The sequence below is a fragment of the Gossypium hirsutum genome, chromosome A01 (genome assembly GCF_007990345.1).
Source record: "Gossypium hirsutum isolate 1008001.06 chromosome A01, Gossypium_hirsutum_v2.1, whole genome shotgun sequence".
Taxonomy (NCBI): domain Eukaryota; kingdom Viridiplantae; phylum Streptophyta; class Magnoliopsida; order Malvales; family Malvaceae; genus Gossypium; species Gossypium hirsutum.
Window position 1 is genome coordinate 106,373,073 of NC_053424.1, and position 72,089 is coordinate 106,445,161.

General features: G+C 34.2%; 2 long non-coding RNA genes across 2 annotated transcripts; both read right to left on the reverse strand.

The window, feature by feature from the left end:
• Positions 1-33,026: 33,026 nt before the first annotated feature.
• LOC107917599 (uncharacterized) lies at positions 33,027-34,113 on the reverse strand. The gene is made up of 3 exons (XR_001689762.2): positions 33,666-34,113; positions 33,486-33,548; positions 33,027-33,402 (listed from the first exon to the last, which is right to left on the reverse strand). It is a non-coding gene; the product is annotated as an uncharacterized lncRNA (long non-coding RNA).
• Positions 34,114-35,034: 921 nt separating this feature from the next.
• LOC121229104 (uncharacterized) lies at positions 35,035-38,085 on the reverse strand. The gene is made up of 3 exons (XR_005926639.1): positions 37,831-38,085; positions 37,626-37,748; positions 35,035-35,348 (listed from the first exon to the last, which is right to left on the reverse strand). It is a non-coding gene; the product is annotated as an uncharacterized lncRNA (long non-coding RNA).
• Between the last annotated feature and the right edge of the window lie 34,004 nt (positions 38,086-72,089).

A 72,089-nucleotide genomic window follows, 5' to 3' on the forward strand; every position in this document is an offset into this window, starting at 1 on the left:
TGATAGTTTGTTAATGTATCATTATATATAAAAGTGTTCATTCTGTCATTTCTATGCTTATGCATAAGAAGTTGTATTCTGATTTATGAGTATATGTGTTCACATAATAATATTTAGCTTTGAAATTGAAGGATATTTTGCTTATATATATGTATGTGTATTCGGCCATATGATATAAATATGTATTTGATTATTATCCTTTGACCTATGAATTTATGCATCTAAAAGTATACGTACTAGTTATGATAAAGATATTTTGGCTTGGAAATTGAATGATAATTTGTTAAAATATATATATGTGTTCATCGGCCATGAATAATATACAAGTGAAAGTACATATAAAATACATGAATTTGTAAGTTTAAGGATTTAAAGTAACTATGATAGTACAAATTTGGTTTAGTTTATATGATTTGGTTATGTAGCTAAGTTGTTTATTTGCTTATGACTTACTAAGCTATGTAAGCTTACTTTGTGTGTGTTCATGTTTACCTCTGTTTTATAGATTTTGGATTCAAGTTTCGAGCTCGAGAATCGTTAGAGAAGCTTATCACACTATCGACTGTCTTCTGTATTTTATAAGCTGAATTTTCAAACCTATGGCATGTATAGGCTAGATTATAATTTGAAATGTTGGATTTTGGTTTTGTATAATTTAAGCCATGCGAAAATTGCCTAACTTCAATGCTTTATTACGGTTTTGTTTGATTATGGCTTACGTTCATTTGGTTATTATGCTATATGTCTTGAATGAATGGTATTCATGATATCTATTTTGTGCATTCAAGTTGGTTAGTAATTTTGGATGTGTGCATTTGGTTGTTTCAGTTATGACATATGGATAGATAAAAGGATGAGTGAATTTGGTTGTTAATTTGGTTAAGTTGTTATTCATGATTTGGTATTTGGTTGTTAATTTGGTTAAGTTGTTATCCATGATTTGGTATTAAAGGATGATAGGTTATGTTCGAATATAGAAAAAGTTTATTTTGATATGTTTATTACGTAGTAGATAAGATTTGTGTATGGGATATATGTTTATATTTGGTTATTGATTTATTCTTATGAAGTATAGATTGTATCATGAATTGATTTGGAAGCTTATATAATGTACTTACGTACTCGGTTATTTGGTGGAAATATATGGAAGGGTTATGGTCAACTTGGTGATTCGGTATCTGTATATATATTTATATATATAAATATATACATATTTTTGCACAAGATGAAATGGTATGACTCATTTATTAACTCAAAGTATATATGTATAAGGATAAAAGGTGGTGTTTCGATTATAAAGTAAATGATGCTTGTGTTTGAGTTATAATATGCAATGCATTAATTACTAGAATGTATGTCAAGAATATGTGGTACATTAGAGTATGCTTATGTTATAAAATAATGATAGGTATGACTATTTGGATTTGATAATTATTTGAAAATCAATTAATATGTACTAGTAGATATTGGTTGCCGAATAGACATGAAATGAATATGTTTATGTATCGTTTTCAAATGGCACATTATTTGAACATTTTGGATAATTTATTTGAGTGGTTTAATTAGTTAAGTTGATGATATATTTTGGCATATGCTAAGTGAATTATATAATTATTTATTCATGTTATGCAAATGTAGTAATAAGACAAACGAATGTTATTATGGAATATTTCACTTATATGAAAGGAAATAATGTATGTTTGATTGTGTAAAGTATGCGCATAACATTTGTTTGATAATTAAAATATTTTATATTTGAATTATTCAAATGTAATCAAAATTAAAGTATACATATTTGATAAGTATGTGAAATGAAATGCATAAAAAAAACTAGATGATTAACCTTATAAAGAAAGTCTGTTCTGAATTGTTTTATGATCGGTAATGCCTCGTAACCCCATTCCAGCGACGGATACGGGTCAGGGGTGTTACAGAGATTCGATCTCGGTTTACACCATAAACATAACACAACCTATCTCTTCACACCAATTGTTAAAAAAATATCCAATTTGAAAATAGTTTTCTTACACAGTGAAAAATACAAATTTTGAAAACTGACCCGATTTGTGATATTTACAGCAATAAACTTTAGACTGAAATTATACCGGTATTTTATGATAAGCTGATCATTGATGTTTTTCAGCTTTCAACCAAACAATCTTTTCTTCCATTCTTGTACTACAAATTGCTCCGAGTGTGGGATTGAACCAAAACACAAAACTAGAAAAAAACATTTTAGGGTGAAAGCAAAAACTCTGTCTTCTTTAATAGAAATCGGTAAAATTGTTATTCTAGAAAATTATATTTAAATGTTGAGAATAAATTATCTCTATTTTTCAGTAGAGTAACAATCTCTCAAAAGTTGTCTAAATAGATCTACCAGTGCCATCTATTTATAGGAAAATAATATAGAACCCTTGTAGAGTTATAGAAGTTTATTTTAAATAGAAAAACATCTTACTTAGAGTAGGAGAGGGATGAATGACTCACCCTTGTATTTCTACTAAGATTGTCGCCCCCTTCATGTTATATGAGGGGTTTTAGGCCTCTCTCACACCAGGTCCAATTATAAGTACGTCCTGAACCTTTTTGATCCAGTACTCTGTAATGTGATACAACTCGATTCAGTTTTTATATTTCCCAAAATAAATTTTAATATTTACGTATTAAATAATTTTCTCATCCCAATTTTACTTCAGTAAAATTTTGATGATTTTACTCTCGGTAAAATTTTGACGATTTCACCCCCAATAAAATTTCGAGAAATTCCATTCAATATGTCACAAGTCAACATGTTCACTATGACCGACTGGTTTATTTTCATTTTTGGGCTTCAAAACAGTCAAAAAATATAAACTTGTTCTTCCATATTTTTTTTAAATAATCCTATATAAGATTGCAAATTTTCATTTTCATTTTCATTTCCATTTTAGAAACCTACATTCATTTCCAAATGATTCAAATTCTCTATTTCGAAGAAACCATAATCATTCTTGAATGTTTCCCATTTCTCTCTTTCTATGCATTTCGTTCATTTTTATTTAAACACGCAATTCATTTATAGTTTCAACAAGCTAGCGAAGGGACCGATTGGACATATGTAGTTGAGGCTCAAATGATTTAGTCATGAAGTTATTCAACTATAGTATCGTGACTGAGCTCTCCACAATGACATACCATTACGAAAGCAACTATTTAGTGCTCATCCAATGACCTTGTCATAACTGTGTTACCCTCATAGGATATCCTTGATCTCTTTGGGATAATATATGTTCTCCCAATATAATCCTATTTTATCTCATGGTATCCTTTACATCTTTCTTCATGAGAAGTCAATTACTATCAAATAGTGATCAAGTCATCCATCACAAAGACGGATAACTCGTGGCCACGTTTACTTTTCATCAGCCATGTAAAGCCAATGAGAGGATATCATTTACTCATGTTTTGAACTATGAATTCCACTATTGTTAATGATGCTACATACTACAGAAGTCGTACACCCAACTCACAAGCTTTAAGTTCCTAATCTATTTGAACTCAGAGTTTTACATACATCAAAGTGTATGAGTCACGCATACATATTCTTCCATCCACTCAGAATATAGGTATGACATACTATGAACGTCACAAGTGAATAAATCCATAAACGGATTTAAGATCTTTTCTGCTTGGGTCCTATCTGATGTACTGTCAGTCTAGTCAGTCACATCTTTATCTCTATCTTCTAGAAGTCATCCGTTCCGATACCTAAGATAAGGCATCTCCCCTATTAGATTTGATAAACAACATATTAGTCCTTCAATCAGTTTACTTATTTTTAATTAGACTAAGTACATGTTTAGGTTCGTCTACTAATACAAGCTATCTTTTTGTATTACAATTCGATCATGTAATACCACTTAGTATTAGTTAAACATTAGACAACCAATGAGCAACATTTGCTAACATTTTGCTTTACGTGCAAAAACCATGTGAGGAAAATAATAAAAAGTATATTAATTAAATTCATTAATAATTTTATCAATGAATCTATTCAAAAATAAACAAATAAGCGTACTTAGATGAAAATATTACACTTAGGGCACCAAATCCAATAGTTCACTCCTTAAAAGCTTACTAACTCCTCAGGTTGCAGTCGCATCTCTTCGTCAGGGTACAGCCACTAAAGTCAGCACCACCTTCTAGATCCTCTTTCTAAGCCTTTAAAAGTTTTGAGTTTAAACCTCTATGTGGGAATAGAAGGGGGTGAAAATCATTTTCTTGGGGGAAAACCAAGTGAAATAAGTGGACTGGTTGAGTCTCTCCCCCAAAATAGACCAGACTCCTTATTAGAAGGAGCTTCATTGAGTAGGGTCCAAGTAAGGAATCCATGTGTAGTTTCCAACCTTTGAAATGAGTTCATTGAATGTGTTGGATAGAAAGAGTATGCGCTGGAGAGGTAGTGAGGAAGAGCAAGTAGAACTCTTCCAGTCTTAGGGTGTCAAATAACCCACCATGATATAATCAATGAGTGTGTTCCAATAAACAAAGAATCATTATCTTTTCTATGTTATCTACTAAGAGGTTGGCCAATTAATAGGTAAGTAAGGCAGGGAATGAAGGGATTTAGTTACAAGATATTACGTCGGGAATGGTCGGGGAATTACACCCCAATAATGTAAAAAGATAGGAAAAAGAAAGATAGAAATCAATGAGGTGAAATATAATAAGAAGATTTGAATGAGTTAAGGATGGTAGGGTTAAGAACTTCCCTCATGTTGTACTGGTCTTTTTATAACCCAAAATTGTGTAAGAGAAGTTACGAAAATTAAATGGATGATAAGTAACTGTTCAGAACAACCAATATATGAAGAACACCTGTTCGTATCAGAAGAAAAGAAATCATTTATGATTTCTAAGGCAGAGATACTGGCCAGTCGTTTCCCATAAGAACAAACCACAAGTCCGTTTAGTGACAAGTCTTTTTGAATAAGGCTGATAAGTTTTCATCACTATTAAAGTAGAACTCTGTAAACCAAACGTTAACTTTGGTACCTCACCAAGGAAGGAATGAAAACATTTAGTGGGCAAGCTTAACTATCTTGTGACAAAAAGGAACTGACCCATTAAGATGGGTAGGGTTATGGTACAAACAAATCTAGGAAGTGCGAGTTATTGCTTGGGTTAAAAATCGTAAGGTAGTTAGGTAGGTGACGTTGCCTTAAATGTCTGCTAGATTAAAATTACAAAGAACACCAAAGAAAGAAAGTGCATCCAACGAAAGACATTTCATATGGCTACTAACCCATATGTATCAATATTTTTTTGAGTATTGTCGGAACCACAATTGGGCAGAGCAAAAATAGAGAAGATGTAAGAAAGAGAAACCACGTCAAAGGATTCTGGTTAAAACGAAGGGTGATGTTTTCGTGAGCATTATGTGAGCAAGAATGAGAACGAGATTTTTTAAGTCCACCTCTGTGGTTGACTGTAAAAGGAAATTCTGATTACGAAATTTTTTAGGGTGGGAGAGTTGTCATACCCGATTTCTCTTGAAACTTAGAAATCAGGAACATTAGGGGTTAAATTGAAAAAGATCGTAAGTTGGCGGTTTCTACTAAAAGATTAGGAAAAGATAGTAACTAAAGTTGGAAGGGGTTGAGATCTAAGTCTAATTCAGTTGAATTAGGACCAGTCAGTCGTTTAGTAAGGGACAAAATGATTACAGATAAATGGTTGTGATATGGCGGAAGACCATGCATGACAGACTATAAGTAGCTGAGTAATGGATCATGAAGTGAATTCCTCTCAATTATGTTTTATTCTCTCATTCTCTTCATCTTCTTCCTTGGTTGCTCTGAGGTAGCTATAGACATGAAAAGCTCTGAATGAAGTGTTGATCGTGAGAAATTAGTCGAAGAAGTAGAAAATCAAGTAAGCAAATAGGGTTCCTAATCCTTTTGTATACACAAGGTTGAGAAAATGAAGAAAAAGATTTCCAAAAACCAGTTTAATGATTCTGCATGTTTTTGAAAAACCAAGTTTTAAACTGGTATTGGTAAGTTTAACCCATGAATTGGTTGTCTTGCTTAGCTTCTTGGAGAATGGAAATTCTGGGGTCTGGAAAAGCTAAGCAGACTAGAAGAAGAAGAAGCATCAGGTGAGTTTCAGCATTCAACCCTTGAAAAGCTAAGTATGCTGTAAGGTTGCATGAGCCCTGAGTATCTGCCATTCTAGTTCAATATGTATGAATTAGCTACAATTCTAAGATCTTTCATCCACAAAGTGCATGTAATGTTTGTAAGGGAAATATTTTCGAGTTTAGGCAAAGTTAGGAAGGGAAAAAATAACACCCCTAACCCATATCCATCGTGGGAATAGGGTTACTGAGAATTACCAGAGTTTAAAGATCAAACAGGCAGAAATTTCAAACATTTCATATCATATATTATTCATGTCAGAAACCAATCGAAAACTTACATATTATCCCTTATACAATCCTTCGAGGCCCAAAATACGCGCTAGAAATAAGTCGGGACTAAATCGGAAACATCAAAAAAAATTCAGAAACATTTAAAATTTCAACACTATAGGGGTCACACGGCCGTGTCCATGCCCATGTAACTCACTGACTTGGGTCACACAGCCAAGTCACTCGCTTGTGTGCCAGGCCATGTACCCTTTCAAAGTAACCTCACACGCTCGTGTGCCAGGTCGTGTGCTAGGCGGTGTAACAGCCTTGTAACATCCTGAATTAGGGTCTAATCAGAATAGTGGTTTTGAGACCATAAATTCGAAATAGAAATAATTATTTTATGATTATTTGATGGTCCATGATATGATTGCATGTTTGTGTGAAATTTTCATGAATAAATTCTATCCTTAAAGTGTCTAATTTGAAGTTAGAGACTAAATTGAATAAGTTGCAAAATATGTGTTCTAGAAGCTTCAAGCATGAAATTGCATTGGATTATAAATTAGAAGGTCTTAAATAGCAAATTGACCAATTTCTATGATTTTGGAAAAAAATGGGCATGAATAGGAGAAATTGGAAAGAAATACCTTAAGGGCACTTTTGTCTTTTGGTAAATAAAAGAATAAAAAGGGAAAATCAAGTCAAAATTGTGTCCATCTTCCTCTTGGTGTGCCGAAATTTGCAAGGATTCCATAGCTAGGGTTTTCAACTTTTCAAGCTTGATTGTAAGTGCTTCCAAGCTCCTTTTTTTATGTTCTTTGCATTTTTGAAGTCCTTGAAGCATGATCTATCCATTTCTAGCCATATTTTGAGCTAGGGTTCATGTATAAAATTTGACCCATGTGTGACATGTTTTTATTTTGATGATTAATGGAAGATTATGAAAGTTTGATATGTGGTGAACATATTTTACTAAGTGATTTTTAGTGAAAACACTTAAAAAGGACTTGTTTGTAAAAGGTGTAAAAATAAGTAGTAAAAATGTGAAATAAAAGAAAATATAGGCTGATGTAAGCATGGTGTAGGTTCGGCTAGGCTTAGGTAACCAAGAAAATGCATGCATTTCATTTTACGAGCCTAGGGACTAAACTGTAAATAAGTGAAAAGTTAGGAGTAAAAAGGTAATTTTACCAAATTATGTGTTATGGGTCAATTTGAATAATGTATGTATTAAATAAGTTAAATTTGACATTATAGATCAAGAAAAATGTGATTCGGGTCTTGATCGGGGGAAAAACATAGTTTACAAGGATTAGGCTCGTTTCTATCATTTTGTACCGAGGTAAGTTCATTTGCAAATTATGCAATGTATACCATACTTTAAATGCTTTAATATTGCATGTATGGCAAGTACATATATAATTAATGTAATGTTGTACCATGTGTTTAATGCTTAAATATTATTATGAATTATGCTTGATTATTCCATGAGTATGTGATTGGTACTAAAGATATTGAAAGATATTACGAGCAAGCTCAATGGAAATGTGGTATCGAAGAATCTTATTTGAACCTTGGGAATAGTTTAGGATACAACTGACATGTCACTAGGAATTATCTTATTTGAGCTCATTAGTTGTGGTCTGAGTTCATGATATATGTGACACATGTTTTGGGGTTTCGGGTACTGGTCTTATATGTCTACCGGTTGCTGGGTAGTTCAACATGTGTTGCGAATACTCGAAAGCTTGTGTGAGCAGCCCGTGTAGCTACATCCTAACCGATAGCTTGTTTGAGCAGACCCGTGAGTAGCTCAAAAGTGAGCAACATGTGATATATGATATGAGGTAGCGTTGGCTACATATAGGGTACTTAGGTGCGAGTTTTTGATGTATCCGATTGTATTCCAAGTGTTCAACGGGTAGTCCAAAGAGAAGTTCAATAAGTAATTTGATGAATACGTCAAAGACGAGAAAGGAAGTCGTTATGTGCTAGTGGGCACATGTATGTATATCTAACTCATGAGAACATCATAGGACATGATGAATTGGTGGTAAGGATATACATATATATATGAAGAATAAGTTTAAGTGATTTAATAATAAAATGCAAGATTATGTTTATTATGTTAAATATATGGTTAATGCTTGTTTAAATTGCATTTTATTTGCATGTGAACTTACTAAGCTTTAAAGCTTACCCCTTTTCATTTCCTTTCCTTTCCTTATAGTGTCGCCAAGCTAGCTTGGGGATCGGAGGACGTCGAAGTTTTTTATCACACTATCAATTGGAAAATTGGTACAGTTAGATTCAACATTTTGAATATGACATGTGTAGGGACTTGGTTTTTTTTGTTATGTGTCATATTGATAAGCCAAAACTGTTGGCTCATGATGATGTTATGATTCATTTTATATATGGCTTTATATATGGCCATGAGAGGTGGGTCATATTGATTATTTGGGTTGTAACCCTAATTAGTTATGCATGCATACAAATGTATTTATGATTGTTGTGGTTGTTTGATGAATGTGGTTATGCTTGATGTGGTTTATATGCTAAAGGTATGTGTTTGATGAGGCTTGTGATTGTCTGTGATAATGAGTGTGATGGATGGCATATATGTTTAATGGATGAAATATGATTAATGTGTATGGAAATAAATGTGGTACAAATGTATAACTTGGAAGCAGAATAGCAAAGATGATTATCCATGAAATTGGTGAGGAATACCTTGGGTAAACCTACTAAATTGAATATGTTATACATTGACTTATTAAGAACATAAAATGTCTATGCTTTGTATGATAAAAGTTTCATGTTGTATGCCATGAAGTGGGTTTAAGTGTGTAAGTGCTTAAGGGTGGCAAATGGCCTGGAAAATAGCCTAGAAATTGTCCACATTGTGAGACACACAGGTATGTGTCTAAGCCGTGTGTGACACACTGTTTGCCCTATGGGCATGCGGTTTGGCCGTGTGTCCCCTACACCCTAATTAATGCAAAACAGAATGCTTAGTAGTAAACGCACGGGCAGAGACATGACTGTGTGTCTTAGTCGTCTGGAGGACATGGCCTCAGGACATGGGCATGTGCCCAGGCCGTATGAAGTCTGCACTTAATTTCAAGAATTTAATTCGCCACACGGCCTAAGCGCACAAGCATGTGACTTGGTCGTGTGACCTTATTTTGGTTGATGACGTCATAAATAGAGAGTTACACAGGCTGAGGATACGAACGTGTGTGACCACACGGCCTACCCACACGGGCAAGTGACTCTCCAAAACAAGAAAATTTTCTAAGTGTCAAAAAGGTTTCGAAAGTTCTCGGTTTAGTCCCAAACCGCTTCTGATGTATGTTTTGGGACTCATAGGACTTTATAAGGGACAATTTGTATGTGATTGAAAAGTTTTAAATTTGGATAAAATTTTATGGCTCGGCTTTGTATGTTTGTTTACGTTTAATTCCGGTAATGCCTTGAACCCTGTCCTGGCGTCGGATACAGGTAAGGGGTGTTATATTTAGTGGTATCAAAGCTATAGTTTAGTCGGTTCTCAAACTAACGTAGCATTTGTACGAGTCTAGCTATACATGCCATACATATATTATGATAGTGTAACGACTCTTGACGATTTTAAAATGTGTTTTCATATAGTAAATGGATCCTGATAGAGTAGTGGCAGGTGATGTTGAAAGTAACGTGCCTGCTTCTGCTGAATGAGTAGTACCGTCTGATAGTAGACCTACAATTGTTAGTAGAGGAGAAGGAGGCAGGGAAGCCTTTCTCCATATGATGGATGCCTAGTATACGGAGTTTGTTCGAACGAACCCGAACACTTAACATCCTCCACCCCCTCCAAATCCCCAACCTATACCCCAAGTGCCTCAAGGTATGGATTTCATGAGATTTCATAGAACCCAGGTTGACAAAATTTGAAAGCAAGGGGCTGAGGAATTTAGGGGCCAATGCTAATGATGACCCCGAGAAAGCAGAATTTTGGTTTGAGAATTCTATTTGGGTATTCGATAAGCTATCATGCACACCCGAAGAGTGTTTGAAGTGTGTTATTTCCTTTTTGAGAGACGTGGCATATCATTGGTGGAAAACACTAGTTTCAGTGGCTTCGAAAGAAAGGGTCACATGGGAATTATTTCAAGAGGAGTTCCGAAAGAAATACATCAGTGAACGATTCATCGATCAAAAGCGTAAGGAATTTCTTGACTTGAAACAAGGCCACATGTCAGTTACTGAGTACGAAAGAGAGTTTGTCCAGCTCAATAAATATGTTGTGTATCCTTCGATGCTCAAATGTTTAGAAGGTTTGAAGACGAACTTAATGAGGATATTAGAGTGTTAATAGGTATTCTTGAGCTAAAATAATTTCTTGTGCTTGTTGATCGGGCTTGTAAAGTTGAGGAATTGACCAAGGAAAAGAGAAAAGCAAAGGCTAAGGCTAGAGATATAAGGAAGAGGCCAACGAGCAAGTCATTTCCATCTCAGTCTCAGAAATCCAGAGATATGTATTCCCATTCTCATGTTTTGGCTAGAGATTCGTACATAAATCTTAAGAAGAAAAATTCAGGTTTTAAATCTCAGGCTACATCTGTGGCTAGTGTGGGTAATGATAGACCTTCTAGACCCAAGTGCCAACAATGTGGTAGAGGCCATTTTGGTAAGTGTAGGGTGAACGATGGATCTTGTTTCTGATGTGGTTCTCAAGACCACTATATCAAAGACTGTCCTAGGATGATCGGGAAAGAAAAATTTTAGAGTACAAGGCCGGGTAGTACGACTACAAAAGGGAGACCCTTGAGAAACACCGGTAGTGAGGCTAGTAGTAAAAGTGTAGTGAAAGAAATAGCGGTGAGATTTGAAGCTAGAGCTTTGACTAGGGCCTATGCCATACGTGCGCGTGAGGACACATCTTCTCCCGATGTGATCACTGGTACTTTTTCTCTTTATGATACTACTATTATTGCCTTGGTTGACCCTGGTTCTACTCATTCATATGTGTGCATGAAATCGGTATCTAGCATGAATATGCCTATTGAGTCTACGGAATTTATGATTAAGGTGCCAAACCCATTAGCCAGGCATATTTTAGTTGATAATGTATGTAAGAAATGCCCTTTGATGATTAGAGGTTATTTTTTTCCGGCTGACTTGATGTTGTTACCGTTTGATGAATTTGATGTTATATCGGGTATGGATTGGTTGACATTTCATGATACTATAGTGAATTGTAGACAGAAAATCATTGAATTGAAGTGCGAAAATGGTGAAATTCTTCGGGTTGAATCAGATAAGTCAGATAGATTGTCAATCGTAATTTCTTCAATGTCGGCTCAGAAATGTATAAGAAAAGGGTGTGAAGCTTATTTGGCTTATGTGTTGAATACAAAAGAGTCTGAATTGAAGATTGAATCATTGCTTGTTGTATGTGAATATCTGGATGTATTCCCAGAAGAATTGTCAGGTTTACCTCCAATTAGAGAAGTGGAGTTTGGTATTGATGTAATGCTAAGGACAGCATCTATCTCGATTGCTCCTTATGGGATGGCCACAACTGAGTTGAAAGAACTGAAGAAACAGTTGCAAGAATTGACCAACAAGGGTTTTGTGAGACCGATATTTTCACTGTGAGGCGCTCCGGTAATATTCGTGTAAAAGAAAGACGGATCCATGAGGTTGTGTATAGATTACCGAAAGCTCAATAAGATAACAATCAAGAACAAGTATCCTTTTCCAAAGATTGATGACCTTTTTGATCAATTGAAAGGAGCAACATGGTTTCCTAAAATAGACTTGAGGTTTGGTTACTATCAGTTGCGAGTTAAAAAGTCGGATGTACCTAAAACTGCTTTTAGAACAGGGTATGGCCACTATGAATTTCTTGTTATGCCATTTGGGATGACGAACGCACCTACTGTGTTTATGGATTAATGAATCGAATATTTCGGCCATATTTGGACAAGTTTGTGGTTGTGTTTATTGATGATATTCTAATTTACTCGAGAGATGAGGCAAAGCATGCCGAACACTTGAAAACTATATTGCAGACTTTGAGAGATAAACAGTTGTACGCCAAATTCAGTAAAAGTGAGTTTTGGCTTCGAGAAGTTGGATTTTTGGGCCACATTATTTCAGGTGATGGTATTAGAGTTGACCCAAGTAAGATCTTGACTATTATTGAATAGAAACTGCCAAGGAATGTAACTGAGATTAGAAGCTTTCTAGGCTTGGCCGATTATTACAGACGATTTGTTAAAGGATTCTGCATGATTGCTACTCTGATGACGAGATTGTTATAGAAAGATGTCAAGTTTGAATGGATAGAAAAGTGCCAGTAGAGTTTTGAGAAATTAAAGGCATTGTGACTGAGGCTCCAGTTTTAGTACAACCCGAGTCAGGTAAAGAATTTGTGATTTATTATGATGCCTCCTTAAATGGTTTGGGATGTGTACTTATGCAAGAGGGTAAAGTCGTAGCTTACGCTTCGAGACAATTGAAGCCTTACGAGAAGAACTATTCGGCACATGACTTAGAGTTGGCCGCCATAGTGTTTGCTTTGAAGATTTGGCGACATTATTTATTTGGTGAGAAATGTCATGTCTACACCGATCACAAAAGTCTTAAGTACTTAATGACTCAAAAAGACTTGAACTTGCTACAACGAAGATGATTAGAACTATTAAAAGATTATGAGCTTGTGATTGATTACCATCTGGGTAAGGTGAATGTGGTTGCCAACTCTTTGAGTAGGAAATTGATGTTTTCCTTGAGGGCTATGAATACACAGCTGACTTTGTCAGATGATGGTTCAATTTTAGACGAGTTGAGAGCTAGACTGACTTTTCTCCAACGGATTTGTGATGCTCAGAAAGATGATAAGGAGTTACAAGCTAAAAGAATTTAGTGTGAGTCTAGCAGTGAACCCGATTTTCTGAGTGACTCTGAGGGTTGTTTGAGATTCTGTGGTAGGATTTGTGTTCTGAAGGGCACTGAGTTGATTCAGAATATTTTATATGAGGCACACAACAGTTGTTTGTCAGTTCACCCAGGCAGTACAAAGATGTATAATGAATTAAAGAAAATGTATTGGTGGAATGGTATGAAAAGAGATATCTCAGATCGAAATGCTTTAGTTTGTCAGCAAGTAAAGGCTGAACACCAAGTACCTTCAGGTTTACTTCAGCCCATCATGGTTCCCGAGTGGAAATGGGACCAGATTACTATGGATTTTGTAACAGGTTTACCTTTAACTCCGAGAAAGAAAGATGTCATATGAGTTATTGTCGATAGATTGGCTAAATCAGCTCACTTTATCCCGGTACGTACCGATTACTCACTTGATAAGTTAGTTGAATTATACATTGGTGAAGTTGTAAGACTTCATGGAGTACCTATATCGATTATACCGGATAGAGATTCGAGGGTTCACTTTGCAGTTTTAGAAAAAGCTGCAAAAAGCTTTGGGTACAAGGCTGAATTTTAGCACTATTTTCTATTCGCAGACTGATGGTTAGTCTGAGTGAGTAATTCAGATTTTGGAAGACATGCTCTGACGTTGTGTATTGGAACTCCAAGTTAGTTGGGAAAAGTACTTACCGTTGGTGGAGTTTGCTTACAACAACAATTTTCAGTCAAGTTGAGTTTGCCCATAACACTTAACATGTGATATACGATATGAGGTAGCATTAGCTATATATAGGGCACTTAGGTGCCAGTTTCCAATGTATCCGATGGTATTCCAAGTGTTCAACGTGTAGTCTAAAGAGAAGTTCAATAAGTAATTTGATGAATACGTCAAAGAAGAGAAAGTAAGTCGTTATATGCAAGTGGGCACAGGTATGTATATCTAACTCATGAGAACATCTTGGGACATGATGAATTGGTGGTAAGGATATACATATATATATGAAGAATAAGTTTAAGTGATTTAATAATAAATTGCAAGGTTATGTTTATTATGTTAAATGTATGATTAATGCTTGTTTAAATTGCATTTTATTTGCATGTGAACTAACTAAGCTTTAAAGCTTACCCCCTTTCATTTCATTTTCTTTCCTTATAGTGTCGCCAATTTAGCTCGGGGATCGGAGGATGTCGGAGTTTTTTTTATCACACTATCAATTGGAAATTTTGGTATAGTTAGATTCAACATTTTGAATATGGCATGTATAGGGACTTGATTTTTTTTGTTAAGTGTCATATTGATTAGCCAAAAGTGTTGGCTCATGATGATGTTATGATTCATTTTATATATGGCTTTATATATGGCCATGAGAGGTGGGTCATATTGATTATTTGGGTTGTAACCCTAATTAGTTATGCATGCATACAAATGTATTTATGCTTGTTGTGGTTGTTTGATGAATGTGGTTATGCTTGATGTGGTTTATATGCTAAAGGTATGTGTATGATGAGGCTTGTGATTGTTTGTGATGATGAGTGTGATGGATGGCATGTATGTTTAATGGATGAAATATGATTAATGTGTATGGCAATAAATGTGGTACAAATGTATAACTTGGAAGTAGAATAGCAAAGATGGTTGTCCATGAAATTGGTGTGGAATACCTTGGGTAAACCTACTAACTTGAATATGTTATGCATTGACTTATTAAGAACATAAAATGTCTATGCTTCGTATGATAAAAGTGCCATGTTGTATGCCAGAAGTGGGCTTAAGTGTGTGAGTGCTTAAGGGTGGAAAATGGCTTGAAAAATAGCCTAGAAATTGTCCACACGGTTAGACACACAGGCATGTGTCTAAGCCGTGTGCGACACACGGTTTATCCCATGAGCGTGTGGTTCGGCCGTGTGTCCCCTGCACCCTAATTAATGCAAAACTGAATGCCCAGTAGTAAACACACGGGCAGATACACGTTCGTTTGTCTCAGCCATGTGGTGGACACGGCCTCAGGACATGGGTGTGTGCCCAGGCTATGTGAAGTCTATACTTAATTTCGAGAATTTAATTCACCAGACGGCCTAAGTACATGGGTGTGTGACTTGACCGTGTGACCTTATTTTAGTTGATGACATCATAAACAGAGAGTTACACAGGCTGAGGACACGGTCGTGTGTGACCACACGGCCTACCCACATGGCCGTGTGACTCTCCAAAATAAGAAAATTTTCTAAATGTCAAAAAGGTTCCGAAAGTTCTCGGTTTAGTCCCCAACCACTTCCAATGTATATTTTGGGCCTCGTAGGCCTTTATAAGGGAAAATTTGCATGTGATTGAAAATTTTTAAATTTGGATAAAATTTTATGGCTCGGCTTTGTATGTTTGTTTATGCTTAAGTTTGATAATGCCTCGAACCCTATCCCGACGTCAGATACGGGTAAGGGGTGTTACAAGCCTGACCTACAAACCTTATAAAACTACAGGGAGCACACGACCGTATCACCTGGCCTTATGTCACACACGACTGACACACACGCCTGTGTCTCTGCCTGTGTGGATGAAAATAGGTCATTTTACAAGCCACATTTCTCACCCAATTTGGCACTAACCTAAACTCAACATTTTGCATATACAAAAGTAGTAAACAGGCATAAAAAACAAGCCAAAATCAAGTCTTAAACATGTAATATCTTCACATAAAACCAATATTCCCTTAGGCACCTCAAATAACAACTTATAACATGTATATCTAAACATTCAATATATCCAATTGTTTAACTAACTTATATACATATTTGTACCAAAACTTACCATATAGGTCATTAATCAAAATATACCATTTAGTACCATTTATGTACTTGCTTTCTAGCATCAAATGGTCATATAAGTCACTTTCAACTTATGCACTAAAATCACCAATACAAACCATTCAAAACTAACATCATTATACATATGTGTTTTCCATAACAAGCACTAAATCACTCCAAATTATAATACATATCCATCAAACATAAATCAATTCATATATGTTACATAACAAACCACACATCAACATGATAAGGCCATTATTATATATACATAGCAAAATATGCCAAAACACAAGCCCAAGCACATGGCCACAACCACAAGATCACACATAGTCCAACATTATTCAAAATAACCTATACATGTCATTATAACTGAAATTAAATAATTAAAAGTACCAAAAGAGCCAATGGATAATGTGATATAGCTCCGACAAGCTTCCAACCAGAACGAGCTTTTGAATCACTATAAAACATGGAAAATAACACAGGTAAGCATTTAAACTTAGTAAGTTCGTATAACACAGAATTTAACTTACCATTTAATCACAAATTTAGGTAAGTAAACATAACATATCCCAACCAATTTGGCCAAAAGCCTAAACACATGTTCACCAACATATTAGCCATGTAAATCACATATAAAATCCAATACACATGGATGAATTCAACAAGTAATTACATTTCATATACATGTATTCTTCATTTCATATATCAATGTATCATGTAACATCAGTTTCATGTATTTCGTGTAAATACATGTAATAGTTCATATTGAACTCATATAATCTCGTAATAGAACTTTACCCGTTGAACCATTTAGAATATCATTGGATACACGAATAGTACACACGAGATATACTGAACTGTAATACGTCAATTCCTATACATGTATGCTCATACGAGCTTGGAATCGGTATGCTCTTACGAGTTGTAAACTGTAAGCTCCTCTGAGCTGAATAATGGTAAGCTCCTTCGAGCTGAGTAACGGTAAGCTCATGCAAGCTGAGTATCGATAAGCTCATACAAGTTGAAATCGGTAACCCTAATGACATGTCATTTGTGTCCTACGAATTCCTAAGGTTCAAACGGGGCTCGGCAGTCATCATACATCGTCGGATATGCTATCGGTATCCATACATGGAAATTACACAACTCAAATACATATAAATCAATTGAAACATATAAATATACAATTTAATTATATGAACTTACCTCGACGAGTGTATATAGATACGGAGGAGACTAGTCCGAGATTTTCTCTTTGCCTCAATCTAACTCCATACGAGGTCTAATAGGATATATATGGATAAATTTAACCCAATTCAATAAATTTCACATTTAATTTAGTCTAACATAAAATTTTGACAAAATTATCATTTTGCCCCGATACTTTTAATTCTTTATAATTTAGCCCCTAGGCTCGTAAAATGAAATTCATGCAATTTTTCCCTTACCCAAGCCTAGCCGAATTATATGTATGCTTATAGTAACCCACATATTTCACAAATTTACAAATTTTACCAAGAATTTATCACAATTTTCAATTTAATCCCTATTTGACAAATTTACTAAAAAATCATTTACAATAGTTGTGTATCTAACAACAACCATTCATTTTCTATCACCAAACTTCAAAAATCAAGCATGCTCATCAATGGAAAAACTGTAATACTTTAACAGTTTCACAAATTAGTCCCCGGGCTAGCTAGATTAAGCTACAACGATCTTAAAAACATAGAAATCATAAAAAACGAGACAAAAACCATACCTAAATGGACAATGGAAGCTTGGCTGAATGTTAAGGACAACAATGACTTTCTTCTTCTTCACAATCAGTTGAAGAAACAAAATTAAAGATGACAACTTTAATTGTTTTATTCATTTTATCTTTGTTTACTAATTTACTTAATTAACCTTTAAAAACATCAATAATTACAAAATTGTCAAGCCACTATCATCAACTAACATATTAATGGTCTAATTACCATATAAGGACCCCCACTTTAAAGTTCTATAGTTATTTAATACCTTTAGCTATTAGAACTCAGCTTTTGCACTTTACGTAATTTAGTCTTTTTAATCAAATTGGACATGTAAACGATAAAATTTCTTAATGAAATTTTTATACGATATTTCTATCATACTAAAGATTATAAAATAATAATAAAATAAATTTTATAATTTTAAATTTGTGGTCCCGAAACCATTGTTCTCATTTTACTAAAACGGGTTGTTACAGAATATATGATGATTCTATTAGATACCACCATAAGGTGGTGTTGTGTGCATGCATGATGAGCGAAGCTTCGAGCCTTGTGGAGGGGAAACTTCGGTGTTAAAGTAACAAAGTTGGGGTAGGGTAGGGTAGGGTACATAAGAAAGATCATGGTTAGGCAATGAAATCAATCAGAGACGATACGCCTAAAATGAGTAAGACCATAGCTGAAAGGTGTTATGACATCATGATATAAATAAGTAAGAGCATGGCTGAAAGTCACTATGGCATCATGGTAAATAGGACTAAAACCATAGTTGAAAGACGCTATAATATCCTTTGATATTCCATCGGGAAGTAAACACGTTGTTATACTATGTAAGACCCTAGCTAAAAGATGCTTCAACATCATGGATAGTCTGACGAGACATTAAACATGGGATAGTCCGATATGATGTTAAATATGAAGTAGTCCGTCGGGATAGTAAACTCGAGGATGATGGTGGTAAGACCATAGTTCGACTATGGCAACCAATAGAGTCCGCCAAGAAATTAGACATAGAACATGACTGGTAAGACCATGGGCTAACTATGGTAGCATAGAAAGTCTACCAAGACAATAAACACGAGTGTTAAATCAAAACAGAAGTTTTGGGACAACCCTCAAATAAGGAAAAATAGCAACAGTTGAGCAGCGAGTCGAAGAAATCTGCCAATGAATAGGATCATAATGGAAATAAGAAAGGAGGACGGGAATAGTAGTCATGTAAACCTGCATGGCATAAGGATATCAATCCAGTAGAGAGTAATCATGGAAGTCCACGTACCAGTAGTGCCTAATATATAGGCGAACGAGAAATAGTTAACCAATGATCATAGATAAGAATATGCCACTAAAGAACGCTAAGAGCACTCTAAGCATCCCTATAGACTAGTGGTGTATCATATGTACATTGGTCAGTCCCATAAGAAGGGGTGGATAGAACCCATTGACAAAGAAGAATACACAGGATTGTAAAAGGATTTGTTGAGACTATCCCTCTTAAAAGGGATACCATTGAGGATGCATCGACTGAAAGGGGCAGTTGTGTGGAGATGTAGTATGAAAAAGAAATCATGAACTCAGATGGCCACACTGTAACATTCGGTTGTGTAATGTAGGTCATAGCGATCCGTAGCAGAAGGGCATGTTACACTTAAGGGTATGACATTTCAACAAAAGTGGATTACATCCGCCTAGTATTTAAATTAGGTAGGATTTAATCTGCTAGAGTGACGTAGGACATTATTAGTCATACCATTGGATGGTAGGTGAGCAAGTCATGCGAGATTAAGATAATGAAAGAGTTTACCACAGACTAAAGAGGTTGAGAATACTCACCGGAAGCCCTTAGGAAGGGTAAGCTGTAAAGCTAACTTAATAGGGCAGAATAATAGGAAAAATGAATCCACATTGGGATTAAGTGAAAGAAAGAACTTAAGTAAAAGAAAGGGTAGAGTCTGCAGAGATGGTGAGACGATAACTAGAATTGTCAAAACTATTCAAAGGTAAATAGAATGGCCGGAAGGAAACCACTCAATGTTATATCCGTCCATGAATAGGATCAAAAATATGAAAAAAGTCCATTATGATGGCTTAAGAGAAATGTTCCCAATAACCAGCGAATTTATGTATATATTTTATTATTTATCTGAATCCTCGGCAAGGTAGGGTATATTTTGTGTACTGAAGAAACTTACTACGTTTGTTTGAACTTATAAGGGTTGAATTGTATTGCAAGATTCGCGAGATAAGGAACTTGAGGCGAGACCAAGCCAGAACGGGTGGAATCAAGGATCAATTTGAGTAAATTCATGCCCATAGGAAGAGGCACACCTTTAGAACTTTTTCCAATAGGGAGAATATATTGTAATTATGTAATTCCATTAGGGTGGATCAGTAATAGCGAAATTTTTTTAGAAATTTTTGTCTCTAATGTAAGTTTAATTCATAAATACGATTTGATTTTAAAATAGAGAGGTCTTAGTTTAAATAATAACCCGATTCTGTTGTGATGCCTACACCTAGATCGAGTGGTTAGGTCGAGTAAGGGTGTTACAAGGTCCTTACAGAGAAAAAGCCTTTAGACATGGATCAATCAGAATGGGATATGTTAGGTAAAAAATCTCTATCCATAACTTAATTATGTCTAACAAATAATGCGTTACAAGAGGTTTTGATGAAGAAAATGACATTCACCTTATGGAAAAAGTTAGAAACCCTTTCCGCGACAAAATCTCTTTCTAACCGATTGGTGTTGAAATAAAGTCTATAGACATTCCACATGGATGAAAGTTAGCACCTTAGATGTTACATCAATCAATTTATTACTCTTTTGAATGATTTAAAAAATGATAAGGTTTAGATTAACGATGAAGATCAGACAATGCTATTATAGTGCTCTTTACCCCCTTCATACAAGTATTTCAAGGGGACCGTGATTTATGGTAGAGATAGACTCTCGTTTGAGGAAGTGAATGGTCATCTGTTGAGCAAAGACAAATTCGATAATGAGTTTGGTTCGGATAACAAGTCAGATAGGCAAGCTTCAGTTTTGGTAGCATCATGGAAGTGAGACAAGATATGTTTTTATTGTAAGAAATTAGGTCACGTTAAGGCAGATTGTAACAAACTGTAAAATAAAAAAGCTGCTGAGGGTAATAAGGAAGATTTAGCAGGTGCTAATTTGGTTGATGACAAGGGTGATGATTTCTTGTTGGTGTCAACAAGTGAAAACTCTATGCTTACGTCCGAGTATATTAGTATCGATACTGCTCAAATTAGGTTGCACAACAGGGATTGGTTCTCCACATACAATTTAGTTGAAGGTAGAGTTTTGTGTATGGGGGAATGGTTGACCTAGTAAGGCAATCATTATCGGTACTGTTCAAATTAGGTTGCACAACGACACAATTAGGACATTGTCAGACGTTAGATATATGTCTAACTTTAAAAAAAAATCTCATCTCCTTGGGAAATTTGGAATGAAAGGGTTATAGAATTCACATCAAGTCAAGCGACATTAAGATATCTCGTAGGGCTCTTGTTTTGATGAAAGGTAAAAAGATTGGCAGACTTTATGTTCTGGAAGGATCAACGGTGGCTGGTGAAATAGGACGTCCCTCGTCTGTTAAGGACCTGAAGTCAACTCATTTGAAGCACAAACAACTTGGTCATAGGAGGGAAAAAGGTATGATTGTTTCGTATAAGAGGGGTTTTGTAACATCCCAAATAATATAAAGTTAGGTTTTTAGAAATTAACAAGAACTAAATCATATCTTAGTGGTTAAAAGCTTGGTAGAAAGTGTAAAGAACCAAGGATCAAGCCTTATAGATTGCATTTTAATTTTATTTTTCCCCAACACTTCCAAAACACTTAACCAATGTTAGTCATCTTACATTGATGCTTTTCTTTACAAATAGGCTATTTTCCATTAGACCTTAAACTTTTACTCAACTCAAGTCTCTAAAAGTCCCTTCCTAACTCAATTAAAATTCCTATTTGTTATTTTAGCAAATAAAAATCTTACCTCTACTCTTATCTTCATATAATATCAAGAAAACCCTTTTGTTACAATCTTATTCTCAAACCTTGCTGTTGGAAATTTCTATGGATTCTTGAATATTTGCAATCAAACCTTAATCCATTGTTTTCATCAAAATCATTGGATTTCACGTCGCTTACTTGTCAAATTCCTATCAAAATCAGTAAGTATTCTATTCCTTGCCAATTAGAACTTTTCAATTTTAGGTAACAAGGAGCTTTAACATATTAATCAACTCGTTATTGAATCTTTAACTTTTTTTCAAAAACCCAGTCAAATATTGAAAAATAATCGTAGCGTTTGGCCATTGAAAGACCCTTGTAAGTGTTTGGATTGAGCTTGAACGTGGGGTGGCCACTTGAGATCCTAGGAAAGTAAAGTGGGTGACTTTTTATGAAAAATCAGGTTAAAGTTTGGAACTGTCCAAGTACACATGGTCTACCACACAGGCGTGTGGTCTGCCCATGTGGGTTAGATAGTCTCTCACACGGCCATATCCCCTGTTTTCCCCTTGTATCCGTGCTTCGCACAAACACATAACCGTGTAGAACCGTCGCACATAGCCTAAAGCCTCGCAAATAGCCTAAACGCACAATCGAGTGGCTTTTGCACTTGCACCCCTTTGCATCACACATGGCCTAGGGCCACGTACATGGGCTCGACACACGATTGTGTGGCCCCTGAAACCTAAAAATTTCAGTTTTTCCTTATCTTTACTTATTTTATCCAATTTAATCACTGATTATTTTTTTAATGGCATCTAGAGAACTAGATCATACAATTAGGTTTCGAATTAGGAATGGAACGACTAAACACATGGATGAATAATGTTATGATTTACATACTTATGATTGCTAACATAAATCTGTGAGTGATATCAGGGATGATTGTTTAAATTTGTGAATGATTATATATACATATTAAATGATATACATGACAAGTAAATGTTTCGCTTATTGATATGTTTATGCTATCAGATTGAATGTTGAACGATCACTGAATTCTCAAATTATAAGATTTGACTGTTTTGTATATGCATGGAGGAAGTTACAAAATATGGAAGAAATGGTAGTTGATATTGCATATATGTGTGTCCACTATGTACTTATAGATTAGCAGATTCCAACTGCGATTTTATGCATGGAGTATCCACGATTTTCTCTAATAGCTTTTATCTGCGAGGAGTTGTGGATCCTCAACCAAACGGCAGCTTGTTTGCACCTATATGTATGAGCGAAGTAAAAAGGTAGAGGGGGTTCTAGGGAACTCCCTATTTGGAGAGCTAGTGGTTAAGGGTAGGATTTTTTTAATGCTATTTGATATATTTAATGAAAGTTGCATGACATATTATGCATCCTTATTGGAAACTCCATGATGAATTGTAACATCCTTACCCACACCTGAAGTCGGGATAGGATACGAGACGTTACCGAACATATACACATCATTCATGCAAAAATCAGGCTATAAAATTTTTCTTCAAAACACTTCATTCATACATACAGAATTTTCCCTAATACGGGCCTACGAGGCCCAAAACAATCATTGGGAAAGATTCGGGACTAAATCAAAAATTTTAAAAAGGTTTGGGAAATTTTCCTACTACAGAGCCACATACCCGTGTGAGATAGGGAACACGCCCGTGTGCTCTCAACATGCCCGTGTGAAATATGGAACAAGCTCGTGTGCTCTCAACACGACCGTGTGAGATAAGGAACACGCCCGTGTGCTCTCAACACGCCTGTGTCTTCCGGCCGTGTAACTTTTTGACTATGATGTCAGCACCATTTTAGGGTCACACGGCCGTATCACACGCCCATGTGGCCATGTGGTCAATTAAAAATAATTGAAATTTTCATAAAATGGTGAAGACTTCACAGGGCCAAAGTACACGCCTATGTGGGTAGGTCGTGTCTCTCACACGGTGACACACGTCCGTGTCTTAGCCCATGTGTTTACTACTGGGCATACTGACTTGTAACAGGGGACACACGACCATTCAACACGCCCGTGGGGCAGACCGTGTGTCACACACGGTTTAGACACATGCCCGTGTGTCTACCCATGTGGACGATTTAAAGGCTATTTTCCAAGCCAATTGTCACCCTTAAACATTCATACACTCAAACACATTTCATAGCATGCAACATGACATATTTAAACACTCAAATATTCAACATCATGACACTTTCACACCTACATAATGTCGTTCTATTACACATTCAATTAGTCACACCATTGGGAAGCATTCTACACCAATTCCATGCATAATCAAATTTATTACCATAACTTCAAGTTACACATTCATGATTATACTCATCTTAAGTCATTAAGTTATTCCTTATTTCCTAATTCATTCCTCATCACATATCCGTCAAGCAACCACATAGCACATCATCAAGGCATTAACACATGCATGCATGAAAAATTAAACATTACAACCCAATAATCAATTATGAGCCATATCACATGGCTATTACAAAATGAATTAACAACATCATAGGCCTTCACAGTTTGGTCAAATAGCATGACACATATCACAAAATAACCAAGTCTCCTATACATGTCATACTCAAAATAACAATTTCACTATACCCAATATTCTTTTGATAGTGTGACCGAATACTTCGACAGCTTCCGATCCTCGAGCTAGCTTGGCGGAACTACAAAGAATGGAAAGGAAAGGGGGTAAGCATTAAAACTTAGTAAGTCCACATGCAAATAACATACAATGATAGTAAGCCATAATCATACAAAGATATAATATCATAATCACAAGAATTACTCATCATCCAATCATTTTGGTCCTTTATCAAGTATTCATGTATATACTTTCTCATCACATATCATTCTTTATCAAGGCATTATTCATGAGTTTAGCGTACATACCTGTACACATCGTAGTATATCATATAACCATACCTCTTTAACATGCCCTCCTCGGGACTTTCATCACATCCATTGCATTACCTGTTGAACACTCAAAATACTATTGGATACGCGAAAAACTTGCACATAAGTGCCACATATACATACATAGCCAGAGCTACCTCATAACATGTAACGCTCGCAATGGAGCTACTCACTGGCTTATTCATATAAGCTATCGGTCAAGGTGTAACTACATGGGCTGCTTACACAAGCTATCAGGTATCTGACCCACTCAAGGATTACCTAGCCACCGGTAGAACACACAAAACCATTACCCGAAACCCAGTTACATGTATCGCATCCATTATGAACTCAGACCAACTCATTGAGCTCGGATGCCACATGTATCGCATCCATTATGAATTCAGACCAACTCAACGAGCTCGGATGCCACATACATATCACAAACTTGGACCAAATTAACGAGCTCAGATTTCTTAATTCCTAGTGACATGTCACTTGTATCCTAAACTATTCCTAAGGTTCAAACGAGATTCTTTCTCATATACACATAGCATCTCCATCGTACTTGCTCGTAACGTCGTGGATAACGACCAATATCATTCATACTTACCAAATTATCATTGGGCATAGCATACATGATAATGATAAAACATTTATCACATAATGTCAACACATCAAAATATAATACATTTTTACATTATTTATACATGTACTTACCTCGGTACAAAATGATGATAATCGAGCCTAATCGTTGTATACTTTATTCTTCCCTCGATCAAGACCCGTATCACGTTTTTCTTGATCTATAATGTCAAATTTAGCTTGTTTATCAATCACATTTTTCAAATCAATCCATAATTCATGTTTTGGTAAAATTATCTTTTTACCTCTAACTTTTCACTTATTTACAATTTAGTCCTAAGGCTTGTAAAATGAAATGTATGCATTTTCTTGGTTACCCAAGCCTAGCCGACCTATACCATGCTCATATCAGCCGACATTTTCTTTTATTTCACATTTTTAATACCCATTTTACACTTTTATAAATAAGTCCTTTTTAGGTGTTTTCACTAAAAATCACCTAGTAAAATATGTTTATCACACACCAAACATTTATATTCCTCCATTAATCATTAAAATACATGCATGTTGTACATATTTCAAATTTCATACATGAATCCTAGCTCAAAATATAGCTAGAAATGGATAGATCATGCTTCAAGGACTTCAAAAATGCAAAGAACATTAAAAACGGGACTAATGAGCACTTACAATCAAGCTTGAGTTGTTGAACAAAACCCTAGCTATGGATATTGAAAAATTCGGCTATCACTTGGAGAAGATGAGAACATTTTGCTTTGATTTTCCCTTTTTATTCTTTTAATTATCAAATGACCAAAATGCCATTAGGGCTTTTCTTTCAAATTTTTCCTATGCATGCCCATTTTTGTCCAAAATTATAGAAATTGGTCAAATTTCTAATTAGGACCTCCTAATTTATAATCTAAAGCAATGTCATGCTAAAAGCTTCTAGAATGCAAGTTTTGTATTTTATTCAATTTGGTCCCTAAAGTGTGCAATTAGACATTTTATGCATAGAATTTCTTCAAGAAACTTTCACATAAACATGCATTCACATCATAGGCCTCATAAGAATCATATAATAATTATTTCTATCTCAGATTTGTGGTCTCGAAACCTCTGTTCTGACTAGACCCTAATTCGAGATGTTACATGAATTGTCTAAACTGATAAGTGTGCATATATCTATTGTGAATGATACTATGACTCTATAATTGTGTTACTTAATTGAATTCAACCAATAGGATTATTATGTAAATATGATTATTACGATTAACATGCCTCTTCGAAGATTGATTGGATTTATTGTAAAGGGTTTCTCAATGAACCTGTCAAGCTTACTCCCTTATTTTTCATCGTTTCAGATAATCCAACGGACTAAGATGTAAACTTGACATATGGAGGGTCTCAGCTTGTCATGGACTTTATCTAAAGAACATTATTATTTTCATCCTTATAGTTATCTATATTGGCGTTATTATTATTTATGGATTCCATTGTTTGGGAGATAAGGTTTTACAAATTGTCCATTTAGGATGCATGATATGGATTGTTAGGAAATCTTATAATTAGTTGAATTGTTATTTAAAAATATTATTAGGGTTATATTGATGCAATTAAGTATAGTTCATATTTATATATGCGTCTAATTAATTATAGGTTTATTTATTAAGAGTATGCTAATAGATTGCTGCTGCTATATTCTTGATAAATTTTCTCAAAATAATTACTTATATAAAACAAATTTAGAAAGAAAAAAATTGATTTGAGAAAGACCGAACCACTTTGGTGGTTAACGTGATCTCTTTAGCTTGGGTCTACCGTCTAGGCCGGGTTGGGGAGGTTACAGGTTCTCTTTTGGGTGTAGGTTTTAAAAAGATAGGGCACTACGTTCATGAAAATCAGAATCGAGTCAATTTTGATTTGGCAGTACACAAGTCAAAAACTAGAAGTGTTCCAATTTCAAAGTTCAAATGTAGCTTTGACTCAAATTAAGATCCTGCATAGTTCAAGATAAGAACTTGTTTGTTACTTTACTTGTTTGTTGCTTAATCGGGTTTACCCCTAACACGAATAAAAGTGAAGTTAAATGAACAGTCAAGGGGATCCAGAGGTGTATATATATAAATTTAATGTAAAACATTATTACAATATACTCATAAATATTTTATTTTGGATTCGAATCTTAAAAATAACATTGTAAAGAAATAGTCACGAATTCGGAATATAAACTATAAAATAGACATCAACATATTAAAAAATATTTTTCTTTATTTAATTTTAATGATACAATATATTTAAAATATAAATAATAATCTTTTAATACAGTTTAGAAAAAAAAAAAGAAGAGATTATGTTACAATTTCTCCTTATCAATCAATAATCTGAATTTTGTTTTTTCATAAAATTCGGCTTAATCGAATATTGACTTCTACTCGTATTTTTTATATACTAGATTTTGGTAGATTTTCGAAAATGAAAAACTCTAAAGAAGATGTATTTGATTAACATATTTAAAGATATTTTCTGAAAAAATAAAAAATATATATATGAAAACTAGAAAATAATAGAAAGTTTTTATTGACTTTTTAACAAACATATATAAGTTAAAAAGTGTTTTTTTTTCAAAAATTAAATATAAAATATTTTATCCAGGTTTAAATTCATGATTGAAAACAAGTTTTTTATATTTTCATGATTGAAATCAAAATTTTATTTCTATTAACTAGACATGCTTTTAATTTTCAAAAAAATAAAAATTATTTTAAAAAATAAAAACATAAAATATTTTCAGAAATCCTACATTAACTTTTTTTGGTACAAAAATAAAAGTAAAATATATTAAAGTAGCCAATATTGTGAATACACTATTTTTTTATAAGAATGGCGCGTATCGGTAATAGTTTAATTCAGGACACCGTTTTGATTCTGTGGATATTTAAAAATATTTAACATATGTATTTAAATATATTTAAAAATATTAAATTAATTATTTTAAATAAATTTAAAATATAAATATTTATGCATCAATTTATGCACAATATCCGGTAAAATTTTTATTATTATTGTAACCGTAAAAAAGATTAGAATTTTTTTTTAATATTAGTCATACATAAGCTAATGCATAATGTTCTAGTTAGTGCGACCGATACATGCCGAAATTTTAATTGATGCGAAAAAAAGTTTTGGATGCACTGATTAATTACTAAAACGGTGTAAAAAGAATTAAAAATTGTAAAATTATAATAATTTTTTAAAAATTAAAAAATATGTTAAAAATGTAAAAAGTATCTCCACATTTTTAATTTTTTAAAATACAATTTAAATTTTTTTAAAAAAATTAATAATTTTTAACAATTATAAAGATTTTAAATTTTTTAAAATGTAAAAAATGTGAAAATAATTAATTTTTAAATGATTAAAAATTGCAAAGATTATTTCAAATTTTTTTTAAAATTTGCGAAAATCATAAGAATTTTTAAAAACAATTGTAAAACATATCATTTTTAAAAATTATAATAATTTTAACAAATTTTCTTAAAATCAATACTTGTTTTTTAATTCAAAGTTTAGTTTATTTCTCAAAAAATTTCAAGCATTTTATTTTAAAAAATTAAACTAAACATTTAACCAAATAATGCATGAAATTTGTCATTGTAAACCCATAAGCATAGGGATGTATGTTTAATCTCTTTATTTGAACAATATTGTGTTTTCTATTATAATAGTTTTACAATTTTTAATATATTTTTAAAAAATTCTTATGGTTTTTACAATTTTAATAAATTTTAACATTTTTACTATTTTAAATATCTTTTTACAGATTTTTTAAAATTTAAAATATTTTTATATATTTTTAAATAAATTTAAAAATTTTCTAAATAAATTTTACTACTTTTATAATTTTTGCATTTTTTTAATTTTTAAATATTCTTTTTCTTTTATAATTTTTAAAGATTTTTTGATCAATCAATGGCGAGTCAACGTTGATCAATAGTCGGTCAATGAACGATCAACGTCTGTCAATCGATCAATGCCCGATCAATGACAATCAACTTACTACATCATCGGTCAGCTTGTTGCGTCATCAGTTAATGTGACGCATCACTGATCAACCTCCAATACCATTGATGATGTGACACGTTCTAATTGATCGACTTTTTTAATGTCGTCAGTTATTAGGTACCAAAAAGAATACCGGTGCAAAGTTTAGGTGTCAAAATGGGACCAAAAATTTTTATGTATTAAAGTGGAAAAACGAGAATAGTTCAAGGGCTAAATTATGAATAAAGCTTAAAAAACCATCACATGCCTTTTTACACGTGAAAAGTCGTTTTCCTTATTTCTAAATGTGTGTTAGAGTAATGACAAGTAGAGGTGTGTATAGACCGGGCATGTGGGAGGGTTTGGGCAAAAATATATACTTGAAAAATGGGCTTGGGCAAAAAAATAAGACCCGTTTAAAAAACAGGCTGGGCTTCGAATAAGACATTTTTGGCTCGAGCCCGGCCCGGCCCGGCCCGAATTCACTACATGACAATTTTTTTTAAAATATTATTTTCTTATTGTTTTCTCCTTATTTTGCTACTATTTTACTATTATGATGCTACTATTTTGTTGTTATTGTTTGGATATTATATAAAACTTATTTTATTGTTAATTTTTTTTATTATTTTAAAGACATTTGTTAATTTTGTTATTATTTTAGAAACAATTGCTAGTTAAGTTGCATCTATTTTAGTGTTATTTAAGTATTATATTTTTTTAAAATTTATTTTCAATTTGTTGAGAAATATTTATTTGATGTTTTTGGTATTTTTGGTGGTTTATATATATTTTAAAATTATATAAAAATAATATGGGCGGACCGGGTCTGGCCCGGGTTTTAACATTTTTATTCGGGTTGGGCTTGGGGAAAATTTTAGGCCCATTTTTTGGGCCTGGCCGGGTCCAGGCCTAACAAACGGGCCTAAATTTTTAGTTGGGCCCTACCCGAACCCGGCCTGGCCCAACCCATTCACACCTCTAACGACAAGTGTCCTATAGGATATAGTAAATGCTTAATATAACATTTGGCATCTGAACTTGACACGTTTTCCTAATTTGGTGCCTAAACTTTTTTTTAAAATTTGGTACCTAAACTTGTCATTTTTTTCCTAATTTGATACCTAAACTTGACACTTTTTCTTAAGTTGGTACTTAAACTTTTTTGGGGTCCAATTTGATACCTGAACTTGACTCTTTTTCCTAATTTGGTACCTATTTTTTTTTGTTCGATTTGGTACTTGTCAAACATTTTACAAATTACTCCAATATACTAACAATGTTATTTCTTTATGAGGTACTAAAAATAACCAATGTATGACCATTGCTCTTTTTTCATTCACACGGATGAGGGAGCAAATAATTTGTCTCAAAGGACGTTCAGGTTTGAGGCATGGTGGATTAAGGAGGATTCTTTTAAGGATGTGGTGAGGAAATTGTGACAATCGGATGGGGGTGGCATTTTGGAGAAATTGAATAGAGTACAGTACGGTGTAAAGAGTTGGGTTGCCTCAGCAAAGTTCAAAAGGGTAGGTCCAAAAAAGGATTTGACAGAGAAATTGGAGATTCTTTTATACTACGACAAAACTGATGAAAATCTAGCAGATTTAATTGAAACTAAAATCCATATTAACCTTAAGATTAACAAGGATGAGATGTATTGGGAACAAAGGGCTAGTGCTAATTGGTTAAAGTTGGGGGACAAGAATACAACTTTCTTCCACAGATATGCATCACAGAGGAGAAGAAAGAATACTATTCAAAGTTTAAGACATGAGGACGAAAGAGAGACTAGTGAAACGGATGAGATGGAGAACATTGCTCGAGACTATTTTAAAAAACTCTTCACGTCAAATAGAACTGTTAATACTGAATGTGTTATTTCTGGGACTGAAAGAAGTTCTTCTGAGGATGTTAATTTGAAGTTAATCTCTAATTACATGAAGGAGGAGGTCGTGATGGCCCTGAAGGAGTTGGGTCTTAAGAAGGCATCTGGAGATGATGGTTTTCCAGCTTTATTTTTTTAACAGTTTGGCACATTATAGGAAGTGATGTAACCGATTTTTGCTTGGGCATTTTAAACGAAGTATGTCTGTGGATCCCTTTAATATCACAAATATTGTTTTGATTCCAAAAGTGACCCATCCAACGACCTTAGGGAATTTTAGACTAATAAGCTTATTTAATATTTTATATAAAATCATGGCGAAAATGATTGTGAACCGTTTTAAGCATGTGTTAGACGGTTGCATTAATAGCGCCTAGAGTGCCTTTGTTCCAGGTAGACTAATATCGAATAATATCCTACTTGCCTATGAGATTTTGCACACTTTTCGGCAAAAAAAAAAAAGGTAAGGAAGAAAGGGTTCATGGCACTTTAGTTGGATATGAATAAAGAGTACAATAAGATGGAATCTTCTTTTTTGTGAGAAATCATGTTGCGGATAGGGTTTCATTTCGTTTGGGTAGAGAATATAATGAAGTACATTACTTCTGTCTCATACTCTATTATTATTAATGGGAAAACAGGAAGAGTTTTCAAGCCGGCGATGGTACTTAGACAAGGGGATCTTTAAGTCCCTTTCTATTTTGATTTGTAGTGAAAGTCTCTCATCGCTTATGAGACTTCTTGTGAGGGATAGGTTGATTACAGGTGCCAAGGAAAGTAGAGGGGGGTCCTACAACTTCACATTTATTATTTGTTTAAGATTGCATATTGTTTGGGGAAGACAACAAAAGAGAAGCGCAAGTTTTAAAGTCAATTTTGAGGGATTATGAGAGATGTTTTGGGCAATGTGTAAATTATGATAAATCGACGGTGTTCTATAGTACCAACACTCTTGTAGACTCTAGGCTACCAACACTCTTGAAGATTCTAGGCAGCTTGTTTCTAATATCCTTTGGGTATGAAACTCGAGCAACATGGAAAAGTACTTAGGTTTACCAAATGTGGTGGGGGAAAAACAAAAAAGCTTCTTTCCAACTCTTAAAAGACTGTTTGAGGCAAAAAATTGAGAACTGGAGTGAGATTTTTATCACGAGGAAAGGAGGTTTTTATAAAAGTAGTCTTGCAAGCTATTCCCACTTATGCTATAGCTTGTTTTTTTGCTCCCTAGATCTAAGTGTAGGGAATTGGATGGTATTATGGCTCGGTTTTGGTGGGAAAAAGGTCACAAGCAAAAAGAAATACATTAGTGTAGTTGGGATCGACTTGTGATTTGAAGGAGAATGGGATTGGGGTTCCGTAGTTTGTCAAGGTTTAATATTGCGTTACTAGCCAAACAGGGTTGGCATATTATAAATTATCCCAATTCATTATTATTGCGAGTTTTAAAAGCTAAGTAGTTCCCAAATTAGGATTTTCTAAATTCTGAGTTAGGAAATCTATCGTCTTATATCTGGAAGAGTGTGTGGGCAGCCAAAAGTTTGTTGTAAAACGGGATGTGTTGGAGGGTAGGGACCGGAGAAAAAATCTCAATTCTGGATTATGCGTGGCTCCCAAGTACTGCAGGTTATAAGGTCGGATCAAGTATTAGTAATAATGGAGGTAGCAGAGTTTCGGACTTGATTAATGAGCACACAAGGAGATGGAAAGTAGAGTTAATAAATTCTACCTTTTCGAGAGAGGATGCACACAGAATTGTAAAAATCCCCTTAGCTGTTGAAGCCCATGACGACTTTATGGTATGGAAAGGGGAGCCATTTGGTGAACTTTCTGTAAGAAGTGACTACAAACTATTACATGATGCTAATTCTACTCCTAATTTAATACAGACAGAGGTTACAAAATTTTACAAAAAAACTTTCAAATGTTATATTCCAGCAAAAATCAAGATCCTAGTCTGGAAGATTTCTTGGAATTTTATCCCCAATCTTGCGAATCTTTGCCTTATTGACGACGGTGTTTGCTTGCCCCAGTTGTAGAGGGGCCATTGAGAATGTAAATCATATTTTCCAACTATGCCTTGTAACAATAGAAGTTTGGGTAAGCCTAGGGAAGGGGTGGTTAATGGCAGAGCCAAATATGGAGTTTTAGGAGTGGCTTACCTGGGTATTCAATAGATGCAGTAGTTTACAGCGTCCTGTCTTCTGTTGCTCCTTGTGGGTGATCTGGACAGACAGAAACAAGGGGCTACATGAGGAGAAGAGAAATACAGGGCCAGATATTGATGCATGGATAATAAGGCACACAAAAGAACTAGAGGAGAGTGAGATTAAAGATCTTACAAAGTAAATCATAGCTATAGATTGGTGTCCACCGAGTGAGTCGGTTATTAAACTTAATTTTGACGCAGCTTTTGACGAGGTACAGGCTAAAGCGATCTCAGGGGTGGTGGCTAGGAATGCGTCGGGGGAGGTTCTCGACTAAAATACTGTGACTCACGAACGGGTTGCCTCGCCGTTTGCAGCACAAAGTCTCGCGTGTATCCAAGCAGTGTCGATTGGAAAACAAAGGGGTTTTTCATCAGTTATAATCGAAGGAGATTCGGTCTCAGTAATTAAAAAGTGTAAAATCAGATTTAGAAGACAAATCGGTGATTGGGGGCCTTGATAAGAGATATCCAGATGCAAAAAAGATTCTTTCAACAAATTCTATTCAGCCGCATTTCTAGATCTGCTAATCTTCTTGCACATAATCTAGCTAAGGAGACGTTTAAAATTTATTGTGAGATCGATAAGTTGAAATACGAGACGTTTAAAATTTAAGATTATATATTTTTATTTCTTAAGATATTTTTTTTAAAAAAATCAATTAAGATTAGATTAAATTTATCTTCGAGAATTATTTTCCTTTTTTTTAGGATTTTATTTAAGTTAGGATTAAGATAAAGGAAGCCGCTGGCTTCTTTAGTTTTTAGGTTTTATACTTATTATAATTCCTTTAGGGCACGTTTGGTTGGGGGAATGGAATAGAACTGTAATAGAATAGAGTTGTAATAGAATAGACCTGTAATAATAATTCAGTTGTTTGGTTGAATGGAATGAAATAGAGTTGTAATAGTATTCTTGTGTTTGATTGAATGGAATATATATTGTAATAGCAAAAGGAAAAAGACTTAAATGACCAAAATACTCTTAGTAGAATTTTTTTAGATAGATAATTATTATTTTTAAATTTTTAATAAAATTATTATTAAATATAATTTAATAAAAAATAATTTGATCATATTTTAACATAAGTATTATTAAATAAAATTTAATAAAATAATATATAATTTAATAACATTCTTAATATTATTATTAAAATATGAATTAATAAAAATCATAATATATAATATTATAAAATAATATATAACTACTTTATTATTTTTAAACACATATTTAATGTGCTAAATGTTCCATTATCCATTTATTTTTCCTTGCACTATTTTTCTTCCTTTACTAAATTTCTTTTATCTTTTATATAATAAAAATCAAGTTTATATAATCTTCAATTGAGTTAATTGGAAGATCCATCTACAACCATGGCTGAATCAACATATTATCATCTTTATAAACATATCATTTATATTTTTATATAGTTAAATTAAAACACTTGTTCCTTATCAAACAATTGTAAGGAAAGTTACTCCAAGCTAAGGTGTTATACTGTACAAGCATCAAAAGAGCACATAAAATATATATTTCAAAGTTTCATCTCAAATTGGATTATCCTCCACATTCGTGCAACCAAGCATTGCAAACGACACACATATCTACATACAATCTACATTCTGATCAACTACAGGTTGGAAGAATACTCAATAGCGATACTTTGTCGAGTAATCTTTCGGAGCAATTACCAAACGACGACCTTTCCTTGCCCCACGGTATACAACCCCAATGATGCCTATGAACTCCTATTTTTCCTTGAAAGCCCAGTTAATCTTGTTATTATCGGTGCCAAGATCAATCATAATGTGCTTGTTTCTGAAAAAAAAATCACTTTACATTAAATCAACTTAATAGCATCACATTCAAACTGTTTTATTAGCCCCATCCGAACAACTTAATTAACACCAATTTACATCCCCTTTAACAACGAATTTAACCCTTTCTATCAGCAACAAAAACTAATATTTAACAACTATTGTTTTCTTTTATTTCATACATGCAGCAGACCAATTGCTCCACATATTACAACACATTTAAATAAGTATTTACATATTGGAATAATGAGCTTTCAAGCTGTAGTTTCCAGCAGTAATTTAAGTATTTAATTGTCAAAATTTTACTTCACTACTAACAACCGAACTTAGTAAGAATAACATAATATTTTAGCTACTAAACTCAATTTATAAACCCCTACAACCATAGCTTACCTGCATGCAAACATCAGAGTTTAATCATGAGAATTTGCAAAGTTTCCTTTGAAAAACTCACTCACAAGCACATTCAATTTGTCCTATTTTGGACAACACAAGACAGCAACATGCACGGCATTTGTATCCCGCAAGAACACTCAATAGTATTAAAATTTATTAGTTCATCACAGCAACAATCTATGATTTTTAATCCAGTAATACTTAATTATTTGGTCCCAAAACTGAATAGCATAATGCAACAAATGGGACTGTCTTTACAGCTCTCAATCGGCATGAAAATAGAACCATTAATTTGTTCAAATTTTGGACAGCATAATAGGGGCACAAAATTGGATAACAGTAATTTTTACACTATTTCCAAGCAGCATTTAAACTTAAAATAAACGAATCTAGCTAATGTTAGACAGTAAGTAGCCTTGAAATTTTAAAGAACATTTTCAGCCATTAAATCGAAACTGAAACATCAATGCTAATTTAATATATATATATATATATTAAGCATGAAAATAACAAAATGAGTTTAAAGAAAACTCACAATTAGCAACACTCAATTTCTACTTCTAAAATAACAAGTCATTGGGCAAATAAAATGCAATTTACTCATTAATGACACATCATCAATATCAATCCCAGAGTTATACATTTTAACCACGGCACCAAAACACTATAAATCATAGCTATAACCCTTATCAATTTGTCGTTTGAAGATACCACAATTTCATTATTAAAACCGTTTAAATTACGAAGATTAGTCCACTTTAGATAATAGTTTAAGACAACATAAATATTTACATTTTGATCAAGACCAAGTAGTAGGAAATCTTAATTATAACTATGACATCTTCTAGTTTCATCTCAGGACATTAATATTTAATCAATTCCAGTAGCAGGTTACCTTAATTTCATTACAAAAACTCATATTCGGACAACATGCATGGAGTTTGCATGCCTCGACAGTTCACTCAACAACTAACAAACATCAAGAGTTTTCCTTCAATTTTCACCACACATACCAGCATTAGAGTACAATTAATCATTCAAGAAATAATTTAAACTCACACCATAACCAACAATAGCCATTTTTTATTATTTACAACCATTTCTTCAAATTTCCTACATGATTTATTTGCTCCTAACCGAAAATCAACAGCAACTAATTGACAGTTTAATAATAAAATTCAGATGACTTAATTGAAGTCACCAACTAGTTTAATTCGACTTGACAATTAACTAAACGAGTAAGTGTGTGTAAATTTCAAGGAATACTTACTGAATTCTTCCTTACAAGCACAAACTTTCTCCTTGCCTTTACCACTTTAACTGTCTCCCACCTCTCAAACTTCTTAACATAAAGAAACAACTATTAATATGTCAAATCCATGGCCTCTCCCTCCATGCTAAAAGATAATGAGTAACCATTTTTGAACCCCTATGATACCTATGATTCCCCAACAACAATGCCATGATCAAATTACAACATAAACCAAAATATCAGACTTTTTAGGGAAAAATAGATAAATACTATGATCTAAGCACAAAGATGAAAGGATCATCTTCCAAAAGAAAAAAAAAACTAGGTTATGCCATTAAGTAGAACTTGTGAGATCTGGCTTTAATTCCCAAAAGGCACTTTCAATCCAAGTGCAACCCTCAACAAATTAAACCTAATAAACCTTATTGAAAATTTTTGCAAAATCAAAATTTCCCCCGAAAGAGAAAAAATTCTTCCACAGGAATTCAGAATCAAAACTAAAATTTGAAAGATCAGAAGGTATTTCTCTAAATCCAATGAAAAAGAACAATCCGAAATCAATATTGAGAAACCAGAAAGAAAATAGAGGAAGAAAAGTAATGGGAAATTGGAACGATTAGAAAGAGGTACCCTTGGACATTCTTGAGGGTTTGATTAAACTTAGAATCAAGGCTTTCTTTGTTACGCTGATATTCTTTGTCATGGCTGCTGCTGTTGTTCTTTCAAACCCCTCTTCTTGCTCACTCCAAAATTCTATACAAGTATATTGGGAGAATGGTGAGGGTAAAGAGATAGTAAGAAGAGAAAGTTTAAATAAAATAGAGAAATTTCATACCGCACAATAATATTTAAGATTTGTTGAAAAAATCTCAGATGAGAGTAGGGAGTTTGAAGAGATATGAGATGGGTAGGAAAGGAAAGAAAAATTTTTTTGTGTATTACTAGAAGCGTTGAATAGCCATTCATTAGTGATGGCGTTGAATTGCTATTCAGTGATTCTGAGGAATCAGGCTGTAATGGCTATTCCATTGAATAGGTTTTACAGCCAACCAAACCCCTAAGTAAGACCATTGTGTTGAATAAATGAGGAATGGCTAAGCCATTCATGTGAACTAGACAAGGCCTCAGTTTTTAGGTTATATTATATATATAGATACACGAGAACACGGGCAACATACAATCACTTCTCTTTTAGTTCTTAGGAATGATTTTTTTTATTATATACTAAAAATTTTATCACAGGTATATACATGTAGAAATTATGGATTTATAATATATATGTGTGTTTAAAAATAACATGTAATAAATAATAAAATGTATTATTTGGTACTAATTAATTATAAGAACACATTAAATATGTACGATATTAAAATAAAAAATAGATTAAATTATGAGTAAAATGAAATTTAAACACATAAATAAATCAGATAAACAATACTAAACGTACTACAAATATTTATCATGGCTTTGTTAACAATTGTGAGTTAGTGCCGAGTTGACTTATGATACCTCTCAAACAGTATAACTTATTTTGGGTTGGTGACTTGATTGAGGGTGACACCAACTCAATAAAACACTTAATAAGTATTATTTATAATAACTTGTGCATAGTAAAATAAAAATCTATAAAATAAATTAAAATAAGCTTTGGTTGAGTGGTAAATTTGAAGTTTTATTGATTCAATTGACGTGGGTTCAAAATCCCACCATATGCATATTTTAATTGATTTTTGTTAAAAAGAAAAATAACCAAAATATCCTCAAATAGTATAACTTATTTTAATTACAAAAGGACATTTTCGTAATTTCCTAACCGAGTTTGTGACTCATTAGTAAAACACTTAATAAATAGTAAGTATAGATATACAACTTGATGCGAGTCTCAAAGTCCAATTTCAAACCCTTGGATGGATAGGATTACACTGCTTCAAAGCCTAACAAAAAGGTCAAAGGCCAAGCAAATAAAATTAAGATTCGATAAAAAACAATATGTGAGGTTGGATCTTTTTGAGGAAACGAGGAATGAAACATGCAAGGACTGAGTGAAATTTATTAAAGGCAATTCATCCAACCAACCAATTTTCAAACTGAAAAGATTAGTCAAATTACGATGAGTTTTTAGATGGAATCTAGGCATTTATAAGTTTAGATGTCTTTATAGAGTTAGAATATCTATCTTTTAGTTTCAAAACGCACTTTTAATTACTCCATTTTGAGTTCAGGAGCTCAAGTTATAACCATTTTAGTGAAGACTGCGCGAGTAAAATTTCTGGATGAGATTATTATAGAAATTACTAGTTTTGGGCTTTTAATTCGAGTTTAATTCATATAGGGTTCGATTTTAGGCTTAATTTTTACTAAATATGAGCCTAATATTGTATTTATTAGGTTTTATTATTTTATTATTTATTTCAAATTTTGGATATTGTTTAAGTATTTTAAGTTGTTTAGGAGTTTTATGTTTCTTAGTCAAAAAATAAAGTTTAGTTTAAAACTATTTCTTAATTAGGTTAATTAGAATTTAATTATACTTTATATTTTTATTTGGATGTACTTAACTAGCATATATAAAGGCCTCTTCATTGTTCATTAAGAACATGATTATTTTCATTAATAAAGTTTTCAACTCTAGAAGTTAGTTTGTTTGAATAAAATTTCTTTCTTGTGGTTTTTTAGAAGTAGTTTTCTTCTCGATTTTCTTTAGGGAGTCATGAGAACTCATTCTTCATCCTTCAATTTGCTAGGGATTATTCTTTGGAGGGTCAATTAGAACAGTTAATTGAGTTTTTTGGGATTTATATCTCAAAGGGTTCAATTTAACACTTATCCAACTATCTATCACATCCATTGGTTTATTCGATCCATCTTCCACTTTTTAATTTCATTTATTTATTTATTTATTTATCATTTTGAATATTTATTCTTAGTTAAATTTATTCTTTTAATGTTTTCATTTTGTTTAATTTCTAAATTTGTTTAATACCTTTTTCAAGTCAAATCCGAATCTTTCCTTCTTGGGTCAAACAACTTGAATTCGATCCTTCCTCCACCCCTTCCTTATCATTTGGCATCAGATTTGGGCGTTTTAGGTGTTTTTTTGTGTTCTTATAAACTAATTTCCCGCAAACAACCTCAAAATAGTTTTTTTTCTTTTTACTCATAATTTTTTTTCAGTTTTTTTTCAATGAGTAAAATTTTTCCAAACACTCTAAAATTTTACATGCTGATTCTTGACACTCTCTTAGAATATTTAAAAAAAAATATTTCCCACAAAAAAGTGATAAAAAAGTAAAAAAATAAAAAATACAAAAAAATTGTGTAGGTTGAATTTCGTACTGAAATTTTCCAGATCATGTCTAATTATTTTAGCTTTTCTTATTTTATTACACATTCTAACACATTTTCACTTCTTGTGTTAATAGGTACAGAAATAATTGTCTCTCATTTCTCCGCTCAACCTACTTCCTTTGAAGTTAAGTTTTTATTTGGCTTCCAAAAGCCTTAGGTCAACTTTGTTAGAGTGCGACCCCACATCTTTTTTAATATTATTGATTTTGATTACTTTTTAAATTTTACAAGCGAGAAAATCTTAACTTCTTTTGTAACGGCCCATTTTTCAGTTAAATCGGAACAGTGGTTTCGAGACCACAAATCTGATTTGAAAACAAAGTTTATTTTTATTTCATTATATGGTTCGTAATATGGATATATGTCGTGTGAAAATTTTGATACAAAAATTTTATCAATTTAGTGCTTAATTACGAGAAGGACTAAATCGCATAAAATGCAAAAGTTAAATTCTAGTAGTTATAAGGATCAAATAGCTATAGAATTCAAAAATTAAGGTCCTTATATGGTAATTAGACCATTAAGAAAAGTATGTAGATTTTTCTTGGTGACTCCTCCATGGAATTATAGAAAAAGGGCAATGACTAAATTGGAAATAGCAAAATACGTAATTAGTTAAAAAGATGATAAAAGAAATCATCTTATTTTATGCTATCTTCAACCTAAAACACATGAAAACCTAGGAGAGAGAAAAAAACTTTCAAGGCCTAATTAGGTAAGTTCTCTTGTCCCGTTTTTAGTAATTTTGGTATTTTTTAAACCGGGATAGCTTAATCTCTCTATTTGAGGGATTAATTTGAAATGTTATCAAAGTATGAAAATGGATCATGGATTTATATGCTAGAAATTAGAAATTTATGGTAGAAAATGAAAGATTATTGATAGATAAACAACTTTTACAAAGTGATTTTTTATAAAAACATGATTTAGGAACTAAAATGAAAAGTTGTAAAATTTGATGAAAAATTCTAAAATTTTATGAATACATGTGCTGGAAAATTTGTAATGGGGTTTTGGTTAGGCTTGGAATATGGAGTAATTTGCACAAGTTTCATTTTTTGGGCCTAGGGAAAAATCAAAATTTATGGAAAAGTTAGGGGAAAAATGGTAATTGTGCATAGGACGTAAATTGAGTCCATTTAAATATGAAATGTTTGAAATTGATGGTTAAATTCATTTATATAGATCCGAATAGCTCTAATTTGAGGTTAGATTGAGGAAAAGAAAAGATTTCCGAATAACACTAATGTCGAGGTAAGTTCGTGTAACTAAATCAGGCATGTAATTATGTTAATTGAATGTTGTGTTTGTATGTAATGTGGTTTATGTTGATGTGCTTTACTTACATGCTATAATGGAAAATTGATACATGCTTGAAATGGTGATAAAAGGGTTAAGTCCCAATTGAATGTTGAGTTTTCGATGATCATATGCGCTTTCTCGAAACTAATAAGGTCCGGTATTTGTTGCGAACGGGATTTAGCTCAGACGAGTAATCCCAATGACCTTGTTATAGAAAGGATTTAGCCCAGACGGGTAATCCCGATATAATATCTCTCGAGTATACGTTATGATTAGGGTTTAGCCTGGACTAGTAATCCTAATCGAGCTCCTCTGAGCTTACGTTATACCAAGGATTTAGCCTAGACTGGTAATCCTGTTATAAGACATGTGGCTTGAGAGAGTATTTCTTGGTTAAGTGCCCTAATGGGTAACCTTGAACAAGAAATTAATGGATTATGGAATCGTACACTTCGAATGTACTAGTTAAGCATCCATCGGAATTCAATGATTTAACGGACATAAAGCTCTTGGCATGGCATGAAAATCTTAAGATGATATGATAATGACTTGAAAGAATATTGCTTGATGAGCTCATTTATGTTACTTGATTTATATGAATATTTTGGTGACTAACATGTTTGATAGGATGTATGTGATTAGGCAATTTAGCCAAATGGATGGAGACATAACTTTGTATGCCTAGATTTTAATAAACAAGATTGGTAAGTTTAGTTTCCGTTATACAAACTTACTAAGCATGTAATGCTTACTCCGTTTATTTTTTTCTGTTTTATAGTGCTCAGAAGCTCGTGAAGGTTGGAAGATCATTGGAGCATCGTCACACTATCAACTAGCATTTTGGGTATATTTAGTGAAATCATTTAGTGAAATCATTTTGGTATAACGGCATGGTTTATTTTATCATGATTAAGTAGGTTATGATGTTATATTCATATGTGATGTGTTATGTATATGCGATCAAATAATGCTAATGCCTAAGTTATTTCAAGTTAAGTTTATAAACAAATATGCATGTAGTGATATGCCTTGTTGAATGATGAGGATTGTTGAATTTGAATGTTTGAATTGGTTGGTTTTGGATGTGTGTTTCAAGTGCAGGTCTTGGGTGAAAATTTGGGTGAGAAATGGAGCTAGAAATGGTTTCATTTTTTCCGAACAAGCAGACACACGGGCATGTGTCTAGATCGTGTGTGACACACGACCTAGTAACATAAGTATGTGGTTAGGCTATGTGTCCCCTTCACCTTAATTTTGTGAAACAAAATGCTCAGAATTGGGCACATAGGTAGAGACACGGGCGTGTGCCTCATTCGTGTGTGCCACATGGCCTAGAACATGGGCGTGTGTCTTGGCCATGTAAAACCTGCACCTAATTTCGAATTGAATTAATTAACCACACGGCCTAGCATATGGACATGTGGCATGGCTATGTGTCCAAGTCAGAGAGTTACACGGGGTCGAACACAACCTCCAACAAAGGCGTGTCTCAGGGTCACATAGGTGTGTCCCTTGGACTACACGGGCGTGTGAGCCCTGTACCTTGGAAAAATTTTGTAATTTCGTGAAAAATTCTTATAGTTCTCGATTAAGTCCCGACTCAACTCTAATGCTCGTATTGGGCCTCGAGGGCCCAAATCAAAGGACATTATGAATGATCTCGGTAAATGAATAGTAATTTATAAGAATTATTTGTAAAATGTTTTGGATGTTTTGATAATTCTCGTAACCCTATTTTGACTACGGATACGGGTTTAGGGTGTTACATCTTTTCTTTGCATCTTAAAGTTGTTTATTTTTTTTATTTCGAGTGTATAACAGTGAGATTTAATTTTCTTTTATCAACTTTTCTTTTCTTTTTTTGAGTATTTTTTATTTCAGCCTCTACTAATGGTATGCAGACATAGTATGGAAATGGTTTTGGAACCTCTTATTGGTGGGGATGATTCGCTTGAGTCCCATTGTCCTGTAGTGTGGCAATCCTTTAGCATTCAAGTAAGGGAAGATTCTAAAAATGTGCAAAGGACTACCATCTTCCACTCGAGGTGCTTGATTCAAGGAAAGTTGTGTTTTCTTATTGTTGATAGTGGTAGTTGTGCCAATGTAGTGAGTAGTTTTTTAGTGGATACTTTATGTTTACCTTGTCAAAACCATCCTAAGTCATATCGCTTACAATGGCTTAGCGAAGGTTCGAAAGTTAAGGTAGTTAAATAATCATTTAATGCATTCAAAATTGGGAATTATTCTGACGAGGTTTGATGTGATGTAGTTCTGATGCATGTCACCCATTTTCTTTGTAACACCCCAAAATAGGGCCTAAGAGTTTTAGGAGTATTTTACGAATTATGGCATTAGAGTGTTTGGAATTATGTGACATGGTAAATCAGGGATGTTTTTTATTTTAGTTTTTAAAAGGTCTAATCAATTTTTGAAAAAGTGTTTTAGGAACCTTTAGTTTTAGAAAAATAACTGAGTAGTGACAAAGTCAAAATTGTGAGCTTTTAATGGTCAATTAGACCAAATTTTAAAATTGAACCTAAAAACCTCCATTCCCAGCTTATTTTCATTATAGTTTTCTCCTTTCTCCATAGTGTTGTCGTCTCTTGCTTTCTCTTGCTCTCCCAATTGATTTTTGATTTCTAAACTACATTACTTTGAATCCTATCATTCCCAAAGCCTTAAACCTTCATAAATCTTCAAGAAAACATCATAAAATCTCATTGAAATCATCATCTTCCTCACATGTGGGTTTTCCCGGATTTGCTCCAAAAGCCCCCTTTTTTTTCCATCAAAGGTAACCAATTGTCTACCCATTAGTTTTAAATGTTATTAGGCATTTGAAATTGAATTTTTAGCAACTAAATCACATGTTTTGATTAAAAGTCAAAAATAGGGTCGTTAATGGTGAATTTCAGATTTTAAGTAAAAATGTGATTTTAAAGTGTTAATCAATAGGTTTCAACATGATTAAGAGGTTCCTAAACTTGTTTTGAAGTTTTGTTAAAGATTTCTTGAGTTTTAATGAATTTTTGTGAAAATAGTCAAAACTTGTCGAAAAATGTCGATACCATGAATTGTGTAGTTTTGTGTAGCTTAAAGGTTGGGAATTAGTCGTATACAAATTATAAAATGAATGGAATTTTTTTTAGGAAAAAATATTGAGTATAGACTGAGATAATCAAATTTAAAGTTTGCTATGTTAAAGGTTTCGGTTATATAGGAACATAGCTTAGGCTTATGATTTTGGTTGCTTGTGGTCAGTCCTTCGCTAATTTCTGAATGTACTACTTTTGTGTGAATTATTGTGTTAAAGTTCTGGATTCGCTAGGACCATCTACGAGCTAGGAAAGACTAGTTTGAGCTTTCGGCATTCCAGCAAAAGCAAATCAGTGAGTGTTTAGATTTACTGCTTGTGGACATGATTCAATGCATTATTAGGGAATTTAGATCTGCCTAAACCCTTACTCTAAATTTCGAGAGTAAGTTCTTTTGTGCTCATGTTTGACTTGTGTATTACGTGCTCGTTGAATTGTGGAATTGTGTATTAAAATGATATGCCATTACATGGGTTATGTGTTCATGATTATTATTGTGGAATTATATATGTGAACATGTCAAACAAGCTAAGTGTTAGTGATAATATTGTGCTTATTATGCAAATATGCAATGGTAATGAGCAGAAAATCGATAAGCAATATATGTGTGTTTAATAACAGATATTCTGGCCTTGTCACACTTGAGACCATTGAATATAGTTGGCATGCCATAGGATTGTGAGTACTCAATTATATGCATATGTAATTTGGGCGTTGAGGCCTTGGGACATGTTGGAGAGATAAAGGAATGTAAGCTAAGCTCCATTCAACAGGACATGTTTGGTGTGTTGGAAAGTGTTAGGTATATGCTTCATTTATAGGACATGTTTGACTCTACAACTCTATGTGATGTGTTTGAAAGAGCACGCAATCTATTATCTGAGCAAGAAGTTCACGGAATATGAAGCCAAGTATTCCTATCTGGAAAAGATGTGTTGCGCTTTAGCATGGGCCGCACGCCGACTAAGGCAATACATGTTGTATCACACTACCCTCCTCATCCCAAAGTTTGACCTTTTGAAGTATATTTTCGAGAAGCCATCATTGTCAAGGAGAGTTACTCGTTGGCAAGTGGTATTTTGCGAGTATGACATCGTCTACGTGTCCCAAGAGGCTATAAAAGAAAGCATAATCACTGAATTTCTAGTGAATCGCGTGAAAAAAGAATACGAGCCCATGAGTTTTGATTTCCCAAACGAAGAGATCATGTCAATTTTGAAGCACGAAGAAAAAATTTGGAAGGTGTATTTTGATGGAGCATCCAACATGATTGGGCATGGGATTGGGGAAGTACTAATCTCCCCAAGTAACACACTATACCTGGCCTGGTCGCCAAGCCCGAATATCAAGGTGCCACACCAGCGTCTCATGTCAAATACAACAAGTAAAAGCTCATTCTCAACAAAACGTCTTCCATTTTAACATTTGTACAAGTTTAGATTCTATCTTAAGCTTTAGTTATTGTCGTTACATGCTAACATGCATCAAATAGCCTTAAAATAATAAGTAAGCATGCATATGGTCTGTTTTAGCAAAATCACAAATCATCAACGTAGGTATTAATACTAAAGACATGGTATCAATATTTTGCTCAAGAAGTATCGATACAGCATGGAAAATTGATACCAAAATTGCTTACTGTTTTTTGATTAAAAACCCAAACTTCGAAAATTATTGGTACCTCTGCCAAAGTATCAATATTTCTTCCCCGAGTATCAATACTCAAGAAAAGGTATCGATACGTAATCTCTATTCTATTTTCCTCCACGACTCAAAACATAAAGGTATCACTTTTAAAACTCGATTATTGATGCCTTTGCTCCAAACCCAAAAAATACAACATTTTAAGCATTTAATTCATTCCAACTCATAACCGTTCAACATGCTATCATATGGTCATCAAATAAACATCGAAACGACCATAATAATAGTTTCAAACATCAAAAGATAATCTGAGCAATAGTTAACATATTACAAAACAAATCCCAAAATCATAAGAGCAATTAAACCATGGAGACAACTTAAAATATCATATTTAATATTAGCACAAAGACTACCACATTGTCTTACTCCTAAAATATAACCAAATGTTAAACACCTACGAATAACGAAAGTGGACTTGCTTGGATCACCCATCGGAATGTCACACTGCTCACACTAGTAGGCAACTAATCTACAAAGTTTAAGAAGAGTGGGTGAGCTTAACAAGCTCAGTGAATGCTTAGAATAACCACTAAGCAAACAAGTCATCATACATCAACCAAACAACTTAAAGCAATTTTCCAAAACGTCTTTAACTTAGTGCCGTAATTTACATTTTTATTCATATCTTGTGTATCCCTTTCACACATTTATATACGAATATTTAGGCATATATTTTGATACATATTAATCACATATAGTCACATGTAATCCTATTTAAACACAGTTTATAATAATTTACATAGCATCCAGATACTCGTTTAGGCATACAACACATTACACATATTTACACTTTTTAAGATAATTTGGCACTTGAGCTATGAAACATAAAAGTGAGCTCTACCATCACTCATCGGATACACAAATCTCCAACACACCACACATAGACTCATAGAGTCGAACATATCCCATAAGTTTAGCTTATAGCTAACACTCTCTAAATGTAGCTTATAGCTAACACTCTCTAACACACCAAACACACATGTCCCAGTGAATGGAGTTTAGCTCGCATTCCCTTATCTCTCCAAAAACTGTCTCTGGGCCTTAATGCCCCAAATATCACAACACATATAAGTAAGTACTCACAATCCTACGGCATGCCAACTATATCTAACGGTCTCATTAAGTCACAAGGCCAAATTATCCATACTGTCATCAAATATTACTTTACTGATTATTCATACATATTCTCTACATAACCATATCATTAGCACATTATACACATTGTCACATGGCATGAATAACATACCTTCATATTTACCGTCACAATAATCATCACAACATATTCATATTTTGTCACATCATAACTTTCTTTATCACAATTCACAAACATATTTATCACATATTTAGTATAGGTAAAAGAACACTTTCACTCGAAATTGAGAGAAGGGGTTTAGGCTATGGAACGATGGAAATGTGCAAGTGTACATAATCGCAACAAGTAATAAAGTGACAAGTAAATGTTGAGTTATCGTACCCATAGGGACTGTGAAAAAAAAATATTTATGAAATGAAATTCAAACACTTTGGTGATTAAAAATATTTTGATTTTGAGAAAGTGATTAAAAACTAAAATTTAACTAAGTAAAATAAAATAAAATAAAAATAAAAGTTTCAATGCACGACTTCAAAAGATGGTTTTAATTAAGATGACATAATTGTGTTAGATCAATTGCATTTCTTAGCCTAATATTACTAAAACAATGTTCATGGTGTTACGAATAAATTCATGGCAACTTGGTAATTTGTTAACTATAGCACATACAGACTTACTAAATTAACTAATCTCTTGAACATATCACTATGTCAATTCAAACAATTAATCAATTTAAATAAGCAAGTAAAGATTTTACTTAATCACAATAATCTTAAGTATAACATAATCATGATTTTACTTAGTCAAACAATTTACCTAGACCTATAACAACACAAACACGATTTTAATAACTTAAGTAGATGAAATGAAATCAGCCTAACATGAATTAAATTTAAGCCATGTTAAATAAATTAGAATAGCAACAAAACAAATTTTCATAAACATTTTCATAACAACAACAATAAAAGTTAAAGGATAGGAAACTAGAATCAAATCCAGTGTTTCTCCGAAGTTTGACTAGTTTGCTCCACTCCTCCTTCTCCTCTCATTCTTGTTGAACCGAGGCTTCTATAAGAACTTGAATGCTGCTACCCAAGGTGTTTGAATGGCTCTTTTCCAAGAGGGAAATCGACAAGGGGAATGGAAGGGAAAAATGGAAAATGAAGGAGAGAAAACCAAGAGAAAGGGAGAGAGATGTGTAGAATGTAAGGTGTGAGAGGTATGTTGAAATGAGTAGGAAATGGGGTATTTATAGGTGGAATTGGCTGCTAAAAATTGTAAAAAATCAGCAGCCATAGACCCCCCTTGGCTGGCTACACATGTGGCAAGTTTGAAGGTTTCAGACTTGCTAAATTTAGCTAGGGGCAAATCTACAAAAGCTTGATAAGTGGAGGGGTTTGGATGCAATTTCAAGGAAACTTCAAGGGCTGATTTGCAAGTCAAATAATCAGCTAATTTGAGCTGACTGGGTCAGCATGTTGGACGGTTTTGGGCAGCCCATTTGCTCGATTGGATCAGTCCTTTGGTTTAGCACAATTGGGCCTCCTTTCATAATTTAATTAATAATAATTATTTTAACCCAAAATAAATTAGATGTAATTAAAATTAATTATATTATTAATTAATATTCATAATTTGGACCATCTTAGGCTGAAAAATTAATTCTCCTCGATGTTTCAAAAATCGCTTCTCGGTTTTGTGCTTCTAATAGTGTCTACTGAGCCAATTTTCACCATTTGTGCAAATATGTCGAAAATAAATTAAAATTTATGATAATTTATAATAAAATTAATTAAAATTCAATATGTTAATAATTTAAGTACAATTTAAATTATTTTATAATTATATTATATTTTCGACAAGAATTACTATGAAACTGCATGAATTTGAGTTAAAAAAATGCATGAAAAAGTCTATATTTTTTTGTATTTCTAGGTTTCATCTAAATTCCCAAATAACAAAATAAATCGCTCACGAGTAGCTAATCCAGACACTCACCAAAATATATGCTATTGCTGAAAAATAAAAACTTAGACAAGTTTCTCCTTACATTTCGCCTTACTCGAAGAAGGTTTCAATGGTTTCGATGCTTCACATATTAACCACACAATATACACAATCAAAATTTAGTCAAAGACTCACTTAAACCAACCAAAAACGCAAGTATAAGTTATATTCCTCAAGAAACTGAAATTTTGACTAACAATCTTGAAACTCAAATATCTTGGTTTATACTTAATCTTTTTTCCTAAAACAAATTCCATTCCTCTAATTATTCACCTACAACTGATTCTCAACCTTTAAACTACTCAATTCATTGTATCGAAATTTTCGACATGTTTATGGCAATTTTCACAAAAATTCATTAAATCCTTAGAAATCTTTAACGAAACTTTAAAGTAAGTTTATAAACCTTCTAATCATGTTAAAAATAATTGAAAAACACTTTGAAACTACGTTTTTATCCACAAACCCGAAATTCACCATTAAAAACCCAATTTTCGGCTTTTATTTAAAACATGCGTTTCAGTGGCTAAGAATTTAGTTTAAGGGAATAGATATCATTTAAAACTCATAAAAAGTCGAATGGTTACCTTCGATGGAAGAAAAAGGAGCTTTGACACTAATCCATAAAAACCCACGTTTGGAGAAGATGATGCAATTGATGAAGTTTTTGGGTGATTTTCTTGGTTTCTATAGAGGTTTATAACTTAAGAAATGATAGAAATAAAAAGGAATTAGGATTTGGATTTCAAAATTTATTGAAATAGAAAAAGAGAATCAAGGGAAGACAACACAAATTTTAGGTAGTTTTTACGTGAAATAACTTGGTGAAGAAAGGTTATTTAGCTTGGATTTTAAAACCTAGTTAAATTGCTTCATAAAAACTCTCAATTTTGACTATTTTACAAATTATTCCTATTTTCAAAATTAAAGGTATTTAAAACTCATTTTCAGAAATTGATTTAATTTTCTAAAAACCATAATTGAAAACATTATCGGTATGTTGTGTCACAAAATTCCGAACACTCTAAGGCTAAAATTCCTAAAATACCCTTAAACCTCTTAGGCCCTTTTTTGGGGTGTGGCAATGTATTTTGATGGAGCATCCAACATGATTGGGCATGGGATTGGGGCAGTACTAATCTCCCTAAATGGCTAGTTTTTCCTGCGACAACTAAACTGATGTTCACCTGTACAAATAATGTAGCTGAATACGAGGCATGCATTTTGGCAATTCAGATCGCCATTAAGAAAAAGATCAAGGTTTTAAATTTTTTTGGTGACTTAGCATTATTTGTTTACCAATTAAGAGGAGAATGAGAAACAAAGGATTCCAAACTAATTCACTATCAAGCATATCTGCATGGATTGATCAAAGAGTTGTCTAATTTTTTCATTTGTCAACAGAAGAAATCCAATTAGCAGATGCATTAGCTACTCTAGCCATCATGTTCAAAGTAGGATCCGAAACAGAAGTGCAACCTATACAGCTAAAGGTCAAGGACTTTTCAGTCCACTGAGTGAGAGTAGAATCGAGAACGGATGGGAAACCATGGTATGTTGACATTAAGCGGTATTTGCAATACTAGCAATACCTAGATTGCGCCTCAGAAAATGATAAGTGAATAATTAAGAGGCTGGCTAAAGGTTTCTCCTTGGATACTGATTTTTTGTACAAAAGAGGACGTGACCAAACCCTGTTCAGATGTGTTGACACAGAAGAGGCGAATTAGATAATGAAGGAAATCCATTATGGTGTATGTAGAGCACATAATAAGGGAAATATGATGGCAAGGCAAATCATGAGGGCTGGATATTTTTGGTTGACATTGGAACGAGATTGTTTAAATTATGCTTGAAAATGTCATAAATGTCAGATTTATATAGACAGTATTAACACTCCTACTACTAATATTCATGACTTGGCGACTCCTTGACCGTTTTCAATGTAGGGCATAGATGTCATTGGCCTCATCACACCGAAAGCATCAAACTTGCATCACTTCATCTTTGTAGTGATTGATTATTTCACCAAGTGGGTTGAAGCCGTTTTATATGCCAATATAACTCGATTAGTGATATATAAATTTCTAAAAAAAAAGATTTCATTTTTTGGTACGATTTATTAGAAAGAATCATCTCAAACAATTCCAAGAACTTGAAAAATGTCATGGGAGAAGAGGTTTGTGCACAATTTAAAATCAAACATCACAATTCTGCGCCATATCATCCAAAAATGAATGGGGCGGTCGAGGCCGCAAACAAGAATATCAAGATCATTTCCAAGACAACAAAAACGTATAAGGATTGGCATGAGAAACTCCCTTTTGCTCTCCACACATACCTCACATCAATGAGGACTTCGACTAGAGCTACTCCATTTTCATTAGTGTATGGCTTAGAGGTCATTTTACCTATCGAGGTGCAAATCCCATCTCTACGAGTGTTAAGGGAGGTGCGGCTGAAAGAGGCTGAATGGGTGCAAGAGAGATATGAGTAGTTGGATTTAATTGAGGAAAAGAGATTAGCATCTTTATCTCATGGCCAGTTGTATTAGCAAGGAATGATGAAGGCTTATAACAAGAAGATGTGACCAAGGCAATCTAGAGCAAAGGATCTGGTACTGAAGAATATTCTGCCATATGTTCATAATTATCAAAGAAAATAGACACCAAAATGGGAGGGATCGTATGTAGTGAAAAAAGCTTTCTCTGATAGAGCATTGATTCTCACTGAAATGGACGGAGGCAAGATGTCAAACCCTAAAATTCTGATGCAGTGAAAAATACTTTGCTTAAAAACTAAGCTTGATTGTTCTTAAAGAGTTATTCACATTAAGTAATATTGGCTTTTTCTGTTTTGATTTTCTTTGTGCATCACATTTGAGGTTACATTTTGCTTTGGAATCTTGCATTCTCCTTAAGGTTAATTACTTCATAAGTTGGACATGTTCAAAGTGACAATAGTATTTTTGAAATATCCTTCACTTGAAGAAAATTTCATCCTCTGTTAACCACTTTGGGTCATCTTGTTTGTTCAAAATTGAACCTTGCCGAAGGATCACCCTCCACATTAAAGGACAAATTGTGAGGTTTTGGGTATGGATCGATGATTTTACAACATTGTAAGGCAAACATGAGATTATGTGCCATTCTAATTGAAAAGATGGGTGCATTCCCAAGAATGACCTTTGTGATGAGATTAACCGTATTTTGAAATGATAAATGGCATCCTTTTGTTTTCCCTGTCACTTAGAGAAAATTATATCCCTTGCTACCCCATTTTGAGCCTGATGTATCTTCTTTCTGAATCCTAATTAAAGTCATCCATCGAACATCAGGGAGTGACAAGAAAGATCATGAAAAATGAAAGCAAAATTCTTAATTCTTAATCTCATTCCAAAAAAAGGAAAAAAAAAGAAGAAATAGGGAAGGCGAACAAGAAACAAAAAAGAAAGGAAATAGGAATGAGTAAGAACAAAGAAAATTGATGGAAGAAGCAATGAAAAATTCAAAATAATTTCTCGTGGTTTTTACACTCTTTTACATAATTTTAGCCTAGAAACCTTTCTCTGATTGACCTTTAACCCTTAGACCACGTTACAACCCTTAAAAGACCATTTTGATCGAATATGTTTGTTCAAATAAAGAAGTTAATCCTTGGGAAATTGTGACATTTTCAACAGTATAAAAGAAGGAGATGAACTCTAAGGTGAAAACTCAGAAATGAACAGTCTAGAGAAATTTCTAAAAGAAAAAAAAAGAGGAAAGTATGAGATGCCCTGAAGGATAATGAAAAGTTTCAGAAGAAATTGATCCTTCGATACGAGCTCTGAAGTCATCTATTTGAGCTTATTTTAGCCTTTTCTTTGGCACCCAAACTCAAGCCTAGACTATAACCTTGGAACAAATCCATATCTGATTGCTCATGGCCAGTTTAAATTAGGTAATTAATCTACTTGGAGAATGTAAAAGTCTATAGAAAGAATATTTTTCTTAAATAAAAAAACATAAAAAAACAACAAAATAGAAAAATAAACCAAAAAAGGAAAAAAAACATAGAGAGAGCAAGAAAAAGGAAGTATATTGAAGAATATCTACTTTAAGACGCAATTTTTCAAAAGAGCATGGTATAGGGTTCACAGTTGGAACAACCCAAAGTCAGGAAAAGTAAATTCGGCCTCACAAGAATTAACGAGTTGACTCTCAATGTAAAAGATTTATGTTTCAATGGTGGATTTATTAAATTCATAGTACCAAGTTTGTTAAGTGAATTATCATCTGAGAGTTTAATTTACGGGTCATAAAATCATTTTGAAATTTGTTAAGGTGATATCCCATGGAATTTGATTTTCATGATTTGTTGTGTGTGGATAGGGATTTGATCCTTTTCAACATAAAAACATGATTCTCAAAATGATGATCTTTTATGAAAAATTCTGTAACGCCCCAATTTTCGGGAATTCTGTAAAAGTTGTAAAATTTAAAATTCTGTGTTCTGTTTGTTATGTGTAGGATTAATCATGTTGGTGGGCCTCTAGAAGGCCCAAGCTTAGGATAAAACCCTGTAGTTTTAATTAAATTTAATTCTATAAGAGAAAGGGGTTCTGATAAATTGGGCTTTTAGGAATTATTTGTGAAAAATGGATCACAAGGAAGCAAGTGGTAAAGTGGCATGTGACGCCACTGGGAAGGATGTAGTGGCGTGTGGAAGCTTGGGGAGGACCCAGGTTCAAGTCACAATGACAGCAAATTAAGTGATTAATTTTTATGTACAGGAAAGGGAAGTAGTGGAACTGAAATAAAAGTCTGTCAGGAAGAGTTTAAGAGGGTAAGGGGATTCAATAAGGATAGAGATAAGGGAGGAAATCTAGGAGCTGATTGGGGTGAGCTGTGTTGGCCGAATTTTGGACTCTTGAGGAGCAAGAGGTGGCCGGCCAAGGGTTTCTTTAGGGGGTAACTTCGGCTAGGTTAAAGTGCCAGTATAAATTCGGCAATAGGGAGGGAGTTGTGCCGTTTGCTGCTTTTCTCACCTTCTCCCTTTAGCCATTTTTGCTTTCTTCTTATTCTCTTTCTCCATAGCCGAACCTTTCAAACCTCTTGTCCATCTCCACCCTACTCTACATCACTTTCCTCCATTAATTTTCTTAGACTAAAGCCGAACCTCAAATCTCAAAAATCCCAAAAGCTATATTCTTGTGCCGTTTTTCCCAAAGCCATATTCCTCAATATGTTTTCCTTTTTGACCAACATTCCTCTCCTCTAAACCCCTAGCATCTGTCGACAACTTTACCCAGGGTTATAGCCTCAAATCATTATTTTCTATATCACCTAGAAAAGCCGAAACTACTATAGAGTTAGGGACTTGTAGCCGAAACTTCAAAGCTTCTAGATTAAAGTTCTACCGTTGTTTAAAGGTTGAATCTGCATCAGATCTACGTGGAAAGCAGGAAGGAATAAGTGTTAAGTGCTCATCACTCCAAATCTAGTCTTATTTTTCAAGTTAGGAAAAAGCCGAAGTCCCTAAAATCTAGGGAGGCTATCGATTTGGGCATAGGGCATAAAGGGTCTTTAACCGATGATTTATTTTGATGATTAGTGTCTTCTCAAGGGTTGGATCGAAGGCTTGGATCTTTGGAGCGATCAGACTTGGATCTAGCCATCGGATTTCGGCAAGAAGGTAAAGTTTTAAAGGCTTTTAGGGACAGAGTCAAATATGGGTAAGTAATTATGGAAATTAGTGTTGTGATTTGCAATCTAAGATTTGTAGCAACGTAATTGTAGGTAGTTCGTGCATGGATCTTGTCAGCAAGTCGTCACAAATCAGGTGTGTAACTGACACCCTCTCATAGGCTAGATCGGCAAAAGCCGAAAAGCTGAAATGCCGAAAAGCCGGTATTTTGGGCACTTACGAGTGTGCGAATGCTCGTAAGACGTATGGGTAATTATTACTGGTAATCAAAAGTGATAAAATTGTGGTACGCTCTATTTCGTGCGTTTTGATATATTTTGGGCTTAATGGGCCAAAACTGGGTTAATGGGCCAACGGGCCCAATTCGGTAAGAACACTCGGTAAGTGTTTCTGGCTAAACGTAATGGCTACGATATGCATGAAAACCTTAGAAATAGTTAGATGTACTAGAGTACCCCTATGTATGCAAAATGACCTCTATACCCCTAGGGTTAATTTTGTCTGAAAATCATGATGAATTAAATCTGTATGATGTATGCCATGAATGTATATCTGTTGCATGGGGACATGGGTTATATTATGGAGGAAGCGTCCTGGTGGCTATGCCACAAACTATCTGTTCTGGTGGCCCTGCCACGTATATCTGTTCTGGTGGCACTGCCACAAAATATCTGTATCTGGTGACTCTGTCACATTTTCTGTATCTGGCAGCCATGCTGCATATTTCTGTGGCGTGTAGCGGTTGGGTGGGTCGAGTAGTCTCCCCACATGGTGAAAGGATGGTATGGGGGTGTATGTGGTTGGATATGGTTGGGTTTCTGCATAAGCATGATATATCTGTTCTGATCTGTTCTGGGCCTATGGGCTTTATTTTGATATCTGCTCTGGGCTGAGGCCAACTTATTCTGTCTCTGTGGTTTGAACTGATTTAGGCTATGGTTGGGTTGAATTACATACTGAGTTTCCCAAAACTCACCCCTTATTTTCATCCTTGCAGGTAATCCTCAACCATAGTGGGCTTAGAGCTGTGAGGGATTCGGACTGGCCACATGTTTCTACGAACCTGGTTTCTTTCTAGTGAACTAGACGTCCTTTTAATTTCATTTATCGTTTTGGGTTTTAAGTGTAATAAGGCCGCTTACTTATTTTTATGGTTTTGTTTTACTTTTATTATTTTATTTTATTCTGATGAAAAAACTATGATAACTAAGGAAAATGGGTTAGCTTTAGGACGCGTTTTCAAAAACATTAAGGGATTTCAAAATAACACGATTACAAATAAGACTTCCGCTAAGCAAACATTTTCAAACTTAATCATTTTCTTAAGATAGACATAACCAGACGATTTTCTCAAAATAATACGAGTCGTTAAGGTGTGGCAATGGTGGTGTGCATGTCTAGGATTGGATCCGAAGGGAGCTTGGTACTTAAGCAGTCCGACGGACTCACCTCCTCTTTTCCTGGTTTCCTACCTGGTGCACAGCTTCTAATCACTTTAACCTACTTTTAAAAGTATCTTTTGCAACACCAACTAAGTTTTCCAACCTAAGTAATACGGAATGTTTTGAACGCATCGATGTGGCGCACCGGATCCAGTCATAACGTCTAGGCCGAGTTTGGGGTGTTACAAATTCAAGAAAGGAAGAAAAGAAAGCATTCATTGTATTTAGAGGCCTAGGTGTGAAGGTCCATTTACTTTTCATTGCATTTAGAGGCACAAGTGTGGAGGTCCATTTACTTTTCATTGCATTTAGAGGCCTAGGTGTGGACTTTTCATTGCATTTAGAGGCCTAGGTGTGGAGGTCTATTTACTTTTCATTGCATTTAGAGGCCCAGGTGTGGAGGTCTATTTACTTTTTCATTGCATTGTATATGAAGGCACAGGTATGAGGTATATTTACATTTCTTCTGCATTCTCATTTCAAAGATTTGGTTGTGAGGCCTGAATTTATCTTGTTTCACTTTTCATGTTTTGATGGTTTGGTATCTATTTTTCTAGTTTTGGATAGTAACATGTTTTGATCTGTTTCAGTTTTGGTAATTGCAAAATCTATTATTCCTTGTACTGCGATGTTGAATGGGATTTGATAGTGGTTAGGTGTCTATGTATTTGTATGCTCCTTGCTACACAAGCCATGAACAAAGAGGGGCAACTGTAGACAACCATTTTTATCTGAGCCCAATTGGAGGCCCATTTGTTCCCTTTAAATATTTGTTCTCTCTTGGGCCTGTTCGAAGCCAACATGATTTTGGTCAAATGGAGGCCTTTCTTTTTCTTTCCTTTTTGAGCCTATCAAGGGCCCAAATTATTATTGCTACTATTATTATTAAATATTCTTATCATTTTTTAAGGCCCAAGCTGTTACAATGGCCAGCTAAGTTTTTAAAAACCCTAGCCTCCCCTTTGCCACACATCACAAACATTTAAAATAGTACCAAACCATTAATCAACAGATCAATGGAAACATAACAAAATATTACGAATAAAAAATATTGAAAACTAGTATATATACATGAAATGAAAGGAAAACAAAAAAGGAGAAGGGGGCTTTTCATATTTTTTTTATAAAGGTAAAAAAAAACAATAACAATAGCAAGCATGCTATGTATTTTTTTCTTCTTTTTTTTTCGCCATATACATATCTTGAGGGATTGGGTTTGGGCTCCAATGAAGGGGATGTCACCGGAACATCGGCCCTCCACCCCTAGGAGCCCCAAAATCCCATTTTTTTCCCTTCCTCTTTCTAAAATAAATGTTTTTTTAAAGGGCTTGATTTTGGGAAAAGTTTTGATTTTTTTTTAAAAAGAGAAAGTTTAGATCTTTAAAAATAAAAATATGTTTTTTTAGTCATTTTAAAGGAAAAATTTTACATTTTTAAAACAAAGTTTAGATTATTTTTTTAACTATTTTGAGATAAAAGCTTTGATCTTTAAGAAAAGTAGTGAATTTTAAAAAAGAAACTGTAACATAATTTTCAAACGAAATAGGGTTATGAAACGTTACCGATCAAATGAACGTAATTTTCAAACATATCAAATCATATCATTAATCATTTTAAATCCAATCCAAATCATACATATTGTTCCCTATACGAGCTCTCGAGGACCTAAAAACAAGTTAGAAACAAGTCGAAACTAAACCGGAAGCTCAGAAAATTTTTTAGGAAACAAGGACAATTTTCAAAACTGCAGAGGTCACACAGCCGTGTGGTTAGGCCGTGTAGGCATTCGAAATAGGGACACAGAAGCCCGTGTCCCAGCTTGTGTCCGTACCCGTGTAACTCACTAATTTGGGTCACACGGCCAAGCCCCACGCCCGTGTGCCAGGCCGTGTGCTAGGCTGTGTAACTGTCTGACTTGTTACCCTTTGTAACCTACAGGGGACACACGCCCGTGTCACCTGGCCGTGTGTCACACATGGTTGAGACACACGCCCATGTCTCTGCCCAACTGCATGAAAATAGGCCATTTTTTAGGCCATTTTTCTCACCCAACTTGTTATGTACCTACAACCAAAATTTCACACATATTCAAGCTATATCAAGGCACCAAAATCATGCATATTCTAACTATTCAAACATGGTATAAAAACATACAACCAATATGCCTTTAGGCACCTCAAATGACAACATGAAAACATGTACAACCATGTATCCAATTTGGCCAAAATAATCACCTAACTTCTAAGCATAATTGGATCAATACATATCATTGAATTTACTTACAAAAATATACCAAATGGTGCAAATCATGCATTTCAACTACTAAAATTAACATTCATAAATGTCATTCACAACCAAGTACCAATACACCATATATTCAATCATACCAAAATCTTATAAAAAACTAAGCATCATAACTACTTATAAGCAAGCTAATTCACATAGCATACTTGAAGTATTCAATCATCATCATTTGACACCAAAACAATTTATACAATTTCTTCATATATATGTTCCAAAAAGGTTTACCTAATTAAGCACACAAGTTCAACTATTTTTACTAGAAACAAGCATAGCAAGTTACTTCCAATATTTACATCTTTACAAAATATTCATGTACTATAGACCATTTCCTAATACATGCCACTTAAATAAACTAGTAAGAACCAAAATGACTACCGAGATGTTGATGATAGTATGCAAGCTTCCCAGTCGATCCAATCAAAGCAACGATTCCAAAGGTCCTACAAGAATAGATCAAACTATTAATCATCAAAAAGCTTAGTAAGTTCGATATTAGTTTTATTTATAATTAACTGAAAACTACTAAATTAATGTAAATTTTCAACACACCACCACAGCCTGCTAAGCACATAGCCCGAATAATCACCGACACACAGCCTGTTAGACACATAGCCCGAATAATTACCGTCAGACAACCTGCTAGGCACTTAGCCCGAATAATCACCGGCACACAACCTGCTAGGCACATAGCCCAAATAATCACTAGGACACAGCCTAATAGGCACTTATCCCAAATAATCATCGTATTTCTATTTCGATAAGCATAACTCAATAAAATCCATAACTCATCCAATAAAATAATAATATGGAAATTTCAATAAGATTAATAGAAACCATATAACAAACTTATCTAGACTGAATCGTAGAAATTGTAGAAGTTCAGGGACTACTCCGCTAATTTTTTTTCCCCGAATATCTACGGATTCTTGATATATAATGTAAAATTCCTTTATTATTAGCATATATTTCATTTTAAAATCCATTTTACAATTAATACCCTTTTATTTTTTAGATTTATACAATTACCCCAAACTTTTACAATTATTGTAATTTAGTCCTTTAACGCGAAATTCATCAAATTAACTAATTTTCTCAAGTCAATAATTTATCCAAATATACTAAGTCCTCAAACAGCCCTAATAAACCTCAAATTCACAATCAAACCCTAATATTTTGACATATTCACAATTTAAACCAAAAACCAAGATTTAACAAAAATCTCTTTATAAATCCATCAAGTAGAATGCATAACAAAGGCTCTAAATACATAATATTCATAAAAAAAACAATCACAAATGCAGGTACGAGCCAGTTGGACCTAGTTGCAACGATCTCAAAAACATAAAAATTACAAGAAATGGTTAAGAATTGAACTCACATGCAAGGCCTAGATGCCTAGTCGATTCTCCCAAGTTCTTTCTATGGTTTCGGAAATGGAGAATTGAAAAATGAAAAAGAAAGCCTTTTGTTTTACTAAATTTTATTTTAATTTCATTTTAATTACAATTTAGCCATTCAAAACACTTTAATTTATTAATTTCCTTTACTTAGCCGTCCAACCTTAGCTACTAAGGTCTAATTTCTATATTAGTCCCTCCTCATGTGGTTAATAAGCTAATTAGTCATTTACTTAACTAATTACTAACTTTTTCACATTTTTCAATTTAGTCTTTTTCCTTAAATTAACTATCTAAACGTTAATATTTCTAATCCAAATTTTAATACGACTCCAATGACTCAATAAATATTCTAAAAATAATATTTACGAGCTGACACAAAGAAAATTTATGGTCCCAAAACCACTGTTCCGTCACCACTAAAAATTGGGTTGTTACAAAAACTTTGATTTTGCAATAAATAAATAAATGAAGATTTCGGCCAACGTATGCGGCGACTCCACCACCGGAAGTTGGAGAGTTGTTGGCTCTCTGGTGGTGAAGCCATGGCCAATATAGGAGGAAGAAGAGAAGGAGGAATAGTTTTTTTTTTCTTTAATGAGGTTAAAAATGAAAGAATGCATAGTTTTTTTCCCATTTATAGGTGCCAAAATAGGTAATTTATTTCCATCCCCCTTACTTTTTAAATTTATAAAAAAAATACACTGTTTTTTGCAGCGCCGCCTCACTCTCTGGCCTATTTACAATGGCAACCCTTATTGTTTATTCAAACCTTCAATTTAACTCGAAATTTCAAAATTAAAAGCAAATTAATTGCTACATCAGTCTTCTGTCTTCCACATTTTTTCATCTTTTTGTCCCAAAATTAAGTTATGTCATTTTGTTTCCATCTTTAATAAGTTGTTTACACTTATATCTTCCCTTTCATTTGCATTTATACCTTATATTTTATGTCAATTATGTACTTTATTTTAATGCTTTTTTATATTTATTCACACTTGTATAATTTTTATTTATTCTTATTTTGTCTTTTTTGATTTTCATGCCTATTTATATTTATATTTTTTTATACATTCCTCTCACATGCATTTTAATATTATATGTTTATGTTACTTTGATTCATTTATTGTATTATGAATAAGGTGTATTATTGATATTATTATCATCATCATGTCAATGTCTTATTTCTTTCATTTATTTAAGTTTTTTTTATTATTACCTTTTTTGAAAAAGTTATAACTTTTTATTAATTTTAACCAATTTAATTAATTTTCCTATTTTTATTACTATTCCTTTTAAAAGAGGGATCTTTAGGTCATTTTTTCATCCTATAAATGTTGACATGAAGTTAGTTAAGTAAGCGTTATATTTTAATGAAACCATAAGATTTTTTTTTTACGTTTGAATTCAGGCTAGTCTTTAAGATCTTATCTATCATTTGAATTTAGGGTTTTAAACTAATTTTAAACATCGAATAGGATTCCTCTTTAGAATCTTAAATTAATATGTAAATATTCTTTAGGACCTTGTTCAAGATTAAAACTAATGATTTTTGTAGGTGAATTGTAAATCATGAGTAGGTCTTTCTAAGTACTTTTTTTTAGAAACTCTTCAAGAAAGCTAATAAATATTCTTTAATATATATTATTTTAGGATTTTTACAAATTTAAACCTTAGATCAAGAATTTTAAAGTAAGATAAATCATAAACCTGGCATAGGATACTTTCGTAAGATCTTGATAAGTTCAACGTTATTAATTAAACCTTTTAAGAAAATAATAATAATAAAAGATCAAATAAGTTGTAGATGGATTTTAATATTTCTCTTAATTCACTGGTAATTTCTAGGTTTTTTTTAGAATTCTAAAATAGAATTAATTTTAGGGATTGAAGGTATTTTACTAGAATTATTTAGGTATCCTTTAGGGTTCCCGTTAAAAATAAAAATTTCTACTTTAAGTTTCAAATTAGATAAGTTTGGTAAACACATCTTAATTGAGTTACAAGTAAACTGGAGGCATTTTCTTTAGATTTTTTATTTAAGATTTCCATAAGATTTTAGTCTAGATTAAGACATTAATATGCTTAAAACAAAAAAACCTAGATCCAAAACGCCGTAGGACTATCCCCGGATAGGCGTTGTGGGGGTACTATAACCTTCCCCACACATAACTGTACACCCGAACCCGAAATTTGGTGATGAGATCAAGTCTAGACTTTTTAGGATTTTTCCGTAGTATTAATTCTAAACTTTTAGATGATAGGTGGCTAACTAACCTAGCCCTAATTGGTTAGTGGTGTCTCTACGTTAATTTAGGTTCTTCGTGTCTAACTTTACTTACTAGGCCTCGTACTCTTATGTAGGCAATGTTATGACAACTATTCAATACCATTTTCAAATATCAAAACTTATACTACATTTCACATTCAAAGCTAAACAAACCTAACAATCCAAACATGTTATGGCCACCTACAAAACATTAAACTTACCCATTAACTAGTCTCAAACATGGCTCACAACAATTCCAATTCCATTAATGCCTTTCATAAAATTTTAGCACATACAAACCATAATCAAACTTGGCAATTATAGATCTATTATCTCGAATAAGTCACATTTCAAGTTGATTATTCACTTGCCACGTACATATTTCACAATAATACCAAAACATCCTGTAACACCCCAAACCCAACCCAAACGTTATGGCGAATCTGACGATGTCACATGATAGGGTGTTTGAAACTAAGTTTCTACGACAAATCTGTTTTTGTTTAGTTACCTTTCTTATCTCTTATTAATTCCAAAATCCTTACTCGTTTAATCGATTGTTTTAAACATAATTCGTTATGGAAGCTTTTAAAACCATTTCAAGTAAATCGTGTTTTAGAGAAAACTTTGCCTATTTGAAAATCGAGTTTTTCCTACGTCTAGCAATTATAAATCCATAAAAATAAATAAAAACCAAATTTAAGCAAAAGTCCCAAAAGGTCCTCAAATTACATCCCAATAAACCATGGTAACTAAAACCACAAATATCATAAAGTATAAAACGTAAAAGTCCAAAAACTGTGGTCACTGTTGAGTCCTCCGCCATACCGATCTGGCTAGGTCTGGGGATTACCTGTGCACATTAAACAGAGAGGGGTGAGTTTACGTAAACTCAGTGTGTAATCCCACAAAAAACAAATAGCAGTAAACACAGTGCACAGTCAAAAACAGCCTTGGGCCTAAGCCCCTTTCAGTATTAGTAACGGTTGGGCCTTAGCCCAACTCAATATTGGTGTCAGTATGCACAAGGCCTTAGCCCATCACAATATTAGTAACAGATATACAGTATTCAGTAACCAAGTCCTACCCAACTAGCCTCTACACATCATCTCCGTCCAACCCTACACTCCATGTAGGGATTAAATCAACCTACCCACCCCTACACTCCAGGTAGTATCGCCTATAGTACAAAACAATAGTTTGCAGCTGAGCTGCCAGTATATTAAGCTTAAGAGCCTTTCAATACACTTCCTCCAAATAAAATCAACCCAACCCCATGCAATGCAACATAAAATAGATGACATGCTATCTTATGATATCAGTACATATAATCAGTAAATGCATACATACATACTATCATCATACTCAATATATATATCCATCCATCAATCAGTCGGTTCATACAATTAAGGCTCTAAGTATTACTTACCGACCCTATAATAGGTTCACGGTCGACTTGGGAGACCCGTTCAACCTTAACAATCAATTCAGTAAAAATGGGCTCACATGCCCATGTGGCCTACCCGTGTAAGCCCACATGCCCGTGTGGGCCCTCATGGCCCAAATTTGCCTTGGCCTTGTGGATCACACGGCTTGACCCAAAATCCCACACGCCTGTGTAGTTTACCCGTGTGGACCCATACGTCCGTGTAGCCCACACAACCCAAATCAATCTAGCCCGTGTGTCGCACACTGTCTGCTTGGCCATCTCATTGCCATGTCTTGTGCGCACGGCCTGGCCTCGTCGATCACACGCTTGTGTTAAGGCACACGACCTACCGCACGGGCGACCACACACCCATGTGGCGTCAATAGTAGAGTTTTTTGGATTTTTTTTGAACTCGTTTTTTACGTTACGGGTACACACCTAGTATCATTTGATGCTAAAACGTCCCCCGAGCACTCCGGAACCTAAAATTGACTAGTAACTCATCAATTACTCATTCAACCTGATTCTTAAATGAAAACACAAAATGAAAACCAACTACAAAACCAACAGAAAGCGTTACCTTCATTCGAACAATGGAAATTCCACGCACCTAAAGCGATGATTCCAGACCCTCAACCCCTCGAAAATCTCTTAAACACCAAAAGAGACCTTAGCAAAACTATTCGTCAAACAAATAAAAACTAAACCTACTAAAACTTACCTATCAGATGCGAATGGAGAGTGGAAGAAAGGCAGAGTTTTGGCAACCGTAAGGAGGAAAACGAAAAAGAAGAAAAAGGAAAAATGGGTGAAGGGGAGATGATCAGCTTTTTCTACAGAGAGAATTTTGGGAAACTGATAACTCAAATCCCACTACCTACTCTATCTCAACTACCCACTACTCAGATTTTTAGTACAACTGAAACTCCCAACCATCAAATCGAACAAAAACATTCCTCCTTGCCCATGCAAGGATTCGAACACCAGACCTCTAGCATACTAATACTCCACTTAACCACCAGACCAGTAGGCCCATTCTGACATGTACTTACAAATACTTAAACTTAAGCCTACTGCGTGAGGTTTAGGCTTTATTCAGAAAAATACCATAATTTTTCCAAAGACATAGCTTGAACTTGGGACCTCTCACACTCACTCAAACATTTAACCACTAAAGCAGATCCATATTTGTATCACATTTTCACAATAACAAAAATAAAAATTTGGGGTATTAAAACTCTACCCCTAAAAGAAAATTTTATCTTAAAAATTTACCTTATCAGAAAAGGTGAGGATACTACTAACGCATCACATCCTCAGGTTCCCAAGTAGCTTCCTTAGTGTTATAATTACGCCACAAAACCTTCACCAGTGGAATGGACTTCTTCCTCAGAACCTTAACATCATGATCCGAAACCTGAACCGGCTCCTCCTTAAAAGTCAAGTCTGGCCTAACCTCAATCTCTTCAATAGGGACAATATACATAGGATCAGAGCGGTAGCGCCTCAACATCGAGACGTGGAACAAATCATGAATACGGTCTAACTCTAGATGTAACTCAAATCGATAAGCGACCGGTTCTACTCATTTCAAAATTTAGTACGGCATAATAAACCTAGGGCTCAGCTTCCCCTGACGACTGAACCTCAGAAAATTTTTCCATGCTGAGACCTTGAGAAATACAAAGTCCCCCAAAGAATACTCAATCTCGCGTCTCCTCAGATCAGCATAAGACTTCTGTCTATCGGAAGCTGCCTTCAGACGATCCCTAATCAGTTGAACCTTATCTTCAATCTCAAAAACTAATTCAGGACTCAAAACTCGACATTCACCCAACCCAGTCCAACATAGGGGAGTACGACACTTACGACCATACAGGGTTTCGTAAGGTGCCATCTAAATGCTAGACTGGAAACTGTTATTATAGGCGAACTCTGCTAGCGGTAGATACTCCTCCCAACTACTTCGAAAATCAATATCACAGCTCCTCAATATATCCTCCAGTATCTGAATCACCCTCTCCAATTGACCATCAGTCTGAGGATGGAACGCAGTACTGAAGTCCGACCTTAAACCCAAAGCCTCATGTAGCTTATTCCAAAATTAAGACGTGAAGCGAGGATCTTTATCAGAGATGATCGAAACCAGTACCCTATGCAGTCTCACTATCTCAGAAATATAGAGCTTCGCCAGCTTCTGCAAAGAATAATTGGTCCTAACTGGGATGAAGTGTGTAGACTTGGTTAATCGATCCACGACGACCCACACTGAATCCCTCTTAGTGGGTGTTAAAGGTAACCCACTAACGAAATTCATCATTACTCACTCCCATTTCCATAGCGGAATCTTAACTGGCTGCAGGGAACCCGAAGGTAACTGATGCTCAGCCTTAACCTGCTAGCATGTCAGACATCTAGCCACAAAATCAGTAACCCCTCGCTTCAATCTTGGCCAACAGTACAACTCACAAAGATCTCAGAACATCTTATTCCCACCAGGATGTATAGTATAAGGGCTACTATGCACCTCTCTCAAAATAGACTACCTCAGATCAGTATCGTTTGGTACATATATTCGGCCTCGGAAACATAATACACCTTCAAAGTTCAACCCAAAGTCCGTAGTACTCCACCCTCAATCTGTTGGAACCGAAGATCTAAAGACTCATCCTCCAGCTGTTTACCCTTAATCTGCTCGATCCAAGTTGGTTTGCCTTGCAGCTCAGCCAACAAACTCTCATCGTCGAACATGCTAAGTCGAGCGAACGTCGCTCTCAGATCTATTATAGCCCTACGGCTCAATCCATCGGCCATTACATTGGCCTTGCCAGGGTGGTACTCAATGGTACAGTTGTAATCTTTAAGCAGCTCAACTCATCTACGCTGCCTAAGATTCAGTTCCTTCTGAGTAATGAGGTACTTGAGGCTCTTGTGATCAGCGTAAATGACACACATCTCACCATACAGATAGTGCCTCCAGATTTTCAAAGAAAAAACTACGGCGGCCAATTCCAAATCGTGCGTCGGATAGTTTGCCTCGTGTGTTTTAAACTGACGAGACGCATATGCTACCACCTTACTATCCTACATCAACACACATCCCAAACTGACATGTGATGCATCACTATAAATCGTAAACTCCTTTCCAGGTTTCGGCTATATCAAAATAGGAGCCTGAGTCAGTACAGTCTTCAGCTTCTCGAAGCTCTCTTGCTACACATCAGTCCAGATAAACGGTACACCCTTACATAGCAGTTTAGCTAAAGGTACTGCAATCAATGAGAAGCCTTCCACAAACCGTCGATAATAACTTGCCAACCCCAAAAAGCTGCGGATCTTAGACGAATTCTTAGGTTGCTTCCAATCCAATACTGCCTCAATCTTTCGAGGATCGACTCAAATCTCCTTAGCAGACACCATACGCCTTAGAAATGTTACTTTTCGTAACCAGAAGTCACACTTGCTAAACTTAGCATAAAGCTGTTTTTCCCTTAAAGTCTGAAGAACAACTCTAAGATGCTCGCCATGCTCATTCTTAGTCCTCGAATAAACCAATATGTCATCAATGAACACCACTACAAATCGATCCAGGTAGGGCTAGAACACTCAGTTCATCAGATCCATGAAAGCTATCGGTGTATTAGCCAGTCCAAATGGCATCACTAGGAACTCATAGTGACCATAACGAGTCTTAAATGCCATCTTATGTACATCAGCCTCATTAACCCTTAACTGATGATACCCAAAACACAAGTCAAACGTAGAGAACATCGACGCCCCTCGAAATTGGTCAAATAGATCATCGATCCTTGGTAACGGATACTTGTTCTTGATGGTCAGCTTATTCAGTTGTAGGTAGTCAATACATATCCTCATGGATCCATTCTTCTTCTTAACAAATAGTATCAGTGCTCCCCACGGAGACACACTAGGGCGGATGAACCCACGATCCAACAACTTCTAAATCTGAGCCTTAAGCTCTGTAAGCTCTTTTGGTGCCATTCAATAGGGAGTGATAGACACCGGAGCTGTATTAGAAAAAAACTCAATCCCAAACTCCACTTCCCGATTCAGAGGTAAACTCGGTAGCTTCTCAAGAAAAACATCCAAAAAATTCCTTACAGTACAGATATCCTTTATAGTAGAGTCCTCAGAAGTAGAAACACTCACGTAGGCCAAGTACGCCTCACATCCCTTGTGAACAAGTTTCTCAACTACCAATGCAGAGATCACGTTAGTTAAGTAGTTTCGACGTTTTCCAATCACGACTACCTCACCATCCTCTTTAGTTCTCAAGATAACCCTCTTAGTCGTACAATCCAAGCTTACATGATGCTTAACCAATCAATCTATCCCCAATATCATGTCGAACTCCCCAAACGGGAGCTCCATTAAATCAGCCAAAAATACCGTCCCTTGGACCTCTAAAGGAACATTCCTATATAGTTTACTAACTCTAATAGATTGCTCCAGCGGGCTTAGTACAATCACCTCACTTGTTGTACCCTCAACTAGAATCTCCAATGTGTCAGACATAGTGCTGGCTACATAGGAATGTGTAGATCCTATATCTATTAATATAGTGTAAGATTGTAACGCCCCTTACCCGAGACCGTTGCCGGAGTCGAGCACAAGGCACTACTAAACTTATTTGAGCACTTAACCAAATTTAGATAATTTATATCATACTTTTCAGACAAGCTGTCCAACTGCGTCATAGTTGCTAAATAATTCATATCTCGAGTTATAAAACTCGAAACCCAAATCCGTAAATTTTACTCGAATTTATACTCATATATCTACTTACCAATTTTTTTTTATAATTTTTGGTTGGTCCAATTAGTACAGTTTATTAGTTAAATCCTCCTCTGTTTCAGGGTTTGGCTACTTTGACCCCTGTGCACTACGAACCAAATTTCTCTCTGTACAAAATTCAAATAACCATGCCGTTTGTTTCTCTTAAAAATAGACCCAATGAGGAATCCATACATATACAGTATGACTCATAATTATTTTTGTGAAATTTTTAATGATTTTTTAAAATCAGACTAGGGGAACTCGAAGTCATTCAGACTCTGTCTCACCACAATTTAAATATCTCATAACATAAAATCCAATTGCATGCACCGTTTCCTCTATATGAAACTAGACTCATTAGGCTTTAATCTCATGTTTTTCCCAGCCCTTAACTCAATTTCCACAATTTATGGTGAATTTTCAAAGTCAAACTACTGCTACTTACCAAAAACTGTTTTAGTACAAATATTGTTAACTAGTTCATAACATCTTTACTTCAATTCATTCAAACTCTATACATGCCATATAAATCTTTAAACATAAAACAAAAACTACTAGAATTGATCTGAATAGTGTGCCCTGTTGTGTTGATCCGATCTACCCACTTCACTTCAAGTCAATCTACATAAAAATATTAAACACACACAAGTAAGCTTATTGAAGCTTAGTAAGCTCATAGGCATATAAACACAAATCATATCAAATATCGTACACAATCATATATCTATTAGTTTAACTATTTCATCCTCCAAATCACAATTTCATTAATAACTCATTGGAATAATTTTCATATGGCTACTCACAATTTAACTCCCTTAGGCCCATTTCTCATTTACTTCATTGTCAAATTAGGGAACAATAAGGGAATTGAGTGCTTCATTATCACATTGCCATAGTAAACTATGGACTTTCACATTGTTACGCATCACACACCGAAGCCGTAGCCTTGCCATGGTCTTACACGGTTCACATATCATACCGAAGCCATATCCCAGACATGGTCTTATACGGAATCACATTATCACATTATACCGATGCCATAGCCCAGCTATGGTCTTATACGGAGTCACATTATCACATTGCACCGATGCCATAGCCCAGCTATGGTCTTAAACGGGCACACTTATCACATATTTTTCGTCAACTCATCAGGGTCACAGAATAGAAGCACTCAAATCCATTGTTCCTACTAATTTGTACTTTTAGTTACACATTATTCATTAGTTAATGCAAATTGATAGTATTCATCAACAATAAAATACTTTAACAATCATAATATTTTCATATCAAAACATTGAACTTTGCCATATGAACTTACCTGGACTAATTTGCAAAAGTTGTAGAAATTCAGGGACTATTCTTGAATTTTCTCCTTTCCACGATTTAGTTCGTTTTCTTGATCTATAATTATAAAATCATTCCTTCATTAGCATCCATTTCAATTCTATTTCACTTCACAATTTATGCTGTTCAAATTTCGAAATTGCACTTTTACCCCAAAATTTACAGTTTTCACAATTTAGTCCCTGCTCAATTCACCCATCAATTGAACTAATTTTTCTCAATTAACACTTTATTTTATCATTATAAACTATTTCAAAACCTTTTATATTCTTAATTTAAACAGAAACCTTCAGTTCACAACTTTTTCACAATTAGGTCCTAAATATCATTTCCTATCAAAATCACTTAATAAAACCACCTTAATATGAAATTAGAACTTAAATTTCATAATAATTCATCATAAAATTCCCTTATCCATCCAGGGTAACTTCCAATTTCACCCATAAAATCAAAAACTAATGAATTCTACAAGTGGACCTAATTGTAAAAGTCATAAAAACATAAAAATTATCAAGAAAAGTAAGAATTAAACTCACATGATGTAAAAATATGAAAAACCAGCTTTCTCCAGACCTTCTATGGTGTTTTGGCTGAGAAAATATGAAGAAATGTCTAGATTTTTCAATTACATCATTATTTAACTATTAACTTTTATGCTATTTCCAATTTTGCCCCTTGTTCACATTGTTTTCTTGCTTATTTCATACCCAAACCGTCCAGCCATTAACCTTTGGGTCTAATTGCTATTTAAATCCATCTTTTTAAATACTTAAGCTATTTACTCACAATTTAACAAATTTTGCGCTATTTTCAATTTAGTCATTTTTAATTAATTAGCCATCCAAACGTTAAAATTTTCTAACGAAACTTTAATACTAACTCAATGACACTCCATAAATATTTATAAAAATATTTATAGCTCGATTTTCAACTTTGAGGTCTCGATACCTCATTTTTGACCCGTTTGACCTAATAAATTCTTTTAATTCACTAATTTCACCATTTCACAAATTCTTCTAAATTCTTACTTGACTCATAAATATTAAATTACTATCTTGTTCAATCTTATTTGTCGAATTTAGTGATCTCAAATCACTATTTCTGACACCACTGAAAATTAGGCCGTTACAAAGATACATCATAAATAAGAAACGTACCCGTGATAATGTCCGGAGCATATTTATCCTCTCGATGACATGCAACGTATATAAGAGAAGACTACCTCACCTCAGTCTGCCTGGTGCTCTCTGACCACGACCCATACCGTTACCACCTCTAGCCTGACCACGGCCTCTCAGCGTCTACTATGCTACCCTCTGTGGCTGTACAGTACCAGTACCCTGAGCTTGCAACTGATCGGCCTTCAACGGATATTCCCTAATATGGTGATAAAATGATCCACACCTTAGACACGCCCCAGTCTTCCTCCAACATTCGCCCAGATGGCGTCTACCACAGCCGACACATGGTTGCAGTCCAGTAGCAATAATAGGGGCCCAGCTCTAACCGGCCCATCAGTTCTGGCCTTTTTCTCAGGCCTTTGTACAATACTCAAGGGCTCCGAATCCATCTTGTTCTTACCTATTTCTCTATCATGGTTTTGGTTCTCAGCGCGCTTAACCTCTTCAGCGATCTTTGCCTTATCAACCAGTGAAAAAAAAAATCACGCTCCCTCTACGGAACTATTAGAACTTTCAAATTATCCCTGAGGCCATCCTCAAAACAAACACATCGCTCATACTCAGTAGCCACCGTACTTTGTGCATAGTAGCTCAGTCGCAGGAATTCGGCCTCATACTCGGCCACAAATTGATCTCTCTGAGTAAGGTTCAGGAAATTCCTCCTACAGGTATCCACATAGCTCACCCCTATAGA